The sequence below is a fragment of the Pan paniscus genome, chromosome Y (assembly GCF_029289425.2).
Source record: "Pan paniscus chromosome Y, NHGRI_mPanPan1-v2.0_pri, whole genome shotgun sequence".
NCBI classification, from domain to species: domain Eukaryota; kingdom Metazoa; phylum Chordata; class Mammalia; order Primates; family Hominidae; genus Pan; species Pan paniscus.
The window spans coordinates 11,435,506-11,507,594 of NC_073273.2; the positions used below are offsets into that span (position 1 = coordinate 11,435,506).

General features: G+C 39.7%; 1 protein-coding gene and 1 pseudogene across 1 annotated transcript; both read left to right on the top strand.

The window, feature by feature from the left end:
- The first annotated feature begins 24,030 nt into the window (after nucleotides 1-24,030).
- LOC129395555 (RNA-binding motif protein, Y chromosome, family 1 member F/J-like) lies at nucleotides 24,031-29,899 on the top strand (annotated as a pseudogene).
- Nucleotides 29,900-39,301: 9,402 nt separating this feature from the next.
- On the top strand, nucleotides 39,302-54,310 carry LOC129395590 (RNA-binding motif protein, Y chromosome, family 1 member A1-like). The gene is made up of 6 exons (XM_055107066.2): nucleotides 39,302-39,413; nucleotides 41,278-41,390; nucleotides 41,859-41,962; nucleotides 44,932-45,109; nucleotides 47,023-47,175; nucleotides 51,540-54,310. The coding sequence occupies exons 2-6, from the start codon at nucleotides 41,282-41,284 to the stop codon at nucleotides 51,695-51,697; spliced, it is 702 nt and encodes a 233-aa protein (XP_054963041.1). The 5' UTR covers nucleotides 39,302-39,413; nucleotides 41,278-41,281; the 3' UTR covers nucleotides 51,698-54,310.
- The last annotated feature ends 17,779 nt before the right edge of the window (nucleotides 54,311-72,089 follow it).

Below are 72,089 nucleotides of genomic sequence, written 5' to 3' on the forward strand. Positions count from 1 at the left end.
CATTTCCCTGAGAACTTCCCTGGAGGAAGTGGAGTCTGCATTTCATTGCCAGCCATTGAACCACCCCCGCTCTCAGTGCCTGTTTCCCACAAGCTAAACCCAGAAACACAAAATGCTCAACACTCGGATTCACGGTGCACAGGTCTGCTGACCTCCACAAGGCAGGCACCAGCTTCCCAGATATGTTATCTTCCCCCCGCCAGCGCTGCACCCAAAAGGGTATAGGCTCTGAGCATATATAACCTCCTTTGCACCCAAGCAATTCCCATGGGGAGCACCAGGCACAACCCTCAGCCCCTTCTACCTACGTTGCTTCCCGCAAGTGGACAGGTCTCCCCTCTCAGGGAGACCAGGATAAAAGAACACCGCAATATTGGACTTCAGAAGAGCGTGTCCAGCACCCAGCACACATGGGTCTCCAGCAACTCATGAACCCTGAGGAAGCAGCCTCCTCACACCACCCCGCACTGCACCCCTCAGCCACAACCACCTGCCCACTTCTTCTGCCACCTGCCCCTGGTCAGGTTAGGCCATCTTGAGCTGGCTCCATCCACCCCCAAAACCACCACAATTGTGAAATTACCTCCTCACCAGACAGAGACCAAGGACCAACAAGGGAGGGTGACAGGCCAAATATCTCAAAGATAGCCCTACTTAACATTCTCTGTGCTCTTGCAAAGTTGCAGGGTGTCGCGAGACTTGTCCACCCAATCATCTGGAGGCTACTTAACCAGGTAGATTGTTTGGCACACCCACATGTCAGCCTGGGTCAGAAATCATGATGAAATCCTGCTTTGCTACCAGATGGATTTGCAGGTCAGGCTGAGGAGTCAGGGTCTCTGGGAGGGACCCTGAGTCGGAGTCAGTTTGAGGTCCCATCTGGGGCCCCGGGATGTCTCAGTGGGAGAGCTGGGAAGGGGAAACTCATGCTTCACTCCACCTAGCAGGCCATCTCAACACAGCTAGATGAAATGATCCCATTCAGTCCATCGTCTTTCTCTTTCTTGGTCAGGCAGGTGGAAGAACTCAGCCATCCAGATTACTGGCATGAGCATGAAGATTTCCTTTCGTCACAACCTTTCTTTCAAAATGAAGTGATCGTTACAAAATACTGAATTGGCATCCTCGTTAAGGAGTGCCTTCCTGCATAGTAGGGGTTCCACTGCAGTCCAGTGGTTCTGAGATCATGAAGGTCAAGCCTCCCGCTGCAGACAGGATATCACCTACCTAAGCTTGTTCAGCTGGTTGACTGAACATGACTGCCCAGGTTTTGGCAGGATTGCTGAGGTGGGGTGTGTGGTGGGGCATCATGGGAAAGGACCTCATTGGTCATTCATTGGCCTCTGGGAAAGCGGCTTTGAACTGTGACATGACCTGTCATGAATCATCTTCTGCAGTACCCCAGATCATCAGCCAGGGCCTATGGCTCAATCCCTTGCAGTAATACCCCAGGGAGGGAGGGACAGCATTAGAGAGGGAATAGAGAGGAGGCCAGGTGAGCAGCCTAGGGCCGGGAACTTAGAGACCTTTGAGTCCTGGATCTGTGCTCCACATGGAGAACCCATGAATCATGGAGAAGACTGCAGTGAGCAATCATGAATCATGGAGAAGACTGCAGCGAGCAATCCCAGGACATCCATGGGTTGGGGAAGAATATCCCATCAGGGAACAATAACACCCACATTTCAGGATGGGGGAACCCTAAGCCACCTATGATGTATATGTGGCTATGGTCAGTGGGTGAGAAACAAGGCTTAAGGGATATTTGTCTCATCATCACTTGCCAGCTCCCTTCCCTGCCCTGAGGCTTCTACCAGCAGGGATTAAGTTTGAGCTCAACCAGGGCCCTCTCCCTCTCCACACAGACATCCACCTGAGGCATGTCTGGGTCTACATCCTTGCCAAAAGGCTGTCCCAGGCCTGCTATATTCTGTTTTGATGATGCCAGGCTCCCCTGACATGCATTCTCCTCTCTGCCATTCTCACTGCCACTGCCCTGCCTACCCAGATAAGAAAGGACACTGCACAGGGAATCTGGAGGACCACACTGGGCTCCAGTGTGAGGAAATATTCTATTTTCTTCATGTACATGCATTTTAGAGTTTCCTCCAGGGGAGGAAATGTTAAGAGATTGCAAAATGGCTGGGCACCTTCAGTGAGTGTCTAGGGAGGGAATGTGGCTGGGAATAAGGCCCACCTGAGTAATGGTATGGGCATCCAGTGTCAGTTATCTTGATAAAGACCTGATTTGTTACATCACCTACTATTAATATAAAAGTTAATTTCTTAGAATATTGAAAAAAAATTAAATATGTATAAATATAATTTGTTCATAATTGTATGGAAAAACTGCAGATGGATCCATTTTCCATTAAATTATTATTTAAGACTTGAAATGTTTATCAAGTTTTAAGATACATTTTCATTGTTCTACTTCTGGCAATTTCTATGATGATTTTTACAATACAGGGGCATATACTCTAGAAAGTTTTTGAGGGAATTTCAGCTTCTTTTAGAGTACTTACTTGTAAATTTTCATTTTCCCCCTGTGGATTTTTTCAGTTTACAATTTGTACTTTGTTTGTGAGGAGTTAAATTTATTTTCTTATTTGCCCTTCTGAAACTTTTCTTTTAAAGATTTTTTTTTTCTGTTAGATATGTGAGTTTTCCTGTGAGCACGTTCTCTGCTACAGATTTTTTTTATGCATTAGTTTCTGTGGTGTGTGTGTGTGTGTGTGTTTGTTTTGAAATGGAGTCTCACTCTGCCACCCAGGCTGAAGTGAAATGGCAGGATCTCAGCTCACTGCAACCTCTGCCTCCCAGCTTCAAGCGATTCCCCTGCCTCAGCCTTCTGAGGAGCTAGGATTACAGGCACATGCCACCAGGTCCAGCTAATTTTTGTATTTTTAGTTGAGGCTGGGTTTCACCATATTTGCCTGGCTGGTCTTGTTTTCCTGACCTCAAGTGCTCCACCCACATAGGCCTCCCAAAATGCTGGGCTTCCTGGTGTGAGCCACCATGCCTGGCCTCATTTCTTTGTTAATGTATTTTAATCCTTGTTCTATTTTCTTCAAGTACACATATTTTAGAGTCATATAAGTAATATATTTTATTTATTTACTCAATACTTTAGTAGGATTTTAAAAGTAATGTTTTCAATCATTAAATACAGTATCGTGAATAGGTTAAACCTTACATAGTATTGTGATTCTGTCTTTCATAAATTCTTCAAGAACTCTGATACTGTTTTTCTCCACCTGGTTTTCCCCATGCAGATAGTTACAACAAATTATGTGAGTAGGTATGAAAATACAATTTGAAAGACAAAGTTCACAAATACAATTTCATATTTGTATTTTGCATTATTTTGAAAATTGTATTTGTTGACACATGAAATTCTGTATTCACATTCATATTAAATACATACTTTGAATCATTTTCAAAAATGAAAACAAGCCAAGGCCAAGCGTTGGTTCAGGAAGTAACTAGAAAGCAGTTGTTACATAGAAAAACTGTACTTATCAAAGGTATATTTAGAGACATTTTAGAAGGCTTCTGTCAACATTTTTGTTTTTGTTGCTCTGATGTTTTATCATGCTGTGACAAGACTGTAGCATCACCAGTTGTAGTCACTAGGTTACCAAAGTCTTAGGGCTACAGTAAATATTATTGAAGAAAGTGGCAGTGTGGTTGGCTGTTTAAGTAAACTAGAGGACTTAGGAGTTTCCACCCTAGGCATAAGGGCCTGGTTTAATGGGTGGCCTTTTTTGCTGAAGTAGGTAAGATCCAGGAGAAGTGTGGACTCACTGTAGTAGCTAGGGCTTTGAGACTAATGAAGCCTATTTGTCTCCAACTGCCATTGACAGATACTAGTCTGCACATAATGGCACTTCCTGGACTCACTGACTCCTGTAAATTCAAACATAGAATTTGCACTTAAATCCATATTCCAAATTCTCAAACTTAAATCTAATAAGTGGATAATAAAATATGTATTCAGAAGAAAGGGAGACATCAGATAAGTACGTAAGTAAATAATCTTGATCAAATATCTTCAAAAATATTACTACAAAAAAGTCACTGAAGTTTAAACCTTAAAAAGTGAATTTAATTTAGGAAGTAGAAAATGTTTGGACTACTTTTAAACTCTGAAGTGTAAAGATACTATAATTAGAATACAGGGATTATATAAAAAGTCTAATTTGTTTGAAGAGCAGCATACTAGCTATTTAGTATGGCTAGAGATTAATAACCCATGTAAGAAAACTCAGAGATTAACAACAAAATTTTCTCAGATATATTGTAATTAAAGCCTTTTAAAATGGTTTCCTACTGATCAATGGTTCACTTATATTAATCATTTAGGCATACTCTGTATACCCTTTTATATAGGGACAAAGTCACAGTTTCTATCATGTAGAAATAAAAAAAATTACTGTGTATCACACGTGCATTAGAATCTTTGGCCTGAGTAATAAAGCAAACAATGGAACTGCACATGTCAGCGTACAGGTGGGCACAGCTGGAAGCTTCCATCCCTTGCAACTTTAATATTTCTGCATTCTTATCGGCCTCTCCTAGAAAGACAAATGGGCTATAACTATCCTAAAGAACATATGTTACATTTAAACACTAAGTATTGAGATAATACCATGATTTGTCTTATCGCTGTCTTGTTATTTCTTTAAACTTCTATGTATAACTTATACAAATAAATTCAGTTTATTCTGTCACCATTAACATTTTACATCACACATTTATCTATTTCATTATCTTTCTAGTGACTTTTATTTTTTGAGATGGAATTTCACTGTGTCACTCAGTTTGGAATGCAGTGGCCTGATCTCAGCTCACTGCAGCCTCTGCTTCTTGGGTTCAAGAATTCTCCTGCCTCAGCCTCCTGAGTAGCTGGGATTACAGGCAAACATCACCACTCCTGGCTAATTTTGTATTTTTAATAGAGATGGTGTTTCCCTATGTTAGTCAGACTCATCTCAAACTCCTGTATTCAGGTGATTCACCAGCCTCAGCCTCCCAAAGTGCTGGGATTACAGGCATGAGACACCACACCTGCTCCCCCTACTTTTTTATTTTATTTTTATTTTTTTGAGACAAGTTCTGAGCTTGGTCAACCAGGCTGGAGTGCATTGGTAAAATCTTCACACTCTACAGCCTCAAGCTCACAGGCTCAAGCTATGTTCCTGTCTCAGCCTCCTGCATAGCTGAGACTATATGTGTGCAACACGACACCAGGCTATTTGTTGTTGTTGTTTAGCGATGAAGTCTTGCTATATTACTGAAGTGGGTATCAAATGCCTGGGCCCAAAGGATTCTCCTAGTTCAAGCTTCCAAAATGCTGGAATTACAGGAGTGAGCCACTGCAGACAGCCTGGTACCCTCTTTAATCACTTTTTAAATGCCACTCTTCAAAAGTAACAAGTAAATTTTTACTCAGGAAATTCCAAATTCCAAGTCAAGTTCAGCTTCAATTTCATAAAAAAGTAAAAACAAAACAAAATAAAGAAAACCTTATTTTTCCTTTGTTTAGAAATTAGCAGAGTTGGAGAGCAAATCATCTCTACTTTGGTTTACAAAATTGACCGTACAGAAAAATATCCTCATATAATTGTTTTCAGTTCTAAAATCGTGTGAAGTTATCATCAGAACCATCATCTTATAAAACAAAAACAAATCTCCTAGTGGGTCTGTTATGTGGATTAAATACCTTATAACTATTAATGTATATAATTGTGATTATAGTTATTCCTTGAACCATAATACTAAAAATATGAAGCTCATTTTTTTAGAACTGCTACCCTAATAAGAAAAGTAACTGCTGACCTGGTATAATAGTCTGTGGCCCAGAGAGCCAGCATTCTAAACTATTAAGGTTCTTCAGATACCCGAAGGGCACTAAAAGCCGAATGGGAGTCTGGACATATTGAAGGAGTAGCAATGCCAGGTCATTTCTTGCTGACCCACTCACCAACTGGAATCTCTCATGCAGTAGAACGGTAGACACCTTCACAACTCTCAGCGGTGCCCCAGGGTGTCTCCAGCCCAGAATCACAGCAGTGCCTTCAGGATTCCAGAGTGCATAGGCAAATATTTATTATATACATTCATTAGAAAATCTGAACCTTAAACCTACATCAGACTTTCCAGCATATTGCTTTAGTCATGATACACAAGGCACTTAGCTCATCTTCAGAGAAATCACAAATCTATGAATAAAGAGTACACAGACAATGGGATTGTGAAAGACTTTACTAACCGATTTACTAATAAGCCAAACACAGTGAGACAATTTATTTTTAGCCTAAAACAAAAATGTTATAAGTATAAGTGAGATGGTCATGCATTATAGAAGTGAATTTCAACAGAGAAACCTTTAGCAATGTAATTATGGGATAATGAATTACAGGGTATGGGAAGATGTAGGCACAAATTTCCATGTCCCTGACACAGTGGGCAGCTATGAGAACCCAAGAGCTATTTTAGATATTTCCTGCTTTCTCTTGTGGGCATTTAGTGCTATAAATTTCCCTCTACACACTGCTTTAAATGTTAGACCTAAAACCATATAAACCCTAGAAGAAAACATAGGCAATACCATTCAGGACATAGGCATGGGCAAGGACTTCATATCTAAAAAGCCAAAAGCAATGGCAACAAAAGCCAAAATTGACAAATGGGATATAATTAAACTAAAGAGCTTCTGCACAGCAAAAGAAACTACCATCAGAGTGAACAGGAAACATACAGAATGGGAGAAAATTTTTGCAATCTACTCATCAGACAAAGGGCTGATATCCAGAATCTACAATGAACTCAAACAAATTTACAAGAAAAAAACAACCCATCAAAAATTGGGCAAAGGATACGAACAGACACTTCTCAAAAGAAGACATTTATGCAGTCAAAAGACAAATGAAAAAAGGCTCATCATCACTGACCATCAAAGAAATACAAATCAAAACCACAATGAGATACCATCTCACACCCGTTAGAATGGCAATCATTAAAAAGACAGGAAACAACAGGTGCTGGAGAGGATGTGGAGAAATAGGAACAGTTTACACTGTTGGTGGGACTGTAAAGTAGTTCAACCATTGTGGAAGTCGGTGCAGCAATTCCTCAGGGATCTAGAACTAGAAGTACAATTTGACCCAGCCATACCACTACTGGGTATATACCCAAAGGATTATAAATCATGGTGCTATAAAGACACATGCACATGTATGTCTATTGCAGCACTATTCACAATAACAAAGACTTGGAACCAACCCAAATGTCCAACAATGATAGACTGGATTAAGAAAATGTGGCATATACACCATGGAATACTATGCAGTCATAAAAAATGATGAGTTCATGTCCTTTGTAGGGACATGGGTGAAGCTGGAAACCATCATTATGAGCAAACTATTGCAAGGACAAAAAACCAAACACTGCATGTTCTCACTCATAGGTGGGAATTGAACAATGAGAACACGTGGACACAGGAAGGGGAACATCACACACTGAGGCCTGTTGTGGGGTGTGGGGAGTGCACATGTACCCTAAAACTTAAAGTATAATATTAAAAAAAAGAACCCAAGAGCTGCTAACTATGGAACCACTGCAGATCTGACTGCCACAGCTGAAGATCATAGCCTGCCAAGGCATGGCATATCACAGAGAAATCTGCAAGCTGAGGAGAAAAACAAGCTAATTGTGCTAATTCGAATAGAATTGCCATTTGTAGACCATTTTTAAAATGTTAAATCCCTCATATTTTTTGCTGAGTCAGCATTGTTAAATATGTCTAGCAAAGACAAACTTCTACCTGTTTTATGTTTATGCATTTTTCTTGAAAAAAGGTGTTTCTCTTATATTTCCAAGTTCATAGTTTCTTTATGTCCTAGCTTAAGTTTCTTTGATCAAAATGTTGGGAATCATTCCAGCTTTCTCCTCCATTGCAACATTTATATAACTATGATTTTAGCTACTTAGAAGTCATTGAAGTAGATAGGCAACAAAAAAAAATGATTTGAAGATATTAGATAAATAATGAAAAACTTGGAGATAAGACACCTGTCTCTAAATTAGAGGAGATTACCTTCCTAAACTTACAATCTTAGTGAGATATCAAACTAATGCTTAAATAGAAAATTCAAGTTTGAGGTTGAGGAAAGAGCTCATATTTTAAAAATTATTTTAGAGTTACTCAGAAAACTGAGTTGAAGCAATGCTTATTAATATATAGAGAGAGAGATAAAAATGGTGAAGATAACCTGTCTATAGATGGAGTAAGGAAATATAGATGAAATTAGAAGCATATCTAAGACTTTAACTGTAGTTGTCTTTGAATTAGACTTTGTAGGATGTGAGCAAATAATTATGGCTCCTTTGCATTTTAAATGAATTATTCACTGTAGCTATGGCAATAGGGAGTAGCTATAAAATAGCTGTGGTTACGTGCACATTTAATACATGAGACCAAAAGTGTTCCATCAATTTCCAAGAAAATAAGTGGGATTACAGTAATGTGAAATAGACATTGCAAATATTGTGATAGTTTTTCTGATAGCCAAGGGAAGGAGGAAACTGATAATCACAATGTAATACTCTCTAGTACACCAGCACCTAAAACACATTACAGAACAACTACTATGCTGTTTCCAAACATCATAAAATCTTTAACTTAAAATATACTTAATTTAAAATAATTCTACTACAAATTAAGGTATTGTGTTAGAGTAAAGAAATGTCTTTGTGTTAGGAGAGTGTGTCTTAATGTTAGCCCTATTCATCTTTTGCCATGAGAACTTCATCAATCCATTCTACTCATCTAGTATCAGAATATGCAATTAAGATAACTATAATAATCATGCTGTATGATCTATATCATAATCTATAGAGATACTATGTAAATTGAGTCTTATATCAACTATGAAATGCCTTTGTAAGCCATAAGGAAAATAATTTCTATGATTTGGTAGATAAAAAACTCATGCATTTCTCAAGAAGAGCTATCCCTCCCCTCTCCTTCCATCTATTATTTTCTATTTCCATTCTTTACTTCCTTTACTTCTCCTACCAAGTTTTTGAGCCTTACTCTGAGGCTGTGGCAGAGAGATGAAGTGTGAATGAATAGAAATGGGAGTCGAGGTAAAAACCGAGGCATTTGTAGAGGTAGAGACTAAAAGGGATATTGAAGCAGATGTAGTCATGGACACTTCCTGGTGCCAGCATGCATGGCTAGGCCGTGTCACCCCCTAGAGCCAGAAAACGAAAGGGTGCATATGAGTGAAGGCACAGGGCTCTGTGCAATGCTATTCAGAGTGACTCAAGATTCCCACTTACATCCACTTGTCCTTTTGCTGTAGATGGCACACCAAACATGCTCGCAGGTCACCCTGCAAGAAAGAAGAGACGAGATATCAATCAATATTTTGAAGGAGGTTCAGAAGTAACTTTAGGTGTTGAAGATATTTCTCTTTCTCCCTGGCATTCACACCAGAGTCACCTTAGAGTCAGCCTACCACATAGCTTTCTTGGCCTCCACACAAACAGGGAATTCATTCAGCTTTGGGAAAAATTGGGAAAAAGTGCTGACTTGTAGGATGGTCAGGTGTCTTTTTAGCAGAATTCCAGGACTTCCTGATGGAAAACAGAGAATAGGTGTTTGTGTTTGTTTGTTTTCAAATCTAGCCTAGATTAGAGGGAGAAGTATGGTGAAGAGAAAGACAATTTTTTTATTATTCAAGAGAGGATACTATTCTCTTTCCAAACATGCTTCTCTCCCATCCCAGTGTCTTCTTCATTACTCACCCCTCATAAGGGATCAACTAGGTAGCCAACAATGATATGGTTGTATAAATTTCTCCTGTTCCAGACTTTCCAAAGGGCATAGAGGAAGGACCAGGGGTTGAAAATACAGTGGCTGCTTTGGGAAGATCAACCCAGGTCCTAGAGTTCCCTTGGGACCTAAGTAGGCTGTGACACAGTCAATGCTGACAGTCTGAGCTTGGGCAGAATCCAGATGACTAAGCCCCACTTGGACCAAGGCCAGGTCTCCTGAGTTTTTTTCTGGTGAAAAAAAAAAAATCAGAAAAATTCTTATTATTTCCACAATTCAATTTGAAAAAAGCCCTGGAGATCACATTAATCAGATGAAGTCCAGGCAAGAAATAAATTACAAATACTACTTTAGAAATTATTTTCAAGGATCATTTGAGACCAGGTGGACAACAGTATATGACTTTATTTATGCCAAAAAAAAAAAAAAGCCAAATGCAGTGGTGTACGCCTCTGGTCCCATGTACTCAGGAGGCAGAAGTGGGAGAATCTCTTAATCTTGGGAGATTGAGCCTACTATGAATCTCAGCACTGCATTCCAGCCTGGGCAATAAAGCAAAACTCTGTCTCTGTCTCTTTTTCTGTCTCTCTGTCTCTCTCACACACACAAATAAAAAGAAATATATTCATTAACAATCTCAATGTTATCATTGCTTTATAATGATATCTTAATCTTGAAATGAATTACTCAGCCTTACATAAAATATGTACATCTAGCTGTGGTAAGGGTCCACTGTTCACTTAGTATGGAGCCAGCACAGAAATGGGAGAAAGACACGTGCACAGAACCAGTCCAAGAGAATTCACCAATTTCTGACTCCCAGTAGTTGGGACAGAAGGGGACATGGCCAAGGCATAATCCACACTCTGCAGAAGGAATACACATGTGGAGTAGAGTGAAATTAGTGTTGCTACTCTCCCATTTCTAAAATCTAATTTTAGGTTTTTAGAAATACACTTGGAAATTCACTATCTTCAATTCTGAGAAAATTCTTGGAAATATACGTTATTCATCCTACAATTTTAGATATACTACAGACGTTGTCTGCATATTTCCCTTCAAATAGTAATTTAAATGATATATATAAATATATATAATGTATCTTATTATTAATATTCAAGATCTTATACTATTGTCCAGTAACATGTGTATATATTCATATACCTTAAGTGGAATAACAAAACCTTTCCAGTAAGTAAGACTATCTTTAAAATACTGTTGTCTGAATAGAATTCTGTTAATAAAACATATCCCATAAATCCTGTTTGGCAAAAATAAGATATTCTCTCAATATTTAGACATCTCTGCTGATTCATACAATAACCAAAATTTTGGTTTTGCAAAGGTCTGAGAACTCTCGTTTTAGGGTTCAACAAAAGTCTGTGTACCAAATATATTAACTCAAACATGTGAATAGACTAAAGATGCCTGTGGTTTCATGAGAAATAACAGCTGCCTTGAAGAGCCAGAAAGCCTGGAAAATTTCTTTCTAGATCACAGCTAGTTGACACTCAACCAGGGAAACATTGAGTTCTTAATGTCTAAGAGGTTGTTGTCAAGGCTTGGGTCCAGATGGAGACTGAGGCATTAGGAAAGGTTTTGTTAAAAGAGTGGCTGGAGCAGCATGCAGGGATGAAAAAGAATGAGAAAGAATGGGCTCTTCAGTAAATGTTGAGGAAGATATTTTCTAAAGAGAATTAGCAGAAGATGCTATGGATAGGATAATAGACAAGAGGAGAAAAAACTGAGCAAGATGGGAAAATGCAGAATGAAGAGAATGTACAAGAAGAAAAGACTCAACAACAAGGGCATAGTGTACATGGAGATGGAAGAGAACACAAAGGAAGAAGGAAAACGGAGGAAGAAAGAGAGATAAGAGAGGTACATGAGACATCAGGGCTTTTTTAAATCATGATAATTTTTAATTTCCTGCCATTGTGCTGCTAAACAACTCTTCCAGGAAACCAAATGCTTATAAGATGGCTTGGTTGGAGAGAATTGATTTTATCTTGGCTATCTGTGGCAGTTATCTCATTTAACAGAGCTATACAATACCAACCTGGGGGGAAAAAACAGTTTTACTGGCAAAAATGGTATACATTTAGACAAGGAGCAAAATGACTCATTAATAGTGTTTCTCCACTAGGCTCAATTTCAGGAGGAGAAAATGATGCAATTATATCAGCCTTATAATGGATTCTGGGTCTCTGTTTCAGACTTGATCAAGGTTCTCACTTTGTCGGCTTCAAAAACAGCAAAGGATTCAATAATATCAGCTTCAGACCAGATCCAGTGTCTGTCTGCTTCGGTTACAGGTAGTATCCAAAATATGAGTGTTCTTCCTTTAAGCAAGGTCCATGGTTTCACTACAGGAGATGAAACCTTGGGCCAGAATCTTAGTACGAGAGTTTCAGACTGATTAAAAGCAGAAATTATATCAACTTCAGGCTGGATCCAGGAACTAACTATTTGAGATTTTGAATAAGCTCATGATCTGCCTTTATTCAATGGAACGTAAAATGAAGATCAGACTATATCAGTTTCCTGCTTGATCCAGTGTTTCGCTGCTTGGGTTTCAGGGTGGGTCCAGTTTCAATATGTAGCATCTCTTTGCTGAGCCCAGGGTCAAAATATAGCAACTTCAGTCTGGGGCAAGGGAGAGAGCAGCTGATTTTCAGGATAAATCCAGGGTCTAACTGTTTCACGTTGAGTCTGTAAGCATGATGTGACTGTATCAATTTCAGTCATGTTTTGTGGTTTTATTCCTTCGCTTACAGTCCAAATTTGGAATACTTCAGCCTCAGCTTGCTTCCAGGATCTTATTTAATTCATTTTAATCTGGAATCTGTGTCTTATCACTCTGCTGGCTTCAGGGTGTGTCCAGGGATGAATTTCAGAGTAAGTCCCTTGCCTGATTGCAGCAAGTACATGCTGAATCCAAGGGTAATTTATGCTAACTTGATTCTGGGTCCAGGAGTGTGTCATTTGAGATTCAAGTTGGGTCCAGGGCCAAAATGCATTGTTTTGAGTTGGGGACAAACGTGTCAACATACCCACCTCAGGCCAGGTCCTAATTGCTTGAGATTCAGGCTCAGTACATTGTTTTATTTTATCAGTTTCAGAATGGGCCCAGAGTCTGACTGTATTGCTTTCAGCATAGATCCAAGGTTGCAGAACATCACCTTCAGACTTGGTCCAGGGTCTGACTGCATTCTTTTCAGATTGGTTCCATGGGTGGATTATTTGCCATTCTGGCTGCATCCAGGTAGTACCTGCTCAAGAATGAGGTTGAGTAACATTTATTCTTACATTGTTTTGGGTCTGAAACCAGGAACTCAGAGTATGATCATCAGATATGTTCAAGCATTTTGCTACCTGCATTTCAGCCTGATACAATAGTGTATCAGACAAGGACAGGGCCCAGGGTCTGACTGCTTGAAATTCACATGAGTCAAAAGTCTGATTGTATTAGTTTTAGGTTGAGTCCAGGGGTGGATTGTGCCTGCTTCAGTCCAGTTTCATAGTTTTATTGTATTATCTTCAGAAATAGTCCAGGATCTCACTGAACCTACATCAGATTGGGTAAACTGGTAGAAGACATCAGTTTTGGATTGGATCCATGTTTTCAATGTAGTAGTGTTATGTTTGGTTCAGGATTCTATTTTACCAGGTCCAAATGGAGTAAATGTGCTCAGTGTTTGAAATTCTGGCTGAGCCCAAGGTTTTATTTTTTTCTGTTCCAGTTCTAAATGAAGTTCTGCTAACTAAAGCTTCAGGTTTGGACCATGGTTTTGCTGCCTGAGGCACACGCACTATCGAGGATATAAGTGTTCCAAATTCAGACAAGGTCCATTCAATGATATTTTCAATTTCATGATGTGTCCATAAAATAGACACTTGATTTTCATCTTGGATCAAAGGTTGTGTGGTATCAGGTTGAGGCAGTAATGAAACTCTATAAATATTTTATCTTCAGGCAATGCCCAGAGTTTCTTCGCTTCAGTTTTAAGCATTGTCCAAAATGAGCCCATATCACTCTGTGTATAAGAATTTACCTCTGGAAAATTATCATGAGTCCACTCGGTGTCTGTAGAAGCTGCAGCCCCTGTCCACGTGTTTACAACTGGAGACTCAGACTGGAATCATGCGGTGATTGATTCAGACACAGGTAGTGTCCAGGGTTTTCCTGATATAGGGATAACCTATGTCTGTGGTAATACTGAGGAAACTATAGCACATACCCCTTGATTTTCTGCTGAAGATTCATCATAGGTCCATGATGTAAGTATATCAGATATAGTCTGCATCCAGGTAATTCCTACTGGAGACTAGGCCTGCAGCTGCAGTATAATTTTGTCAGACACTTGCTGTGTGGAGGTAATGGCTGCAGAAGATTGAGTCTGGGACCACAGTGCAACTATATCAGATACAGGATGTGTCCAGGGATTTGTTGCTAGAAGTAAAACTTTGGTTCATGGTGTGACTATGGAAGCTATTGCCTCTATCCATGGATTGACTGCTACAGATACGTACTGGGTCCACAATGGTAATGTATTAGATATAGGCAGTATCCAGGGATTTACTGTTGAAGATTCAAATTGGATCAATCTTATGTATGTGTCAGATACAGGCTGTATCTCTAATTAATACTGAAGATGGTATTAATTACATGTAAAGGCCCAGGCCTTTACTGTTGCAGATACTGCCTGTGCCCAAATTGTAGCTGTATAAAAAACAGGCTCTTTCCAGGGATTTAGTGCTGGAAATTCAGTTCAAGTTATAACTTTGGAAGCTACGGCCTCTCTCCAAGTATTTACTAGTAGAACTTCAGTTTGAGTCCATGCTTTCAGTGTACCATGTAAAGTTTGTGACAAGAAGATTAATGATACAGTTACAGACTGCGTAGACAGTGTGAGTGTATCAGCAGTAGGCTTTGTCCAGGGATTTACTGCCAAAAATTAGTCTGCATCCATGGTATGACTACATCAGTCTCAGCCTGTAACAGAGGACTTGGGGATGGAGATTCAGAGCCTGTCCAGATAGTTACAATTGGAGACTTAGACTGCATCATAGGATTTACAGCTGGAATTTCAGCCTGGTTCCAAGTGTTTACTGATGGATATTTCATTTGCATCCATGTGACTGCAGCAGGTAAAGGCTGTAACAAGGAATTGATTGCTGGAGATTTTGTCTGTGTACATGTTATGTTCAGTTTCCATGCAGTTGTGCAGTTTTGAGTGAGTTTTTAAATCCTGAGTTCTAATTTGATTGCACTGTGTCCTGATAGGCTCTTTGTTATTATTTCTGTTCTTTTGCATTTGCTGAGGAATTTTTTTACTTCCAATTATGCAGTCAATTTTAGAATAAGTTCTTTAACCCTGAGTGTAATTCTTGCTACTGGGAGAACAAACTGTAAGATCCAAGTGAGTATCAGACTCAAGCAGAATGACTAAACAAATGATGATGGCTTCAGCAAACATAATGGCAGAGGAGGTGATACAAACGGTTATTTCATATGACTGTATAAGTTGTGCTTTCCCTAAGATTACTTGGCTGAGGGCATAAGTAATATTCAGATAATGATGTTGAGTATGTAGGTGATTTTTTATTGTTTAGAACTTTCCTCTAATTTCCCTCTAGTATTTGAATTTACTTTTGTAACCAGAGTTACAATTATTTAAGCCTAAGTGTTATATGGAACTCTTGAAGTATGTACCATGTAATATTTATTACTGTCCATCAAGTAATATGAAATTTACATGTGATAGAAAAATATAATTTTTTCTTATAATTTAATATATGTATAAATCATAAAAGCTATATGACTAATGTATAAATATAAATATTCATAAACATGTATAATATATATCTATGCATTTTATTATTATATATTGCATATATATGTAATGTATACATTATATATTTTAATACATGTATACTATATGTGTATATGTATTTCTAATGGTTATCTTTGTTTCTACTCATTCAGATACAGCAGGTAGTCCTGTTCTTTGCCTCTTTGCCAGTCACTGGAAACTGGTAGACCTGCTCAATGATAACTCAGAAGCCTGTTATGATCCTGTTCTTGTCATCAGGACAGCCGCATACATATCTTTTATGAGATGGCTTATCAAGGCATCCCAGAAACCACTGGGTCCTACTTTTTCTCTACATATACATGTATTAAAATATATAATGTATATATTACATATATATGTAATATATAATGTCATTATGTGATGGAAACTGAACAACCTCCTCCTGAATGATTACTAGGTAAATAATTAAATAAAGGCAGAAATAAAGATGTTCTTTGAAACCAATGAGAACAAAGATACAACATACTAGAATCTCTGGGAAACATTTAAAGCAGTGTTTTGGGGAAAATTTATAGCATTTAATGTCCACAAGAAAAAGTAGGAAAGATCTAAAATCGGCACACTAACATCAAAATTAAAAGAACTAGAGAACAAGAAAAGCAAGATCAAACAAATTCAAAAGCCAACAGAAGACAAGAAATAACTAATATTAGGACAGGACTGAAGGAGATAGAGATATGAAAAAGCCTTCAAAAAATCAATGAATCCAGGAGATCATTTTCTGAAAAGACCAACAAAATAGGTAGACCACTGGCCAGACTATTGAAGAAGAAAAGAGAGAAGAATCAAATAGATGCAATAAAAAATGATAAAGGGGATATCACCACCAATCCCACATAAATACAAACTATCATCAGAGAATACTATAAACACCTCTATGCAAATAAGCTAGAAAATCTAGAAAAAAATGGATAAATTCCTGGACACATACACCTTCCCAATTCTAAACCAGGAAGAAGTCAAATCCCTGAATAAACCAATAACAAGTTATGAAATGGAGACAGCAATTAATAGCCTACCAACCAAAAAAAAAAAAAAAAAAAAGAAAGAAAGTCCAGGACTAGATAGATTACAACCGAATTCTACAAGAGATACAAAAAGGAGTTGCTACCATTTCTTCTGAAACTTTTCCAAACAATAGAAAAACAAGAAATCCTCCCTAACTCATTTCATGAGGCCAGCATCATCCTGATACCCAATCCTGGCAGAGACACAGCAAAAAAAGAAAATTTCAGGCCAATATCCCTGATGAACATTGATGCAAAAATCCTCAATGAAATACTGGCAAAAAAAATCCAGCAGCACATCAAAAAGTGTTTCCAACACAATCAAGTCGGGTTCATACCTGCAATGCAAGGCTGATTCAACATATGCAAATCAACAGATATAATCCATCACATAAACAGAGCCAATGATAAAAACCACATGATTATCTCTATAGATCCAGATAAGCTCTATGACAAAATTCAACACCCCTTCATGATAAAAACTCTCAATAAACTAGTTATTGATGGAATGTATTTCAAAATACTAAGAGTTATTTATGACAAACCCACATCCAACATCATACTGAATATCAGAACCTGGAAGCTTTCCCTTAGAAAGCCTGCACATGACAAGGATGCCCCATCTCTCACCCCTCCTATTCACCATAGTATTAGAAGTTCTGACCAGGGCAATCGGGCAAGAGAAAGAAATAAAGTGTATTCAAATAGGAAAAGAGGAAGTCAAATTGTCCGTGTTTGCAGATTACAAGATTGTATATTTAGAGAACCCAATTGTCTCAGCTCAAAATATCCTCAAGCTGATAAGCAACTTCAGCAAAGTCTCAGCATACAAAATCAATGTGCAAAAATCACAAGCATTCCTATACACCAATAGCAGACAAACAGAGAGCTAAATCATTAGTTAACTCACATACACACTTGCTACAAAGAGAATAAAATACCTAAGAATGCAACTTACAAGGGATGTGAAGGACTTCTACAAGGAGAACTACAAATCATTGCTCAAGGAAATAAGAGAGAACACAAATACATGGAAAAACACCCCATGCTGATTATAGGAAGAATCAATACTGTGAACTTGGTCATACTGCCCAAAGTAATTTACAGATTCAATGCTATCCCCATAAAGCTACCATTGACTTTCTTTACAGAATTGTTAAAAACTATTTTAAACTTCATATGGAACCAAAAAAGAGCCTGCATAGCCAAGACAATCCTAAGCCAAAAGAAAAAAGCTGGAGGCATGATGCTACCTGACTTCAAACTGTAATACAAGGCTACAGTAACCAAAACAGCAACGTACCAGTACCAAAACAGATATATAGACCAGTGAAACAGAACAGAGGCCTCAGAAATAACACCACACCTCCACAACCATCTGATATTTGACAAACCTGACAAAAACAAGCAATGGAGAAATGTTTTCCTATTTAATAAATGGTGTTGGGAAAACTGGCTAGCCATATGGAGAAAACTGCAAGTGGACCCCTTCCTTACACCTTAAACAAAAATTAACTGAAGATTAATTAAAGATTTAAGTGTAATATCTGAAACCATAAAAACCCTCAAAGAAAACATAGGAAATACCATACGGGACACAGACATGAGTAAACACTTTGTGTCTAAAACAACAAAAGCAATGACAACAAAAGCCAAAATTGACAAATGGGATCTAAATAAACTAAAGAGTTTCAAACAGCAAAAGAAACTATTATTAGAGTGAACAGGCAACCTACAGAATGGGAGAAAAATTTTGCAATCTATCCATCTGACAAAGGACCAATATCCACAATCTTCAAAGAACTTAAACAAATTTACAAGAAAAAAGAGTAAACCAACCCATCAAATAGTGCATGAAGGATATGAACAGACACTTCTCAAAAGAAGACATTTATGCAGCCAACAAACATATGAGAAGAAGATCATCATCACAGGTCATTAAAGAAATGCAAATCAAAACTACAATGAGATACCATCTTACGTCAATTACAAAGGCGGTCATTAAAATGTCAGGAAATAACAGATGTTGGAGAGGAAGTGGAGAAATAGAAGCGCTTTTACATTGTTGGTGGGAGTGCAAATTAGTTCTACCATTGTGGAATACAGTCTGGTGATTCCTCAAGGATCTAAAACTAGAAATACTATTTGACCCAGCAATCCCATTACGGGTTATATACCCAAAGGATTACAAATCATTCTACTATAAAGATACATGCAGACTTATGTTTATTGAGGCATTGTTCATAACAGCAAAGACTTGGATCCAACCCAAATGTCCATCAATGATAGACTGGATAAAGAAAATGTGGCACATATACACCATGGAATACTAAGCAGCCATAAAAAAGGACAAGTTCATGTCCTTTGCAGGGACATGGGTGAAGCTGGGAAGCATCATTCTCAGCAAACTAACACAAGAACAGAAAGCCAAACACCACATTTTCTCACTCGTAAATTGGAGTTGAACAATGAGAACACATGGACACAGGGAGGGGAACATCACACACTGGGGCCTGTCAGGATGTGGAGGGCTAAGGGAGGGATAGCATTAGGAGAAATACCTAATGTATATGATGGGTTGATGAGTGCAGCAAACCATCATGGTACATGTATACCTATGTAGCAAAACTGCACATTCTGCTCATGTACCCCAGAACTTAAAGTATATAAAGAAAGAAATACATATAGACATATACTATATACATGTATAAATATATATCAATGCATAAATTTCATTAATATATGATGCATACATATTAATTATAAAATATACAGATACATATATTGTATAAGTTTAGGAATGCTTATATATAAATTACTTATATAAATTATATGGTTTGTATACATATTACATTATAAGATATTAAATTATAAGTATAAATTATAGTTTTCTATCACATGTAAATTTCATAGTACTTGAGGGAAAGTAAGAAATTTTACATGATACATACTTCATGAGTTTCTTATAACACTTACGCATAAAGAATTGTAACTCTGGTTAAAAGAGTGAAATCAAATCCTGGAAGAAATTTAGAGGAAAGAAACTATAAAAAAAAATCACCTACATAAAAAACATAGTTAACTGAATATTACTTATGCCCTAAGCCAAGTAACTTTAAGCAAAGCACAACTTATACAGTCACATGAAAAGACTGGATGTATCACCTCCTCTGCCACTACATTTGTTTAAGCATCATCATTTGTTTGGTTTCTCTGCTTAATTCTGATGCTCACTTGCAGCTTACAGTTTGTTCTCCTAGTAGCCAGAATTATACTCAGAATAAAATCAAAAGGATTTGTCTTTGATCTCACTTAACTGTTTTCCTTTGTTCATTTTGCCTAATGATGGGAGTATGACTACTTGCTTAATTCTAGTCTCATAATTATTTCAATGTTTATTTTCTCTGCCTGAAATTCTCTTCCTCCAAATATCTGCCCAGATTACTTCCCCATGGCTTTAGTCTTTGCTCAAGTAAAGCATTTTTAAAGGCATATAACTTCAAAAACCATTTTTCCAACATCTTTCTGTCACCTAATTAACTATGAACTATAGTTGATGTAAAAATGTTTGTAAAAGGTGCTTAGGTTAAATGTGCCAGTGTTATTCATAATACCCTTAATACTTTTAGTATTTGGATAGAAAAGCAATAAAAATAGAACAAGCCAAGAAACCATCTTATCAAAGTCAAGGTAGACAGAGACCACCACCTTCTTCAAGAAACAGAAGCCCTTCAGGAAGTCTGAGATCTGCAAGAGGAAGTAGTGAAGAACAAGAGGGTGGATTCCCTCACATGAAGGACACTTGGGTAATGTTTTAAAAGATAAAGATGGAACCACAGGATTGAAAGAAAATAAGTTTGAAGATATTGAAATTTCTCAATTACATTTATTTCCTTTATGAACAGAAAAATAACTTACTGATAAGCAAAATTATTTCTAAGTAATGAAGGTGTATTTTAGGAATGATTGATCTAATATCTAAAATTCATTTTAATATTGTAATAACTTTCATTGAAATAAAATAAACATAAAACTGAATTGAGTTTATGAATGCTGATTGATTGTACTCAACAGGTTTTCTGAAGAACTCATTTATACTCATTATACTTTAGAGTTTTCTACTTTGGGGCCCAGAACTTCACATTAGTTGTATTATCAAATTATGATGGAATATTTACAAATTTCCAACAAAAAAAGTAATTCAGTACTTAAGATTCATTTTGCTTTGCATTTCTCTGATGGCCAGTGATGATGAGCATTTTTTCATGTATTTTCTGGCTGCATAAATGTCTTCTTTTGAGAAGTGTCTGTTCATGTCCTTCGCCCACTTTTTGATGGGGTTGTTTGTTTTTTTCTTGTAAATTTGTTTGAGTTCATTGTAGATTCTGGATATTAGCCCTTTGTCAGATGAGTAGGTTGCGAAAATTTTCTCCCATGTTGTAGGTTGCCTGTTCACTCTGATGGTAGTTTCTCTTGCTGTGCAGAAGCTCTTTAGTTTAATTAGATCCCATTTGTCAATTTTGGCTTTTGTTGCCATTGCTTTTGGTGTTTTGGACATGAAGTCCTTGCCCACACCTATGTCCTGAATGGTAATGCCTAGGTTTTCTTCTAGGGCTTTTATGGTTTTAGGTCTAATGTTTAAATCTTTAATCCATCTTGAATTGATTTTTGTATAAGGTGTAAGGAAGGGATCCAGTTTCAGCTTTCTACATAAGGCTAGCCAGTTTGAGATATCATCTCACACCAGTTAGAATGGCAATCATTAAAAAGTCAGGAAACAACAGATGCTGGAGAGGATGTGGAGAAATAGGAACACTTTTACACTGTTGGTGGGACTGTAAACTAGTTCAACCATTGTGGAAGTCAGTGTGGCGATTCCTCAGGGATCTAGAACTAGAAATACCATTTGACCCAGCCATCCCATTACTGGGTATATACCCAAATGACTATAAATCATGCTGCTATAAAGACACATGCACACGTATGTTTATTGCGGCATTATTCACAATAGCAAAGACTTGGAACCAACCCAAATGTCCAACAATGATAGACTGGATTAAGAAAATGTGGCACATATACACCATGGAATACTATGCAGCCATAAAACATGATGAGTTCATGTCCTTTGTAGGGACATGGATGAAATTGGAAACCATCATTCTCAGTAAACTATCACAAGAACAAAAAACCAAACACCGCATATTCTCACTCATACGTGGGAATTGAACAATGAGATCACATGGACACAGGAAGGGGAATATCACACTCTGGGGACTGTGGTGGGGAGGGGGGAGGGGGGATGGATAGCATTGAGAGATATACCTAATGCTAGATGATGAGTTAGTGGGTGCAGCGCACCAGCATGGCACATGTATACATATGTAACTAACCTGCACAATGTGCACATGTACCCTAAAACTTAAAGTATATATAAAAAAAAGATTCATTTTGCAATATGTGGTTTTTTTGTGTATACATGTGCAAACATCTATGCAAATCTATTGCTTTGTAATTTTTATACAGAGAGTTTGTACATTGGCCTGCCATAAAGCATTTTCAATTTAAGAAATGCAGAACTTTAGTTTCTGAAAAGAGTCTGTGACTCTGGAAAGGTCTGAAAACCACTGCTTCACAGATATGTATGTATCTTTCTTTGCTGGATGATAAGTCACTGAAAGCGGTATTTATGAGCAATTTACACAATAGAAATGGGGTCAATTTTTAAATAAAAAAGAAAAACCATTAAAAAAAAAAACTGTTGGATGGGCTGGGCGAGATGGCTCACACCTGTCTTCTCAGCACTTGGGGAGTATGGGGCAGGTGGACCACGAGGTCAGGAACTCCAGACCAGGCTAGCCCACATGATGAAGCCGCATCTCTCCTAATGACAGAAAAAATTAGGCCGGGCACTGTGGCTCACGCCTTTAATCCTATCACTTTGGGAGGCCGAGGTGGGCGGATCACGAGGTCAGGAGATAGAGACCATCCTGGCTAACAAGGTGAAACCCCGTCTCTACTAAAAATTCAATACAAAAAAATTAGCAGCGTGTGGTGTTTGGTGTCTATACTCCCAGCTAACTTGGGAGGCTGAGGCAGCAGAATGGTGTGAACCTGGGAGGCATAGCTTGCCGTGAGCCTAGATTGCACCACTGAACTCCAGCCTGGATGACAGAGGGAGACTCTGACTCAAAAAAAAAAAAAAAAAAAAGAAAGAAAAAAAGATACAGAAAATTAGCCTGGCATGGTGGTGTGCATCTATAATCCCAGCTGCTCAGGAGGCTGAGGCAGGAGAATCGCTGGAAGCTGGGAGGCAGAAGCTGCAGTGAGCCAAGATCACGCCATTGCACTCCAGCCTGGGCGATAGGGCAAGAGTCCATCTCAGTAAACAAACAAACAAACAAACAAACAAACCTATTGGTTAACTTGTATTATCTATTAACCAACCTTCAAATATCTGTCATTTAATTTTGTGTTTTAATAACCAGATGTGCACTTAATTGGATATTTTTTTGAAGTTTAAATTGCAGTGTTTGCTCCATTTTAAGATGCATATCTTCATGGTTATTTTGTCTGCATTGATCTTCAGGGTGAGGTTCAATAATACTCAGGGTGAGGTTCAATAACATGAGAATGTGCATATTCTAAACTGTAACACCACTTGGCAATTGGCATATATCTACATTTTTTGTAGATATATAAAAACATTTTATATTATTTAATATGCAATTCTTAAAGATTATTAAAATTTAGCATAGTCTAACGTGAGAATTACTGTTTCAGAAGGAAATTTTAAGAATTCTATATAATGTTAACAAATTTTATAGATAATGTATTTTTCTGATGTGTCACTTTTTGAGTTTCTTTCAATGGAATTCAGTTTACCTTTATGATATGCTTTGAAAATTTGTACTCATAACAGAATTATGTAAACAGTCATTGATCATTTTTCTTTTAATATTTTTTCTTTATGTATATCATACTTATATATTTTACTGATATATATATATATATCTGTTTCCTGTTCACTCCTTACTTTTCCCACATCTCTCTCTCACAATAATGTACTATGATTCTTGGGTTTCTTTCTAGAGTCTCTAAAGGGACTTATATTGCTTGAATTGTACTAATTTCAGATAAAAATGTTAATTTTATTAGTTTAGACAAAATGTGAATTTGTTATAAAATGTAGAAAATATTTGTAAACAACTAAAACTTAGCCATTTAAGAAACAGTGATGTTAGTTAACTAAAAAGATTTTGTTTGAAATACAGATGAGGGTGGATACACTCCTGATCTCAAGATGAGTTATTCTAGGGGACTCACTCCAGTTAAAAGAGGTCCATCTTCAAGAAGTGGAGGTCCTCCTCCGAAAAAATCTGCTCCTTCTGCTGTGGCAAGAAGCAGTAGTTGGATGGGAAGCCAAGGTAAATGCTACCTGACAGAAAGACCGTAGTTTTTGTATGACTGAAAATGAGCCGTTTTACCTGAATGCTTAGCTTTAAGTTCATTGAACAAAAGGGAAGTGACACGTACGTGAGCATAATTGCTGATTGATAGCTTTTATTATAGTTTCTATCTCACTAGGTACATTTCAGATTTATGTTGAAGAAATACTTGAGCTTCTCATTGCAGATCAAAGAAGTGATTAGAGTGAGGCCAACATTCCTTTTAATCCTGTGTTGGCTAGAAAATTCCCCTTAATTTTTCTAAAAGTTCCTAGCAGTATTCTTTGATGGTAGGCTTCTTGATGTAATTAATTCTTCCATTTCCTAAGTCCCCTGGTGTCCCATTCTAAAAATTGCTTGTTCGGTGACTTTGCCGGGTTGGAGTCTTGCTCTTACTAGGTGAGAGAGCACTATGTGAGATGACGGCTTACCATAGCCTCAAATTTGTGAGATGACGGCTTACTATAGCCTCAAATTCCTGGGCTCAAGCAATTCTGCTGTTTCAGCCTCCCGAGTTTCTGCAACTACAGGCATGCAGCAGCACACCTAGCTACATTTTTTTCCTATGTTTTTGTAGAGAGAGGATCTGACTACATTGTCAAAACTGATGTTAAAGCCCGGGGCTCAAGCGGTCCAGCTGCCTCAGCCTTCCACACTCACTCACAGTGTGAGCCGCTAAGCCTGGCCATCCAGCTTCTGAGACCTCAGTAATGCGTATGTGCAAGGCATACTCACTGCTTGCATGAAGATTCAAAAGAACTACAAGAGCATTTAGCAGACAAGGAGTCATTGGGCTTAAATATGATTTAAAAATAAATTTAAGGCTCGAGAGGTAGACACGTAGGAGTCCAAAATTCTTAAATTAAGTGGATATCACAGAAATGCAGAGTTGTGAAATATAGGTGTATGTAAATCAGTAATTGAGATTGTACCGGGATGTTTAAACATTAACACAAGGTCCTTAGTGTAAGATTTGAAATTATTTGAGGAGAGAATTTAGAACTAAGCAACATGAGGTGAGCAGTAGGGTTGAATGCAAGTAATACTTTTGAGAATTGTAAGACTGCAGACTGAGCAGAAGAAAATAAGACAATAAATAAAAGTTCTTAGCAAGGAAGTTTAAGCAGAGCAAATTAAAATTCTTTCTTAGTCCTCCATCCACATATGGAGGAAGTTAAAAACTGCCATTTTCAATTTTACATTTCATACGTAGAGTATCGGTGAAAGGAGGTATTTATTGGCTTCAGGATACCCAAGCCAACACATTTCCATTGGAAAATTAGCCAGTGAAGGTATCATATGTGAAACACTGACCTCTAAGGAATAGCAAGTGAAGAATATATTAAAGGAGAAACTTTCTATTTTGAAATAGCAACAATGTTGTAATGACCCCTTGCATAGCATTGCTTTCTTTGCAGTAAAAGCAAATCCTGACCATCATTAGAAAATCTTCACTAATACATTTAAATTTGTCAACATTTAAGATAGAGCCAACCAGTTAGAGATAAAGAACTTTTATGTAAACATTTAGCATACAGTCATTTAAAGGTAGCTGTATTTATGTGTGTGTGAGATGGACTGAATGATATTGGAAAATCTACCTTCTTTGGCTGAGAAAGGACAATGTATGTAAACTTTAAAATCAGTGAAGAGTTTGATGGTTTTACGTGTTTTCCCTGTGTCACTCACAGTCATCAGTAATTTACATGAAAAGGAAAATAAGAACTAAGTAGTTACTAACCATTACAAATGAACTTTTACCTAAGCATTAATGTTTGCCTTCAGCTTCATTAGAAGAACTGGCCTTGTGGAAGCCATGGGATTATCCAAAGCCATGAGAAATATTCACAGTGTCATGTCTGTCTAGTAATTTAGGAAACAAAGAATGGAGTCATAGAAGAAATAATTTTAAAAAGTTGTTTGAGAGAAGAGAAAATAGCGTTTCAGATTTGGTGTTCTTTACGTAATGTTCCATCATTTGAATGTTAAAGGTCCCATGTCACAAAGAAGAGAGAATTATGGAGTTCCTCCACGCAGAGGGACAATATCTTCCTGGAGAAATGATCGCATGTCACCAAGATATGATGGTTATGCAACTAACGATGGGTAAAGGAAAAATTAAAAAACACAGTTGATTTTTTTTCTGTGGTGATGAAATTCACATAACAAAATTAAATATTATAAGGTGAACAGTTAAGTGGTGTTTAATACGTTCTGTGCCAGGCAACAACTACCTCCATCGACTTCCAGAACATTTTCATTACTCCAAATTAAAACTCCAACTACCAGTTAAGCAGTCCCTCCCAGTTTCTCCTTTTCCTCAGCTGCTAGATAACACCAGTCAGTGTTCTGCCTCTGAACTTAACCTGTTGTGGGTATTTAATGTTAATGTGCTCAAACACTACATGACTTTTTGTATTTGTCTCCTCTCCTTTTGCATGATGTCCTGAAGGTTCATTTACATCATAGCACTTCACTCCTTCCACAAGCTATTAACCCATTATTTTATCTGGGTTGTTTCCACCCGAGTATTTCTACGCACCAATATTTGTTTGAGTATGCCTATTCGGTTCTAGGTGTATATGAGTGGAATTGCATGGTCCTATGATAATGATGTTTGTTTTCTTGAGGAACCACCACATTTCTCCATAGTAGCTGCATCATTTTCCGTTCCAACCTAGCATTGTATCAGCATTCCAATTGATCTACATCCTCTCAAACACTTGTTATTTCCTGCTGTTTGAAGTTTATTGCCATTCCAATGTGTGTTTGAAATATGATATCCCATTTTGGATTTGAAATGCATTTTCTGCACCCATTAACTCATCATGCACTTGTATCCTAGAACTTAAAGTATAATAAAACAAAAAGAAATGCATTTTCTGCATCACTGAATATGAGTATCTGTCCCATGTGCTTTTTGGGCATTTGCCGATTTTATTTGGGGAAAAACTGTTTAGAAGTTTGGCCTTTTAATTTTGTTTAAGTTGTAAGTTAGTCATGTATTGGATACTAGAAGTTGAAAATTTAAAATTTGTTGCTTAAACTTATGCACACAGAAATCATCCAAGTTGCCAAGAAACGAGGGATTATGCTCCACCATCTAGAGGCCATGCATACCGTGATTGTGGTCATTCTCGTCGGCATGAAACTTATTCCAGAGGATATAGGTACTGTACCTTTTTCTGGATTTGTCAAATAGATTTCTCAAATTGTTCGTTCCAACTAACATTGTATCAGGGCTCCAATTTACCTACATCCTCTCAAACACTTGTTATTTCCTGCTTTTGAAAATTTATTGCCATTCATCTGTGTGTGTGAAATATGATATCTCATTTTGGATTTGAAATGCATTTTCTGCAAATACTAACTCATCATGCACATGTACCCTAGAACTTAAAGTATAATAAAAAAAAAGAAATGCATTTTCTGAATCACTGAATATGTGTATCTGTCCCATGTGCTTTTTGGGCATTTGCCCATTTTTTTTGGAGAAATATCTGTTTAGATGTTTGGCCTTTTAATTTTGTTTAAGTTGTAAGTTAGTCATATATCAGATACTAGAAGTAGAAAATTTAAATTTCTTGCTTAAACGTATGCATACAGAAATCATCGAAGTTCCCGAGAAACTAGGGATTATCCTCCACCATCTAGAGGCCATGCTTACCATGATTATGGTCATTCTCGTCTGCATGAAAGTTATTCTAGAGGATATAGGTACTGTACCTTTTCTGAATTTGTCAAATAGATTTCTTAAATTGTTCATTCCAACTAACATTGTATCAGGGCTCCAATTTATCTACATCCTCTCAAACACTTTTTATTTCCTGCTTTTGAAAATTTATTGCCATTCATCTGTGTGTGTGAAATATGATATCTCATTTTGGATTTGAAATGCATTTTCTGCACCCATTAATTCATCATGCACATGTATCCTAGAACTTAAAGTATAATAAAACAAAAAGAAATGCATTTTCTGAATCACTGAATATGAGTATCTGTCCCTTGTGCTTTTTGGCCATTTGCCTATTTTATTTGGAGAAATATCTATTTAGATGTTTGGCCTTTTAATTTAAAGTTGTAAGTTAGTCATGTATTCGATACTAGAAGATGAAAAGTTAAAATTTGTTGCTTAAACTTATGCACAGAGAAATCATCCAAGTTCCCGAGAAACTAGGGATTATGCTCCACCATCTAGAGGCTAGGCATACTGAGACTATGGTCATTCTAGGCAGGATGAACATTCCTCTAGAGGATATAGATACTGTAACTTTTTCTGGATTTATCAAATAGATTTCTTATATTGTTCATTCCAAATAACATTGTGTCAGGGCTCCAATTTATCTACATCCTCTCAAACACTTGTTATTTCCTGCTTTTGAAAATTTATTGCCCTTCCAGTGTGTGTGTGTGAAGTGTGGAAGCTCCTTTTTTATTTGAAATGCATTTCCTGCATCATTGATTATCAGTATCTGTTTCATGTGCTTTTTGGGCATTTGGGCATTTTGGGCATTTGGGATCTGTGGGTATTTTATTTAGATGGTTGGCAATTTAACTGTGTTTAAGTTGTAATGTAGTTCTATTTTGGATACTGCAAGTTGACAATTTAACATTCCTTGCTTAAACTTGTGCACGCAGAAATAGTCCAAGTTCCCGAGAAACCAGGGATTATACTCCACCACGTAGAGACTATGCATACTGTGATTATGGTCATTCTAGTTGGGATGAACATTCCTCTAGAGGATATAGGTACTGTCATGTTATCTGGATTTATCAAATGGATTTCTTAAATTGTTCATTCGGAAATTGAAAAGACTTTTTTTTTTCAATTTAGTTATCACGATGGCTACGGTGAGGCCCTTGGTAGAGATCATTCTGAACATCTACGTGGAAGTTCTTATAGAGATGCATTTCAGGGATACGGTAAGGGTCCAGGATGGATTTGTAAATTACAGAATTTTATTTAATAGACCGGATTGTTATTTTAATGAAATTCTAAGGAAAATTGTAAAGGACATATGCAACATGTTTAAATATTGAGTATTCTTTTTTTTTTGATCATCCCAGAAACATATTTATTCATTTTCATCATTGTGCACAAATAATAAAATAAACAGTGCTTATCTGGTACTCATTATCAGTATAAAGCCTAGGGAATGATATGAAGGTGAGAACTTCAGTTAACGTTAAGAAAATGTGACTGAGCATTTACTTTAGAATTAAGTTTGTTAAGCTGCAAAATACTACTCTTACATTTCTCTTAAATAAAACCTTCTGACTATTGAAGACTTGATTAATATCCTGTCAACAAAGGCGGAGGAAAGCAGATATTTCCAAATAGTACTTTAACTAATTCATGCTTTAATGATAGCAGTAAAAATGTTTAAATGTAGTCCCACATATTATTTTATCAACCCTGCAGGGACCTCTCATGATGCACCACCTGCACGAGGGCCTCGGATGTCTTATGGTGGAAGCACCTGCCATGTATATAGTAATACACGAGATAGATATGGCAGAAGTTGGGAGAGTTACTCAAGGAGCTGTGGTGATTTTCATTATTGTGATCGTGAGCATGTTTGCAGAAAAGACCAAAGGAATCCGCCTTCTCTGGGTAGGGTGCTCCCTGATCCTCGTGAAGCATATGGTAGCTCAAGTTATGTGGCATCTATAGTAGATGGTGGGGAGAGTCGATCTGAAAAAGGCGACTCGAGCAGATATTAAAGCAAGCATTCAAAATAATAGTTATTGCATACCAAACCTTGTTTGCAAATCAAAAATTGAAATGTTATTTCTGCATCGTTACCTGCATATTACTGACAGAAACATGTTGGTTTTGTGGAGAGAGGTAGATACTGACTTCCTCCATGAATTTTTTGAGGTATTCAAAGGAAAAGGAATTGTTTTCAAAGTAATTTCATACTTGTTGATGCTATTTGAAAAGTGTTTAGATGTAATATCTACCTTAAAATTTTCACAATAAAATTTTACACGTACCGCAAGATGCCTGGTGTTATTGGTTAGCCGCACATGCTTAAAGCAAATTCAATAGGAGAGTAAATTGTGTAGTTTGTTGTACGTTTTCCTTTGTTTCTTTGAACACAGATGCAAAATTAGGGATGTGTTATGTCGCCCTTGCAAGCTGCTCAAGTTTTCTAATTAGGCTGTTTCTCTTTAAAAACTAACAAGGTTATGTTGGAGAAGTCTTCAGAAAGACTACAAAACTGTCTGCCTCACCATAAAATGTTTATTTTTTAGAGGAATAGTACAGGTCAAAGGAAATAATTAGATGTATTGATACTAAAGTTTAAGACATCCAGAACATTCTGTGTGAAGCATTCTGTGACTGAAGAGGATAACGGTAATGAAAACTTTTTTTTTCACCTAAATCAGAAGTGAACCAGCTAAGTTTCTCAGGTGCATACCATAATGAATTTAAATGTTCGTAGTTTAAATAGTGGAAAGTAAGTGTTTTGTCTTGTGAGGTACCCACGTTAATTTTTTCTTGAATATTTTGCCAATGGATGTTGTAAATAATGGTGTAGTAATATGTTCTTACAGATAGGAATAATCTAGAGTGGTTGGGATAGTATCACATTTTTTTGAGATGAAGTGTAGCTTTGTCGCCGAAGCTGGGGTGCAGTGGCTCTGTCTTGGCTTATGGCAACCGCTGCCTTCTGGGTCCAAGCTATTCTCCTGCCTCAGCATCCTGAGTAACTGGTATTAGATATGTGTGCAGCACAGCTGGGCCAATTTTCGTATTTTTAGTGCAGACAGCGTTTCACCTTGTTTGCCAGGCTGTTCTTAAAATCCTGATCCACCCTCCTCAGACTCCCGAAGTGCTAAGATCATAGGCATGTGCCTCCACTGTCAGCCTATCGTATTTAATTGATAATATGAATGGAAACACTTTAAACCTCATACTTAGAGGAAAGTGAAGTGTATAAAACATAAACAACAGCATAAAGTTTCCGACGGGATTGCTTAAAGTTTTAAGACATCATTGAATGATAAAAATATTTAGACCGAAATAACTAAATGAATTAATTTTCCTGATTATACAAACTAAAGAAATGAAATACATCAAGTTCCAGAAATTTTGCAGTCCATAATTCTTACAAATGACAGACTAATCTGCAAGGAGGAAGTATGTTCTTGAAAAATTTTGACACAATCATCAATTTTTATAGGGTAAGTTTACAAATAATTTTAAAGGGAGAAGTTACCAACTTTGATTTTCAAGTGAGTTATTCGTGTTATGAAGTGTTTTCATTCACCTGTAGCATTGTGAGGATGAAGTGAAAAGATAAATCCCCCGAGTCTTGTGTATCTTACTGTCCATGTGTGATGGCTCAGGTCTCTAATTCTAACACTTGGGGAGGCCGAGGCTTGCAGAGCACTTTAGGACAGGAGTTGAAGACCAGACTGGCCAACACCATGAAACCCCATCTCTACCAAAAATACAAAAATTAGCCGGGCATGGTGGTGCCTGCCTGTAGTACGTTGCAGTTAATTGGGAGGCTCAGGCAGGACAATGGTTTGAACTTGGGAGCCTGATGCTGCGGTGAGCCGATATTGCACCATGCACTCTAGCCTGGGTGACAGAGTGCGACTCCAACACAAAAATAATTATATCAATCAACAAATATATCAATAATAAATAGGGTATCCTTCAGTTCAAGCAGTTATCGATTCTTTTTTCTTTTTTAGAGACAAGGTCTCACACTGTTGTCCAGCCTAGACTGCAGTGGCACCATCATAGCTCACTGCAGCCTTGAACACGGGGTTCAAATGTGCAAGCCTTCCATTTCAGCCTCCCAAGAAGCTGGAATTACAGACACACACCAACCACCATGCCCAGCTTTTGTGTTTGTGTGTGTGTGGTAGGGACAATGCTTTGGATATGTTGTTCAGGCTGGTCTCAAATTCCCAGACCGAAATGATCCTCCTTTCCTGGCTTCCCAAAGTGTTGTGATTATAGCAGTGAGCCGCTGAGTCTGGCATATCTTTTCTTATTATGAGCGACATTCCACCTCACTGAGTCTGGCGTATCTTTTCTTGGTATCAGCGACATTTCACCTTTGCTCTTTTAATTATTTTGAGATGTACAATAAATCATTATTAAGTGTAGTCATCCTGTGCCACTGAACACTAGATATGATTCCTTCTAGGCAAGTATAATTTAATCCACCCCCATCCCCTCTTTGATCCCTCCTTTACCAGTTCACATTACTTGTATCAAAATATCACATGTATGCCAAAAGTATTTACAACTGTTAGGTACAAATTTTCATTCCCTTCCTCCTTCCCTCCCTTCCTTTCTTCCTTCCTGTCTTTCTTTCTTTTTGTCTCTGTATCTTTCTCTCTCACTGATTTATTTTTTTTTTTCAGACAGAATCCTGCCCTGTCACCTAGGCTGGAGTGCAGTGGCGTGATCTCAGCTCACTGCTCCCTCCTTATCACGGGTTCAAGCAATTGTCCAGTCACACCCTCCTAAGCAGCTGCGACTGCAATCATATGACACCAATCCTGGCAAATTCTTTGTATTTTCAGTAGAGACCAGGTTTCACAATATTTGTTCAGGCTGGTCTTGAATTCCTTTCCTTTAGTGATCCACCCACATCAGCCTCTCAAAATGCTGGGATCCAGGCATGAGCCACAGTGCCCACCCAGCTGTATGCATTTCTCTCTCCCGTGATCTCTCCTATTTTATTATTTTATTCTCTTCTTATTTCTGAGACAGCGTCTCACTCTGCTGCCCAGGCTGGAGCACAGTGGTGTGATCTCACTTTACTGCAAACTCCATCACCAGGGTTCAATGGATTCTCCTGCATCAGCCTTCCAAGTAGCTGGGATAACATCCATGGGCCACCAAGCTTGGCTAGCTTTGGTATGATACTAGACGTGGCATCTTGTCATGTCTAATTGCGTATCTGTTTTAAAGCTGGATTGATCAGCAATATTGACTTCCTGGAATGTTTTATGTTTACAAAACAATTATAGTACTACTATTTACCCTCCTCAGATAAAATATGGTAACACACAAAACATACACACACAGACAAAGACACAGTCAGTGATCAAAAAAATCAGGGTAGGCCACGACCTAAATGAAAGGTGAGCTGCTGCAGTTGCCTAGAATTAAACCAGACCAGAGTTGACCCATACCAGTCTGAGAGATGTGAACAGAGGCTTTCAAACAACTCTATCAGATACATGTTAGATTATTCTCCAGCCGTAGCGAAGGGACATTAAAGATCTGTTGTGCTTAGAAGAGTCTGGATGATTTGACTTTTCCAGGGTATTAGCATTCATGATGTTGGCCTTTACAGCTCTCTGCAATGAAGTCAGTAGACAACTCAGTTTTTCTAGGAGTCTGAAGTGCTTTTCAGAATTATCTAAAACTTAGTGGCTTAAAACCATAATTATAATTTCCTAACGGCCAGTCTCTGCAATCGCCCTCAGTCTCTCAGCCAAATGAATGTGGTTCAGGGGCACTCAGGAGGATGCAATCTAGTGATGGCCAAAGATGGGGACATTGGCGGGTGTCTTCTCATCTCCCTGGTGCCATGGCTAGCGTGACTCAAATAGCAGGGGCTGGACTGCTGAGATGCTCAGACACCTTGTTCTGTTTCTTTGAGTCTCTCCATTGGATGTCCCTTCTGCATAGTGTTATCAGGGTGTTAGACTGCGTGATGTACTGGTCGGGGTCTCCTAAGGGGTTTGTCCCCATGAGAGCAGGAGACTTAGGCAGAGCCGTGTCACCGTCTCTAAACTAGGCCAGAGGTGGTCCAGTATCCAGAAACTGCTTGCAGTGTTTTCTATACATTAGAAGCAAGTACTGTGTTCAGCTCCATCAGGAATATTTTCAAATGGGTTTGAGAAGAATTTCAAAGTGTGTTTTAGACCACTACAGTGGCCATGCCTAATAATTCCTTATTTTTACAAGTGCTGGATGGGTTTTTCCCAAAATAATGCTTTTTTGGGGGGTGTGGGGTGGTGGAGACAAAGCTTTGGTCTCGTGACCCAGGCCGTAGTGCAGTGGCGTGATCTTGGCTCACTGCAACCACCGCCTCTTGGGTTCAACCGATTCTCCTGCCTCAGCCTCCCAAATAGCTAGGATTACAGGAACCTGCCACCATGCCCAGCTAATTTTCGAATATTTAGTAGAGATGGGGTTTCACCATGTTGACCAGGCTGGTCTTGAACTTCTGACGTCTGGTAATCCACCAGCCTTGGCCTCCCAAAGTGTGGGGATTACAGGCGTGAACCACCCCGTCCGGCCTTCAAATTATATTTTCCTACCCACTCACTTCCACAATTTTTTGGACCTATCTGCATGTTCTCCTCGGAGGCGGGGGGACGGAACCAGTATCAGAGTTCTTGAAAAATTTATGAAAGAGAGAATGACAATACTATACAAGGCTTAACCTATTCACAATACTGTATTTACTGAATAAAAAGATTACTTTTAAAATTGTACTATTGACTAAATAAATAAAATACATTCTTTCAATCACTCTAAAATATGTGTACATGAAGAGAGTAGAAGAAGGGTTCTAATACATAAACAAATAAATGAGGCTGGGCATGGTGGCTCACGCTGTAAGCCTAGCAGTTTGGCAGGCAAAAGTGGGTGGATCACTTGAGGTGAGGAGTGGGAGACCAGCCTGGCAAATATGGTGAAACCCAGTCTTGACTAAAAATACAAAAATTAGCTGCACATGGTGGCATGCACCAGTAATCCCAACTCCTCAGAAGGCCGAGGCAGGGGAATTGCTTGAAGCTGGGAGGCGGAGGTTGAGGTTGAGCCAAGATCCTGCCACTTCACTCCAGCCTGGGTGACAGAGCAATACTCCTCAAAACAGACACAGACACCCCAAAACAACTAAAAAATGCAAATAAAAATTTTGTACTCACAGTTCAACTCGCATATCTAACACAAAACAGAAAGTACATTAAAACAAAGTTTCCACAAAAGGCAAATAAAACAAATGAATCACCTTGCATATAAAATTAAAATAATAAACTGAAGAGAACTATACGGAAAAAAATTCAAAATTTACAAGTAAGTACTCTAAAAGAAGCTGAAAGTCACTCAAAACTTTTCTGGATTCCATGTCTCTGCAGTGCAAACATGATCATAAAATTTGCTGTGGGCAGAACCATCAAAATGTATCTTACAACTCAATAAACACTTCAAGTCTCACATGAGAATTGTAATGGAAAAGGGACGCGTCTGCTGTATTTCTACACAAATCTGAACAAACGCTATTTCTTTGTGCACATTGTTTCACTATTCCAAGAAAATAACTTCCATATTAATACAAGGGGATGTGACAAAGCAGGTCTTCATCATGATAAGTACCACTGGGTGTCCACACCACTACTCAGGTGGGCCTTAATTCCCAGCCAGGTTCCCTCCCTGGACACACAATGAAGGGCTCATCCATTTTGCAATCTCTTCACATTTCCTCCCCTGTGAGCCCAGTGTGGTTCTCCAGATTCCCTGTGTAGCGGCCTCTCTTGTCTGGTGGGGCAGGGTGGGGCAGGGAAGTGTGAGTGATGATGGCAGAGGGCAGAAAGCATCTCAGGGAAGACTGGGATCATTGTAACAAAAAATGATGGGCGTGGGACAGCCCATCAGGGAGGACGTAGAGAGGGGCCTTGGGAGGATATCTGCGTGGAGGGTGAGAGGGCCCTGGTTGAGCCCAAACTGAGCCCCAAGTGGTAGCCGGCCTCAGGCCTCAGCCAGTGAGGGATGATGAGACAGCCACCACTTGAGCCTTGCTTCTCACCCACTGACCTTAGACACTTATTCCTCTTAGGCGGCTTAAGGTGCCCCAATCCTAAAATGTGGGTGTTACAGTCCTTTGATGGCCATTTCTCCGCCAGCCCATGGATGGCGTGGGATTGCTCACTGCAGTCACCTCCCTGAGGCTTGGATTCTCCATGTGGGGCACAACTCCAGGAATCAACCGCCTCTCAGTCCCCAGCCCTAGACTGCTCACCTGGCCTCCTCTCTGTTCACTCTCTAATGGCCTCCCTCCCTGGAGAAGTACTGCAGGGGATTGAGCTACAGGCTCTGGCTGATGATCTAGGGGACTGCAGAAGTGGGTACAGGTTAGTTCAGGTCATGGCTCAAAGCCAGTTCCCCAGAGGCCAAGGAATGACCAGCAAGATCCTTTCCCATGATGCCCTACCTGGCGCTCACCTCAGCAATCCTGCCAGAACCTGGGCAGTCATGCTCAGCCAACCAGCTGAAGAAGGTCAGGTAGGAGCTGTACGGCCTGCAGCTGGAGGCTTGACCTTCCTGATCCCACAACCACTAGACTGCAGTGGAATGAGACATCCCGTATCCTGCAGAGAGAGGAGTCAGGAAGGTTCATGCCAGACCTACCCTCCCACACACCAGCTCCCCTACCATGCTGGGAGGCGCTCCTTACCGAGGATGCCAAGGCAGTACTCCCGAATGATCACTTCATTGTGGAATTAAAGACTGTGATAAAAGGAAATCTTCATCCTGCCGCCGGTACCTGGAAGAGTTGCTTTCCTCCCCTTACCTGGCCAAGAAGGAGAAAGAGGACGTACTCAAAGCAGCATTTCATGTAGCTGGGGTGAGGTGACCTGTTAGCTGGGGTGAAGCGTGTGTTTCTCCTTCCCAACTCTCTCATTGAGACACCCCCGGGTCCCAGGGGTACCTCAACCTGACCCAGACACCAGACCCCTCCCGAAGACTCAGGCTCCTTAGCCTGACCTGCAAATCCATCACGTACGTAGCTTAGCAGGACTTCATCATCATTTGTGATCCCGGCCAACATCTGGGTGTGCCGCACAATCTGCCTCTGGTCAAGGAGCCGCCAGATGATTGGGTGGGCGTGCAAGGAAACACCCTGCAACTTTGCAAGAGCACGGAGAGTGTGGGGCAGGGCACCTTCCCTTCCAGGCCCTCTGTCTCTGTCTGGCGTGGAGGGCACCATCAGAGCTGTGGTGGTCTTGGTGGTGGGTGGAGGCAGGCCCAGACAACCTGCTCTGACCAGGGACTGGCACTGAAGAAGTGGGCAGGGGGTTGGGGGCGGGGTGTTGTTGTGTGAGGCGACTACTTGCTCGGCGTTTCTGAGCCGCAGGAGGCCCTCCTGTGCTGGGTGCTAGACAGGCTCTGCTGCTGTCTGCGTGTGTGGTCTCTCCTTCTCCTGGTCTCCCTGAGGGGTGCACGTGTCCACCCCAGGCAACCGCTGTGGGTAGAAGTAGCTACGGGGCTGTGCCTGGCTCTCCCCATGGAGCTCGAGTGGTTTCACGGGAGCTTATATATACTCAGGGCCTAAACATCTTTGGGTGCAGTGCTGGCACAGGGAAGAAATTGTGTCTGGGGAGACAGTGCCTGCCTTGCATAGGACAGCAGCCCCGTGCACAGTGACATCGAGTCTTGAGCACCTTGTGTTTCTGGGGTAAGCTTGCTGGACACAGGCAAGGGGAGCAGGGAAGTTCCATGGCTGGCATGGGCATGCAGACTCCCCTTCCTCCAGGGACTTTCCCAGTGAATCGTATCCTTCAACTTTCTGCTGTTATGATGGGTCCTTGGCGCTGCTGTTCTCCCTGGTGAGTGCTGTGCTTGGCTTCCTGTCCCTACCACATGCCCTCAGGGCACATGCAATTCAGCTGCCCTCCTATGTGCATGAGCCTGTTCTCGGTTCCCCTTGTTGTCCCCCATGCCCTGAATCCTGGCTGACCGCCAGTGCCTACCACCTTGTTTCCCCCCACCTCCGCTCCCGGGAGCTCGGCGCCCATCCCCTGCTGCCAACCATCCCGAATTGGAAGCTGCAAGGATATGGCTCTGGCCCAGAAGCCGGGGATGCCCTGTGGCCTGGGACATTCACGTAGCGGAGCTCCAAGTGAAGGACGTCCAGCGAGTCTCTTGCTGGCCGGGGCGTACTGGGGCCAGGGCCAGGCTGTGCCTGCAGGTCCTCCTGCTGTGGCTCCACATTGGCCTCCTCCTTGGCCACCACCTCCATCTCTGCAATGATGTCATCCCCCACTAGCATGCCTCTTCCCCCAGGGTTGTCTTCCTGCTCTGTGCACAGACCATCCTCTCCTGCACAGCCTCCAGCCTTAACATGGTGCCCTCCTTGAGGCTCCAACAGAGCAAAGCCTGTGCCTCCCACCCCACCCCCACGGCACCCCTCGACTCTGGGGGCAACTCCAGGAGAGGCCTGCGGGCCTTGCCCTGCTGAGAACCACATCCTACACCTATGTGGAACAGGGTTCCTGGGGAGCCCCACAGGGCTCTTAGCCTGTCACTCTCACACTGCGGCTCAGATACCCAGCAGGGTTAGCTGCGCACAGCAGCCCTGGAGTCGGATGCCAAGGCCCTGGCTTCCAGAGCCCCGCTAGCAGGCACCACGGCCACCACTGCACTTGTGAGAGCCTCTGCACCAGCAAAGCAGTGCACACGGATCACTGCATTGGCGACCATGGCGGTAGGCCTCCCGTGTGCCCAGGACACAGGATGAGAAGTCCTTTGGAATGCCCCTGTGAGTACAGCATCCTCAGGGAGGAACCATGGAACTCGGAGTATTTATTCGCCTAGACCTGACAGAATCCTTGCAGGGTTTCAGCTTCTGGTGCAGAGGAATTCCACCTCAGCAACGTACCAGTCGACTTTAGTCCCACGCACCCGCCCTGCCCCAATCCCCCCCGAGCCACCGCCGCTGCCCTCGCCCCAGCGGGCAGCTCTGGTCCCTCTCTCTCCCCTCTGGATCTGCAATATTCGGTACCATCAGCCTAGCCTGCCTAATGAAGTGAGATGTTTCATGTGTTCCCTGTGGGTTAATTAATGTCTTGCCACACTCAGGATGCCAGTTAGGGTGTAGGTCTTCCATGCCCACAATTGCAAAGGGCTCACAGTTCGCGTGTGCCTTATTCCACCGCCGCCCGCCACATGGCACAAGCGTGGTCTCGGAAGAGTTACCGCGAGATGATGGAGCTGCAGGCCAGCTGGGGCGGAGGGGCCTCAGGACACGCCCACAGCCTTCGCAGGAACTGGCTGACGCCCACCGCCTTCGCAATGATTGGCCGCTGGAGGTAGGCGGGATTTCCGGGCACGGCTTCTGGCGTCCTTCCCTCTCAGGGTAGCTGCCGCTGTCCTTCCCGCAGTTGGCCCTGTGGTGTTCCGAAGCCGGTTCCGTACGGCCTGAGGGCCAGGCGAACCTCAGGCTCTTTGTCCTACTAAAAAGCGCAGGTATTTTCTGTTTCTCTGGACAGCTGGGTCTCTCGGCAAGAATAGAAAGCAAAGGTTTGGGATTTTGTCTACAAAAGGGGATGGGTTTTCTATGTGTGGTTGTTGAATTACGGGAGGAGTCAGTGGGGGAAAGAACTCCTCAGTGCTATTAAGAGACTCACTTTCGTTAAACTCATTGATTTTTGCTGAGGATTCTACCTTTAAGTGCCTAATATGTCCGACTAGTTGTGGGAGATGGTGCTAAGCCGCCATTTGTTTTCATGTGCACTTTTTATTAAAGCGGGTTTTCTCTGTGAATGTGGTCATAATTCAGAATACAGGCAATACACTTAACCACTGCGATTAAAAAGTCACACTTTTAATTAGCACATGTCGCGTGTCTGATTTGCTTGGAAGAAATTATCAAATTTTGACATAAATTGTGTTACTTTAGTGTATGTAGAAATATGGGGCCACAAATAATCTGAGTTTCAGTTTGCCTCTGTAAAGCCTGTGATTGTCTCCTTCGTTGTATGACAGTATTTGAAAGATGTTTCATGTATCTTTGGCACCGTAAATAATTTAAACCGAATAAGTGGGTGTAATCGAGATAAATGGAGTTAGATAGCCGAAAACTGGAACAAAATAGATGCGCTTAAGTTATTCTGTTAACCTGGCACACTGCCTTACTCCTGTAATCCTAGCATTTTGGGAAGTGGAGGTCGGAGGATGGCTTGAAGTCAGGAGTTTGAGACCAGCCTGGGTAACGTAATGGACTCTTTCATTGCTATTTTCGCATCAGGGACTGGTTTAGTAGAAGTCAGTTTTTCCTCAGACAAGGGTTGCGCAGGGGAAGAAGGCGGCGAGGTGGACACGTTTGGGAGTGGGGGCTGGCGGCAGGTCTCCGAGGGGCACGTGGTGGGGCGGGTCTTCCGGTAGGAGCAATGTGACAGAGGCCAGATGGGGCAGTGAGGCTGTCACGGGGACAGGGAGGGCCAGCGAGGGAGTAGGGAGGATGGTTTCCGGATAAAAGTGTACCACCTCAGGTCATCCTCAGGCGTTACATTCTCCACAGACAGGTATTACATGTCATCCTCCGGCATCACATTCAGGCCACAGATAGGTACGGGTTGAAGGCTAGGGTTTGGGGATCTTTGACCTATTGTATATTTCAAATCACTAAAAGATGGTAAACTATTTAAAATATTCTCCTCCTAGAACATTTTAAGTAGCTCGATTTAATCTCTTATCCAAATATCATGCTGAGTGTGGTGAGTCACCCTTGAAATCCCATCATTTTGGTAGTCCCAAGCCGGCAGAACACTTGAGCCGAAGATTTGGAGACTAGCTTGGGCACTATGGGGAAACCCTTGTCTATTTTTAAAAATACAAAAAATTGCCCAGCTGTGGTAGAAAGCGCCTGTAGTACTAGCTACTTGGGAAGCTGAGATGTAGGAAGATCAGTTGAGGCTGGGTGGAAGAGCCTGCAGTGAGCAGTTCACTTTGGCAACAGGAGACATACATCTCAAGAAAGAAAATATGCAAAACATCACGCTGTACCTCATAAATAGATTCTTTTCAAATAAAATTATTTAAATGGGGACATTCTTCATATTGCAACTGAGGAAAATTACAATAGCTTTTCTTATCTAATTTTTAGAAGTGAGATTTTGTCAGGTACATACTAAAATGCAGCATTTGTCCATGAAGTTAGTGCCCCTCTGCTCTGAGTGTTACAAATTTTACATATATAAAGTAGGAAATACTAAAAAGATGTCAGCCTCGGGAAGGGAATTTTACTTGGGTTTTCAGCACAGTACGTAATAAAATTTTCTCTTTTTAGCTTATTTATATCTAAATATAGATAATTCTTTACCATTTACAGCACAATGGTAGAAGCAGATCATCCTGGCAAGCTTTTCATTGGTGGCCTCAATAGAGAAACCAATGAGAAGATGCTTAAAGCAGTATTTGGGAAACATGGTCCCATATCAGAAGGTAACTCTTAAAACCGTGTCTGTGTGTGTGTGTGTGTGTGTGTGTGTGTGTGTGTATTTTCACATGTATATTTCAATATGTATGTTTAAAATATGTATGTTATATATATATGTTTTGAAAAAATATATTTTTTCGAAGTTCATTGTATACCTACGTTAAAATGCCTTATGCATTTTAAACTCTTATTTTGTAGTAGCCGTTTGATATTTGGAAAATTCTCACAGTAGTAGGTTAAGGTTCTGTGGAAAGGATAACCTACTACTTAGAAGGGAAAATGAGGGAAAGTAAATGTGCTGTGGAGTTCCGAAACAAACTGGAATAAACTAGACTGACTGTAGGGGTGACTGAGTACTGAGAACCATAATAGTGATGTGAAATGCAATTATTTTTTAGTTTGATGTAACCTTTAGATGGTGAGTACCTTGATGAGTCCATTATATGAATGTAAAATGTTTTCATATATTTTAGTTCTTTTGATAAAGGATCGAACCAGCAAATCCAGAGGCTTTGCATTTATTACTTTTGAGAACCCTGCAGATGCTAAGAATGCTGCCAAAGATATGAATGGAAAGGTAAGAGTCCCTTGTTACTAATATTCTAACTCTGTTCTTCAATTAACAATATTTCTAGGTCTTTTTAATATTACTAAACTTTTGAAGATAGTAGAATGACATATGAAGCCATCCTCTTTTTTGTGCCATATACGTGCAAGTGTAGTTGGAAGGGTATTGGAATTAACATTCTATAAATTAATATTTGGTAACCTTTTACTATGTTTGTATTTCGATATGAGTGCAAATAGATTTTAAAAGGTTTTGAAGAGCTTTAAAACTTAAAAGGAACCCTCATGTAAATGAAAGTAATAAGTCAGTATTTATTAAATGCTATTAATAACAGACGCACAAGAAGGAAAGACTCTTTCCTTCTTGAAGAATATATTTTATGAAAATATATTCTTGCAAAAGTGTATTTAAATAAGACCCTTACATTTACGGAAAGGTTAAGTAGTTGAAAATAGAAAATAATATGAGAACATTGAAGTCAGATAACAGAAGAAATAACTGGCATTCTTGGCTCCGTGCTTGCTTTTTCTCCTAAGGACATTTCTTTCCTGTCACCAGAGTAATTTATGTAACATGAATAGCTAATTACTCATTTCCCCAGTGTGTTTGAGGACTTGTTTTGATTGAACCAATGGTCTCTTGTCCTGTTGAGTCTTAAATCTAGAGATTGTGTGTTTACTTAAGCTTTAAACTTCTATGTAATTATATTAATTATTGAATTCCTTTACATTGTAGTCAAGAGCATTCCATTCTGTGCTCTTTAGTGTTTTTTGCTTTATAGCATTATCCCAATCATGCCGGGCATGGTGGCTCATGCATGTAATCCCAACACTTTGGGTGGCCAAGGCGGGCAGATCACAAGGTCAGGAGAAAGAAACCATAATGGCCAACATGGTGAAACCCTGTCGCTACTAAAATACAAAAAAAAAAAAAAAAAAAAAAAATTAGCTGCATCTGGTTGTGTGTGCCTGTAGTTCCGGCTAGTCAGTAAGCTGAGGCAGGGGAATCGGTTAAACCCAAGGAGGCAGAGGTTGCAGTGAGCCGAGACCACGCCGATGCACTCCAGCCTGGCAACAGAGCAAGAATCCGTCTCAAAAAAACAAAAAATAAATAAAATAAATAAATAACGTTATCCCAATTTGTTTTTAGGTCCTGTTAGTCTTCACGCTATTCCCAAAGTGCTTTTTTAGACTTCTTGAGAATTATCCTTCCCTGTGTATGGCTCATAAATAAAATTTATGCTTCAAAAACCACTTAGATTTCATATTTTCTTCCTCATTGCGTATTGTAGGTATTTTCTACTCGCTGTACTATGTATTAATCTGTTGATCGTGAAATTGTATATAGTGCATATTTAAGTCTTGCTAGTTGCTTTTCTTTCTGTTACATCTAGCACACTTCCTGTCACATAGCAGAAAGTACATTTTTATTCACCCTTATAAATTAGTATTTCAAGCTGTGGTAGAAACCGAGAGTTGCTTTTGGTTCATGGCTTTGTGGTAGGTATGGAGATAATTTTGACTTCTGTATAGGAATCTATGATAATTTCTTTTTTCCCTCTAGTTTTCAAGCAAAAGGGCAGATAATTTGTGTAAAGTTTTTGTTCGTTTGTTTGTTTTTTAAGATGGAGACTCGCTGCGTGCCCTAGGCTGGATTGCAGTGGGGCCATCTTGGCTTACTGCAACCTTCGCCTCCCGGGTTCAAGCGATTCTCCTGCCTCAGCCTCCCAGTACCAGGGGCTACAGAGGCGTGCCACCACGCCCAGCTAATTTTGTACTTTGAGTAGGGATGGGGTTTCACCCTGTTAGCCAGGATGAGCTGTATCTCTTCACCTCATGATCCACCTGCCTCGGCCTCCCAAAGTATTGGGATTACAGGTGTGAGCCACCGCGCCCAGCCAACGTTATTTCTAAATTACTTCATCTCACATATTTTATTGTGTTAAAATAACTATGAATGTTGTATGCACACTAATGTTAAGATGGCCAATAAAGGAGGTTCTTCGAGTTTTCAGGGGGAATTAACAGTTAAGGAATTTTGGCTGACTTCAGAACACTGGGAAGGAAGCAGCCGTGGGCAAATCTGGGGAAAATATTTTGAGCCCAGAAATAACAAAAGAAGTTTCAAGGTAGGAACAACGGGCGATGTGGCTGCAAGGGGTCTTGTTCAGGGATTTAAGTCCTTCCTCCAAATAACAAAAGCCATGTAATTTTAAAATCGCATTATTAGCTGAACTGTTTTCAAAAATTGCTGTGGCCTGTAGAAAAGATTACAGTGAAAAATGTTATTATGAAATTAATTAGGATAGTTAAGCATTTCTGAGAAATTACCTGAAGTACTATATTAAGATTCGTTTTTTAGGGGCACGTCTAAGGCAAGGTAAGAAATGAGTAAGGCAAGAAAACTTAATGAGATCAAACAAGGATCACATTTACAGAAACATTTTTAGAGTCAATATAGAATTGTAAATCATATGGGGACATTTTATGTAAGTGTTAGCAAATCCAACAAGAAACAACTCATAATGAGTAATGTGACTAATCACTCTGAAAAAGTAAGCTCATTTTTTTTAAAATGACACAAGTTTCGTTGGGACATTGCAACTTTCAAATCAGTGATGTGACTACAAAGATGAAGTGGATTATATATTGTAAAAAAAAATGTGCCACATTCTTCCATAGAATGTGTGATGGGTCAATCTTTTTTTTAATGTTTGAGTTTTTTTTTTTTTTTAATAATGGAGAAGTTTTCAAGGAATTTGAAAAATAGAATTTGTGTTTGATCCCTTAATGGAAGGCATGTGCTCAGTAACTATCTCAAATTTGGCATTGCGAAAGATGTGTTCATTTTAGGAGAAAAAAAAGTTTCCTTTTGAGAGAAAATACCTCGAATTGAACTACAGTTGATGTAAAAATGTTTGTAAAATGTGCATACGTTAAATGTGCCAGTGTTATTGATAGTACCCTTAATACTTCTAGTCTTTGGATGGAAAAGCAATAAAAGTAGAACAAGCCAAGAAACCATCTTTTCAAAGTGATGGTAGGCGGAGACCACCAGCTTCTTCGAGAAACAGAAGCCCTTTAGGAAGTCTGAGATCTGCAAGAGGAAGCAGTGGAGGAACAAGAGGGTGGCTTCCCTCACATGAAGGACACCTGGGTAATGTTTTAAAATATAAAGATGGAACCATAGGACTGAAAGAAAATAAGTTTGACGATATCGAAATTTCTCAATTTTTTTATTTCCTGTATGAAGAGAAAATTAGCTTATTGATAATAAGCAAACTTATTTCTAAGTACTAAAGGCGTATTAGAAGAATGATTGAACTAATATCTAACATTTGTTTTAAAATTATAGTAAGTTTGCATTGAAGTAACACACATTTGAAACTGGGTTGTGTTTGTGAATGCTGATTGCCTGTACTCAACCGGTTTTCTGCAGAACCCATTTATATTCATTATACTTTAGAGTTTTCTACTTTAGGGCCCAGAACTTCGTGTCAGTTGTATTATCAAAGTACGATGTAATATTTAAAATTTTCCAACAGGAAAAAGTAACTGAATACTGAAGATTGATTTTGCAGTATTTGTTTTCTTGTGTCTACATGTGGAAACATCTATGCAAATGTATTGCTTTGTAATTTTGATACAGAGAGTTTGTACATTGGCCTGCCATAAAGCATTTTCAATTGAAGAAATGTAGAACTTTAATTTCTGAAAAGAGTGTGTGACTCTGGAAAGTTCTAAAAACCACGGCTTCACAGATATGTATGAATCTTTCTTTGCTGGAGGCTGAGTCACTGAAAATGATATTTATGAGTGATTTACTTAATAGAAATGAGGGGTCCATCTTTACATCCAAAAGAAAAACAAACCATATATTTAAAAAAAAAGGAAAAAGAAAAAACTATTGGATGGGCTGGGCGAGGTGGCTCACGCCTGTCACCTCAGCACCTGGGGAGTACAGGGCAGGTGGACCACGAGGTCAGGATTTCCAGACCAGCCTGGCCAACATGGTGAAACCCTGTCTCTCCTAAAGATACAAAAAAATTTGCCTGGGCGTGGTGGCGTGCACCTGTAATCCCAGCTACTCAGGAGGCTGAGGCAGGAGAATCACGGGAACCTGGGAGGCAAAAGCTGCAGTGAGCCAAGGTTATGCCATGGCACTCCAGCCTGCGTGATAGGGCAAGAGTGCATCTGAATAAATAAATAAATAAACCTGTTGGTTAAGTTGTATTATCTATTAACCAACCTTCAAAACTCTAACAATTAACTTGGAGTTTTAATAACCAGACGTGTAATTAATTGGAGATTGTTTTCAAGTTGAAATTGCAGTGTTTGCTCCAGTTTAAGATGCATAGCTTCATGGCTATTTTGTCTCCACTGATCTTGAGGGTGAGGTTCAATTATACTCTGCCACGGACGAGAATGTATATATAAATTCTAACCTGTAACACCACCTGGCAATTGGCATATATCTACATTTTTGTAGATGTATAAAAATATGTTTATATTACCGAATATGCAATTCTTAAAGACTGTTAAAATTCAGCATAGTCTCATCTGAAAATTAGTGTCTCATAAGGGAATTTTAAGAATTCTATATTGTGTTAACAAATTTTAGAGACAATGTATTTTCCTGATATGTGACTTCTTGGTATTGGAAATATTTGAGTTTCTTTGAATGGAAATTAGTTTATCTTTATGATGTGCTTTGAAAATTTTTCCTCATTACAGAAGGATATAAACAGTCATTTATCATTTTTCTTTTAATATTTTTATGCCTATTATATTTAGATATTTTAGTGATAGGTTTCTGCCCTGTTCACGCCCCATTTTCCCACATCTCTCCCTCATACCGATATATTATGATACTTGAGTTTCTTTCTAGATTTTCTAAATGAACTTTTATTGCTTGAAGTGTACTAATACCATGTAGGAATGCTAATTTTATTAGTTTAGACAAAATGTGAATTTGTTATAAAATGTAGAAAATATTTGTAAACAACTAAAACTTAGCCATTTAAGAAACAGTGATGTTAGTTAACTAAAAAGATTTTGTTTGAAATACAGAGGATGGTGGATACACTCCTGATCTCAAGATGAGTTATTCTAGGGGACTCACTCCAGTTAAAAGAGGTCCATCTTCAAGAAGTGGAGGTCCTCCTCCGAAAAAATCTGCTCCTTCTGCTGTGGCAAGAAGCAGTAGTTGGATGGGAAGCCAAGGTAAATGCTACCTGACAGAAAGACCGTAGTTTTTGTATGACTGAAAATGAGCCGTTTTACCTGAATGCTTAGCTTTAAGTTCATTGAACAAAAGGGAAGTGACACGTACGTGAGCATAATTGCTGATTGATAGCTTTTATTATAGTTTCTATCTCACTAGGTACATTTCAGATTTATGGTGAACAAATACTGGAGTTTTTCATTGCAGATCAAAGGAGTGATTAGAGTGAGGCCAACATTCCTTTTAATCCTATGTTTGCTAGAGAATTCCCCTTAATTTCTCTAAAAGTTCCTAGCACTAGTATTTGATGGTAGACTTCTTCATCTAATGAATTCTTCCATTTCCTAGGTCCCCTAGTATTGGTCCCTTGGTGTCCCAATATCAAAATTGCTTGTTCAGTTTCTTTGTTCGGTTGGAGTCTTGCTCTTACCTGGTCAGAGTGCATTGATGAGATGATGGCTTACTACAGCCTGAAATTCCTGGGCTGAAGCAATTATTCTGTTTCAGCCTCCTGAGTTGCTGCAATTACAGGCATGCACCACTACACCTGGCTAATTTTTTTCCCCTATATTTTTGTAGAGAGAGGATGTCACTACATTGTCAAAACTGACCTTAAAGCCTGGGGCTCAACAGTCCAGCTGCCTCAGTCTTCCACACTGGCTCACAGTATGAGCCGCTGACCCTGGTCATCCAGGTTCTGAGACCACAATGACACTTGTGTGCAAGGCATTCTTACTGCTTGTATGAAGATTCAAAAGAACTACAAGAGCATTTAGCAGAAAATGAGTCACTGGTCTTAAATATTATTTAAAAATAAATTTAAGGCTTGAAAGATAGACACGAAGGAGTCCAACATTCTTGAATTAAGGAGATATCACGGAAGTGCAGAGTTGTGAATTATAAGAGGATGTAGATCAATAATTAAGATTGTACCTGGATGTTTAAACATTAACACACTATCCCTAGTGTAAGATTTGAAATTATTTGAGGAGAGAATTTAGAACTAAGCAACATGAGGTGAGCAGTAATATTGAACAGAAGGAATATTTTTTATGAGAATTGTGAGATTGCAGACTGGACTGAAGAAAGCTAGACAATAAATAAAAGTTCTTAGTAAAGAAGTTTAAGCAGAACAAATTAAAATTCTTATTTAGTTCTCCATCCTGATATGGAGGAAATTGAAAATGCTGTTTTTAATTTTACATTTCATATGCAGAGTATCGGTGAATTTAGATATTAATTGACTTCAGGATATACAAGCCAACACATTTCCATTGGGAAATTAGCAAGTGAACATATCACAGCTGAAAGACTGACCTCTAAGGAATAGGACGTGAAGAGTATATTAAAGGAGAACCTTTTCTGGTTTTGAAATAGCAACAATGTTGTAATGGCCACTTTAACACTATTGCTTATTGCAGTAAAAGTAAATCTTGGCCATCATTAGAAAATCTTCACTAGAACATTTTAATTTGTCAACATTTAAGATAGAGACAACCACTTAGAGATAAAGGAGAACTTTTATGTCAACATTTAGCATGCAAGCGTTCAAAGGTAGCAGTATTTGGGTGTGTGATATGGAATGAACAACATAGGAAAATTTACGTTCTTTGGCTGAGAAAGGACAATATATGTAAATTTTAAAATCAGTGAAGGGTTTGATGGTTTTACATGTCTTCCCTGTGTCATTAGTAGTCATCAGTAATTTATATGAAAAGGAAAATAATAACTAAGTATTATTTACCATTACAAATGAACTTTTACCTAATAATGAATGTCTGTTTTCAGCTTCATTAGAAGAACTGGACTTGCAGGAAACATGGGATTAGCCAAACCTATAAGAAGTATTCACAGTTTCATGTCTTTCTAGTAATTTAGGGAATAAAGAATGGAGTCATAGAAGAAATAATTTTAAAAAGTTCCTCAAGAGAAGAGAAAACAGTGTTTCAGATTTGGTGTTCTTTACATAAGTTTCCATCATTTTAAAATTAAAGTTCCCAAATAACATGGAAGAGAGAATTATGGAGATCCTCCATGCAGAGAGCCAATTTCTTCCTGGAGAAATAATCACATATCACCAAGAGATGATGGTTATGCAACTAAGGATAGGTAAAGAAAAAATGAAAAAAAAAAGTTAATTTTTTGTTGTGGTGATAAAATTCACATTACAAAATTAAATATTATAAGGTAAACATTTAAGTGATGTTAAATACATTCTGTGTTGTGCAGCAACTGCCTCCATCGAGTTCCAAAACATTTTCATCACTCCAAACTAAAACTCCACTACCACTTAAGCAGTCCCTTTTATTTTCTCCATTTCCTCAGCTGCTAGCAAACACCATTCTGTGTTCTGCTTCTGAACTTACCTGCTGTGGGCATTTAATGTTGATGAGCTCAACCACTCCATGACTTTTGTATCTTTCTCCTTTCCTTTTGCATGATATCCTGAGGATTCATTTACATCATAGCACTGTAGTGCTTCACTCCTTCCACAAGCTGTTAACCCATTATTTTATTTGAGTTGTTTCCACCACAGTATTTCTATGCACCAATATTTGCTTGAGTACACTTATTCAATTCTGGTTGTACATATAAGTGAAATTGCTTAGTCCTATGATAATTGTGTTTGTTTTCTTAAGGAACCACCACATTTCTCCAAAGTAGCTGCATCATTTTCCATTCCAACCAGCATTGTATCAACTCCAATTTATCTGCATCCTCTCAAACACTTGTTAGTTCCTAGTTTTTAAAATTTATTGCCGTTCCAATGTGTGTGTGAAGTATGGCATCTCATTTTGGATTTGAAATGCATTTTCTGAATCACTGATTATGAGTATCTCTTCCATGTGTTTTTTGGGCCTTTGCCTATTTTGTTGGGAGAAATGTCTATTTATATGTTTGGCCTTTTAATTTTGTTTAAGTTGTAAGTTGTTTTGGATACTAGAAGGTGAAAATTTAAAAGTTGTTGCTTAAACATATGCACACAGAAATCATCCAAGTCCCAAAGAAACTAGGAATTACGCTCCACCATCCAGAGGCTATGCACACAGTGAATATGGTCATTCTAGTCAGAATGAACATTCCTCTAGAGGATATAGATACTATAACATTTTCTGGATTTGTCAAATAGATTTATTAAATTGTTCATTCCAAGTAACATTGTATCAGGGTCCCAATTTATCTACATTCTCTCAAACACTTGCTATTTCCTGCTATTTTAAATATATTGCCATTCTAGTGTGTGTGTGTGAAGTACAGTATCTCATTTTGGATTTGAAATTTATGTCCTGAATCACAGATTATAATATTGGTTCCATGTGCTTTTTGGGCATTTGCCAATTTTATTTGCAGAAACATCTATTTAGATGTTTGGCCCTCTGATTTTGTGTAAGTTATAAGTTAGTTATGTTTTGGATACTAGAAGTTGAAAGTTTAAAAATTGTTGCTTAAACGTATGCACACAGAAGTCATCCAAGTTCCCAAGAAACCACGGATTATTCTCCACCACATAAAGACTATACATACCATGATTATGGTCATTACAGTCTGGAGATACATTCCTTTAGAGGATATAGTTACTATAAGTTTTCCTGGATTTATCAAACAGGTTTCTTAAATTATTCATTCTGACATTTAGAAAACTTTTTTTTTTTTTTCCAATTTAGTGATCGTGATGGCTACTGTTAGGCCCATGGTAGGGATCATTCTGAACATCCACATGGAAGTTGTTACAGAGACAGATGCATTTCAGAGATACGGTAAAGGTCCAGGGTGGATTTGTAAATTATAGAATTATATTTAATAAACCAGATCATTGTTTTAATAAAATTCTAAGGAAAATTATAAAGGAAAAATAAAACATGTTTAAATATTGAGTATTCTTAACAGTATAAAACATAGGGAATGATATGAAGGTAAGAACTCCAGTTCACATTCAGAAAATGTGACTCAATGTTTACTGTAGAATTAAATTTGTTAAGCTTCAAAATACTACTCTTACACTTCTTTAAATAAAACCTTCTGACTTTTGCAGGCATAATTAATATCCTGTCAACAAAGGCAGAGGCCAGTAGATATTTCCAAATAGTACTTTAACTAATTCATGCTTTAGTGATAGGAGTAAAAATGTTTAAATGTAGTTCAAAATATTATCTTCTGAGCCCTGCAGGACTTCTCATGTTGCACCACCTGCACGAGGGTCTCAGATGTCTTATGGTGAAAGCAGTCGCCATGATTATAAAAATACAGGAGATAGATATGGCAGAAGTCTGGAGAGTTACTCAAGGAACTGCAGTGATTTTTATTCCTGTGGTCATGAGCACGCTTACAGAAAAGACCAAAAGAATTCACCTTCTCTTGATAGGGTGCACCCTGCTCCTCATGAAGCATATGATAGCTCCTGTTACAGGACATCTACAGGAGATGGTGGGGAAAGTCGATTGGAGAAAAGAGACTGAAGCAGATATTAAAGCAAGTATTCAAAATAATAGTTATTGCATACCAAACCTTGTTTGCAAATAGAAAATTGACATGTTATTTCTGGATTGTTACCCGCATATTACTAAAAGAAACATGTTGGTTTTGTGGAGAGAGATTCTTAGTAACTTCCTCCATGAATTTTTTGAGGTATTCAAAGGAAAAGGATTTTTTTCAAAGTAATTTCATACTTGTTAATGCTACTTGAAGACTAAATGTTTAGACGTAACATCTACATTAAAATTTTCAGAATAAAATTTTACGTGTAATGCAAAATGTCGATGTGATTGCTTAGCTGAACATGCTTAGAAGCAAATTCAATAGAAGAGTACATTTTGTTGTTTGTAGAACATTTTCCTTTGTTTCTCTGAACATAAACAGATACAAAATTAGGCATATGTTACATCTCCATTGCAAACTCCACAGGTGTTCTAATTAAGCTGTTTCTCTTTAAAAACTTACAAGCTTAAAATATTTGACTAGTCTTCAGAAAGACTACAAAACTTCTGCCTCACCATACAAACTTTATCTTTTAGAGGAATAGTATAGGTGAAAGGAAATAATTAGATGTGATTGATAATAAAGTTTAAGACATCTGGAACATTCTACTTAAAGCATTCTGTGACTGAAGAGGAATAATGGTAATGAAAACTTTTTTTTTTTTTAACCTAAATCAAAACTGAACTAGCTAGGTTTCTCAAGTGCATAGCATAATGAAATTAAGTGTTCCTAGTTTAAATAGTGTAAAATAAGTGTTTTGTCTTGGGAGGTGCGCATGTAAATTTTTTTCCTGAAAGTTTTGATAATGGTTGCTGTAAGTGGTAGTTTAGTAGTAAGTTCTTACAAGTAGGAACAATCTAGAATGTTTGGGATTTTATCAAATTTTTTGAGATGAAGTGTAGCTCTGTCACCCAATCTGGAGTGCAGTGGCCACATCTTGGCTTACTGCAACCTCCAACTTCTAGGTCCAAGCTATTCTGCCCAGCACCCTGAGTAACTGGTAATATATATGTGTGCACCACAGTTGGCCAATATTTTGTATTTTTAGTACAGACAGTGTCTCACCATGTTTGTCAGGCTGTTTTTTAAATTCTGATCCATGCTCCTTGGACTCCCAAAGTGCTAAGATTACAGGCATAAGCCACCGCCCTCAGCCTATCAGATGTAATAGATGATATGAATGGAAATGCTTTAAACTTCATACTTTTGGGAAAGTGAAGTACGCGAAACATAAAACAATAGCATAAAGTTTCAGATAGGAGATTGCTTAAGGGTTTAAGAAATCATCAAATGATAAAAATAAAAAGATTTGGACCTAAATGTCTAAACAAATTAATTTTCCTGATTATCCAACCTAAGGTAATGAAATACATGAAGTTCTAGAAGTTTTACAGTCCATAATTCTTACAATTAACAGATTAATCTGCAGGGAGAATGTATTTTCTTGAGAAAATTTTGACAAGATCATCAATTTTTGTAGGGTAAGTGTGCAAATAATTTTAAAGGGAGAAGTTACCAACCTTGATTTTCAAGTGAGTTATTCATGTTGTGAAGCTGTGTTTTCATTCACCTATAACGTAGGATTCTAAGGATGAAGTGAAAGATAGAACTTCCTAGTCTTTTGTATCTTACTCTCCAGGTGTGATGGCTCAGTTCTTTAACTCCAGCACTTTGCGAGGATGAGGCTTACAAATCACTTTACTTCAGGAGTTCAAGACCAGGCTGACCAATACCATGAAACCCCATCTCTACCCAAAATACAAAAATTATCTGGGTGTGGTGGCACATGCCTGTAGTATGTCACAGTTAACTGGGAGGCTCAGGCAGGAGAATCATTTGAACCTGGGAGCTTGAGGCTGCAGTGAGCCAATATTGCCCCACGCACTCTAGCCTGGGTGACAGAGCAATACTACAACTCAAAAATAATTATATGAATCAACAAATATATAAATAATAAATAGGGTATCTTTCAGTTCAAGCACTTATCATTTCTTTTTTCTTTTTTAGAGACAGGTTCTCACTCAGTTGTCTAGCCTGGACTGCAGTGGCACCATCGTAGCTCACTGCAGCATTTAACTCCTGGGCTCAAATGTGAGAGCCTTCCATTTCAGCCCCCCAAGGAGATGGAATTACTGACACACACCACTGTGCCAGCTTCTGTGTTTGTGTGTTTGTGGTAGGGACAATGCTTCGGATATATTGTTCAGGCTGGTCTCAGACTCACAGACTTAGGTGATCCTCCTTCCTTGGCCTCCCAAAGTGTTGTGATTATAGCCATGAGCCACTGAGTCTGGCACTTCATTTCTTGGTATGAGCAACATTCCACCTTCATTCTTTTAATTTTTTGAGATAAACAATAAGTCATTATCAAGTGTACTCATCATGTGCTACTGAACACTAGATCTTATTCCTTCTAAGCAACTATAATTTAACCCACCTCATCCCCTCTTTGATCCCTTCCTTACCAGCACACATTGCTTGTATCAAAATATCGCATGTATACCACAAGTAACTACAACTGTTATGTACAAATTTTAAAAAATAAGTAAAAAAATTAATAAAAAAGATATCTCCAACAAGGTGAAAAAATAGGAAGCATTAATTTGTTCTTTCATCCACAAATGCAACAAATAAAAAGCCACACCCACATCAATTCTCTGCCAGATAAACTGAGAAACTAATTGAGATACTCCTGTACATAGGATTATGAAAATACTCACTTAAAAAGAGGTAAGAAAAATTGAATCATGATCTTGTTCTATAGTTTATGTCTGACACAGTACCCTAGAATCAATAGGGAACTGTTATTTCATGGCTTCTCTCTGAGGACTCAAGTACTAAATTACATATGTAATGACCCAACTGTTACAGCTGCTTCTCAATGAAATGATTCCTAACTTGCCTATCTCTGGATTCTAACACAGATTGGCATTCATAACTCTTCTAAGACCTCAAGATAAAAGAAGGATTTAAATAGACATTGAAGCACTTCTGAAACTGTTTCCTCCTTGTTTACTGGATCTCAAGCAGCCAAGAAAGCTCAGCTCCCACTTTGTACCTTGAAGATCTTAGACTGTACATCTAATGCCCTTGACTTTTTTTTTTTTTTCTTTTATCTTTTGAGATGGAGTCTTGCTCTGTTACCCAGGCTGGAGTACAATGGCATGATCTCAGCTAACTGCAACTTCTGCCTCCCAGGCTCAAGTGATTCCCTTGTCTCATCCTCCAGAGTAGCTGTGCTTACAGGTGCCCACCACCATGCCAGGTTAACTTTTGTATTTTTTAGTAGAGACAAGGTTTCACCATGTTGGTCAGGCTGGTCTTGAACTCCTGACCTCAGGTGATCTACTTGCCTCAGCCTCCCAAAGTGCTGGGATTGCATGTGTGAGACACCAAACTTGGCCATGTCTTGAGTTTTGTAGCTTCTGCCCAGGTATCTTGCTTCTAATTCTCCTGACTTTTGGATCTGTCAAGATCCTCTCAGAGCAGTCACATAGGCATTTATCATCTGTCTTCATCATCACTCACTCTAACAATATACTGAGCTTCTAAATTTCCCTTCGAAGAAGTCAGACTACCCAATTATCGCCCTGATTTCTCAGTTTGCAGACTAAGAGTTTGAATACTACCTTGCCAATCTCTGGAAGCTAATAAAGCCTAGCTTTTTGTAATCCCAGGATTCTAAAGAGGAAAAAGGACTGTTTTACGATAACTCCACATGATTTTAAACTTTCCTATTGATACAGTTTGAACATTTGTCCCTCCAAGCCTCAAGATGAAATGTGGTCCTCTAGTCTGTAAATAGCACCTAGTGGGAGGTGTTTGTTTGTGTCATGGGGCTGGTTCCCTCATAAATGGCTTGGTGCCCTCACCAGGGTTAATAAGTGAGTTTTATACTGTATTAGTTTCCACAATGCAGCTTACATCCAAATAGGTTGTTGAAAAGAGCCTGATACCTTCTCCCCTTTTCTCTCTTGCTCTCTCCACGTGCCCATTTTCCTTTTAGCTTCTGTCCTGAGTGGAAGCCTCATGAGGCTCTCACCAGGTGCAGATGCTGGCACCACACATCTTTTACAGCTTGCAGAACCAGGGGCCAATTAAAGCTCTTTTCTTTATAAATTTTCCAGTCTCATATTCTTTTATAGGAACATAAACAGAATAAGACATGTATATCTGGCTGATAACTCACCTATATCAGTAATCAGTGGATATCAGCATTCACTATTTCCTGTATTCCATGGAGGACAATGAGATGGTTTTCAATGGTCCCGTGAGCTGTTCCTTAAATCCAACCCTTGGCTTGCTCTAGCTTTCAGCTTCTCCATGGAAGCACCTCAACCTTTTAAATGTCTCCCTTAGGACCGGTTTTTTTTTTTTTTTTGAGATTGTGTCTCACTGCGTCACCCAGGTTGGAGTGCAGTGTCATAATCTCAGCTTATTTCACCTCCTCCTGCAGGATTCAAGAGATACTCCTGCCTTGACCTTCCATGTAGCTGGGACTACAGGCACGGGCCATCAGGTCTGGCTAATTTTTTTGTTTTGTATGTTTAGTAGAGAGGTGATTTCACCATATTAGTCAGGATGATCTCGACCTCCTGACCTCATGATATGCCCACCTCAGCCTCCCCTTCCAAAGTGCTGGCATTAGAGGCATGAGCCATTTTGCTCAGCCTGAACCATGCTTTTAACTTTCCTGTTTCTAGGGTCTGATATGGCAGAATAGGCATTCTGTGATTCTGCTAATTTGCACCCTCTCCACAAAAAAACTCAACTCAATTATCGTTAGATAAGGACACCTTAGTGAATGATTCGATAACTTGGGAATGAATCTATGCCACTTTTTCTACCATAGAACTGAGAATAAACACAGAGATAGAATAAAGAACAGTTTTTATTTGATGCTTTTTATCCTCCCCAAGCCAGCACATTGTTGCATACAAAAAATTTCCCGGGACTCACAGTTTCTTCAGAGAGGAGGGAGTTGCAGGTGTACATTCAGCCTTTTCTTTTCTGTTCTGCAATTCTTCACATTATGTTCTCTCTAGTCTTACCCTTTGGGAAACATTGGGAGTATCAGACAACTGGGGTCAGTTATAAACAAACTACATGGATGGGGCTCACAATGACCATAACAATAATCTTACTAGTGGCTTTGTATTCCAGCCAGCAGAGATGTACCATCAGATAAACTAGGCAGTAGCATCATTCTGAAGCAGCCAACCATGATTGATGGGTCTGCCAGGCTCAAATCACTGGCCAATTGCCAAATCCCACTCTAATTTTCTCTGCAAAACTTCCAAAGCTGTGACAAAGAGGCAGCTTGGTGACTATCCACAGAAGGGGCATGTGACCCCACCCAATCCCAGCTGCCATACTTTTGACTATCCTAGTCCTGTGTGCTCCACCCATCCCCAGGCTGAAAAGCACAGGCAATTTAGTGGTTAGGGATGAAGTTTCTGGCCTTATCTGGACCCGGTGGACAAGTAGCTGATATAATAATCCTTGGTATGCCTGGAAGGAGGATCACTTCTGATATGCCTAATGGAAATCACTGGGTGTTAGAATCTCTAGAGCACATGACTTTATTGAGAAACAGAGAATCCCAGTCTCAGCTCCAGCTCCTCCCTCTGCTGCTGGGAAGCAACTACCCTGCTGGGAAATGTGCCTGTCTGAGACAATGAATGTAGTCTATGCAGGTTCTGTCCAGCAGAAGATGGATGTAGACTCTCCAGCTTCTGTCCTCTATGGGAAAGACCCACTCTTAGCTCTGGCTCTTCCACTTTAGTCAGGGAGCTACGTAATGTTTGAGAAACTTTCTGGGCAATACGCAACTTTCTTAGAGAGACCAGGCTCTAAATGATCTGTTTAACAGCAGATGTCAAGGGAGCTGATTGTCAGCCCCAGTCCCTCCTGCTGCAGGCAGAAAACTAGCCCATCTGTGCAGAGACCTTCCAGTAGCCACCAGAGCCAAAATTACAGGCATGCCACTCTCTGTTCCACAAGAGCATCTAAGTGGACCCAGTCTCAGCTCCGGCCTGTCCAATTTCAATACCCAAAATTGAATAATTAGGAATAAATAACCTACTAGCCAAAAAAAAAAAAAAAGCCCAGAAACCAATAGATTCAGGATGAATTCTACCACATCTACAAAGAGCTGCATCATATTCCACTGTGTGGGTAATGCTAGTTTGTTCAACTGGTTATCAATGTATGCTTACACACACACACACCACACACACAAACAAACAAAAAATGCACACATATATGTTTCATGTTCTTTCAAAAAGCTGCAGTGGGAATGCCAACCCAGTCTCTGGTATCATCTGAAGGCTCAGTGGAGAAGGACCCACCCCTTTGCTTGCATTACAGTGTTGCCAGAAGCCTTGTCCACAATGGCAGTTTTTCAGTGGTTTCTAACAGCTTTCTAGAGAACCTGCAATTATGTATATTTATATGGATTACAATATATTAATTACCCTTTATCTCTAAACTTGAGGCTGGGTACAATGGCTCAAGTCTGTCATTTCAGTAATTTGACAGGCTGATGTTGGAGGATCCTCTGAGCCCAAAAGTCTGAGACTACAGTGATGTATGATTCAGCCTGGTGACAGAGCAAGACTGCCTCTAAGTAAATAAATAATAAAAATACAACTGATAGTAATATTTTTGTTTTACACTTTGGAAACACAAGTTTCCTTGATCAAATATATGAATATTTTATAGTCACTAACAGCACATTTGCTTGTACATGGGAATAAATGCAGGAAAGCAGTAGGATTGGATGTTCTTTCCCCTTAATGCCTGAACGTGTGTATACTGTGGTGTTAAGGGTTGAGTCTGGACAAGGAAGTCTTTCTGCCAGAATCATCAAAACTGGGACATAAAACCCTCCACAAGTCCAGAACAGAAACAGTCTTTACTGGTAATAGTAACTATAAAATGTTTTGCAGATTTGATTTCATTTTAAATTTAGCATAGATTAAGCAGCATAACACAGACTATCCTGTCCTAGTAGTATGTGATTGGATGACAAATGTCAATTAGATTTGGTTGTTGAAAACTACAAAAATCTTAGTTAACACTGTAGTTACATGAGTAATTTTGACAATATACACCAGCTTATTTTAAAATTTCAGTTAGTCCACTAGATATCTAAATATAATTTTAAACATAGTTCAAAATTCATGTGGATAATGGGCAAAATGGCAAGTTTGTATTTTCAATCATTTCCTTTTGGTTTTATGCCTTTCATTCTCTCCTTTCTCCCTTCCTTCCTTCCTTTCTTCCTTCCTCCCTCCCTTCCTTTCTTCCTCCTTTTCTTCTGTCCTCCCTCCTTCCCTCCCCACTCCCTCCCTTCTCCCACTTTCTTTCTTTTCTCCCTTTCTTTCTTTCTTTCTTTCTTTCTTTCTTTCTTCTCTCTTTCTTCCTATCTCTGTTTCTGTCTTTGATTTGTGTGTGTGTGTGTGTGTGTGTGTGTGTGTGTGTGTGTGTGTGTGTGTGTGTGTGTTTCTTTCAGAAGGAGTCCTGCTCTGTTGCCTAGGCTGCAGTGAACTGGCATGATCTCAGCACACTGCAACCTCCCCATCCCAGATTCAAGCAATTCTTCTGTCACACCCTCCAGAGTAGCTGTGACTGCAGACATATGACACAAATCCTGGCTTTTTTTTTTTTTTTTTGTATTTTTAGTAGAGACCAGGTTTCACAACGTTTGTTTAGGCTGATCTCGAACTCCTCTCCTCAAGTGATCCACCCACATCAGACCCTCAAAATTCTGGGATTCCAGGTGTGAGCCACAATGTCCACCCATTTTTATGCATTTCTCTCCTCAGTAATCTCTCCTATTTTAATATTTAATTTTATTTTTATTTTTTGTTTTATTTTTATTTTATTTCATTTCATTTTATTATTGTATTTTTATTTTATTTTATTTCAGAAATGACGTCTCACTCTGTCAGCCAGGCTGGAGTGCAGTGATGTGATTTCCACTCACTGCAAGGTTCACTCCCTGGGTTCACACCATTCTCCTCCTGCCTCAGCCTTCTGAGTTGCTGGAACTACAGGCAAGGACCACCATGGCCTGCTATTTTTTTTTTTTTTTGTATTTTTATTAGAGACGGGGTTTCACCACGTTAGACTCAATCTTTTGACCTACTGATTTGCCAGCCTCAGCCTCCAAATTTGCTGGGATTACAGGCATGAGTCACGATGCCTGGCCTATTTTTTTTTTTTTTTTTTTGAGATAGAGTCTCACTCTGGTGTCCAGGCTGGAGTGCAGTGGTATGATCTGATTTCACTGCAAACTCCTTCCCCAGGGTCCAGTGGATTCTCCTGCATCAGCCTCCTGAGAAGATGAGATTACATTCATGGGCCACCAAGCCCAGCTATCTTTAGTATGATATTAGACCTGGGATCTTGCCATGTTTCCCAGGCTTTTCTCAAACTCCTGATGCCAAGAAATCCATCCACCTCAGCCTGTCAAACTCTGTGAATGCAGGTGGGGGCCTCTGTGCCCTGCCTCATATCTGTTTTAAAGCTCAGTTGATAAGCAATATTGTCTTCCAGGAATGCTTTTGTTTACAAAATAGCTACAGCACTATTATTTAGCCCCTTTGGATAAAATATGGTAACACTCAAAACACACACACACACAGACACAGTCAGTGATCAAAAGATCAGTGTAGACCGGGACCTAAAGTGAAAAATGAGTTGCTGCAGCTGACAAGAATTAAACCAGAACAAAGCCTTTCAAAATACTCCCTCAGATACATGTTAGATTATTCTTCAGCCATAGCAAAGGGACATTAAAGATCTGTTGTGTTTAGAAGACTCTTGATCGTTTGACTTTTCCAAGGTATTAGCATTCATGACGTTGGCCTTTAAAGCTCTCCCCAATTACTCAAATCAGTAGACAACTCAGTTTTTCTAGTAGTCTACGGTGCTTTTCAAAATTATCTAAAACTTAGTGGCTTAAAACAATAATTATAATTTACTAAATTCAGTCTCTCCAATCTTTCACAGTCTGTCAGCCAGATGCTTGTGTTTCAAGGGCACTCAGGAGGATGCAATCTAGTGATGGTTCAGGATGGGGACATTGTCAGTTGCATGCGTGTGCAAACCTGTGCCTGTGTACCTTTGTGTACCTTGGTTTGTGGGGGTGGGCACACTGCAGGTGTCTTCTTATCTCCCTGATGCCATGGCTAGCATGACTCAAATAGTGGGGGCTGGACTGCTGAGATCCACAGGCATCTCCTTCTGTTTCTATGAGTCTCTCCATGGGATGTCCCTTCTGCATAATGTTATCAGGGTATTAGACTTCATGATGTACTGATCCAGGGCTCCTAAGGGGTTTGTCACTATGAGAGCAGGGGACTTAGACAGATCTGTGTCACCTTTTCTAACCTATACCAGAGGTGGCCCAGTATCCAAAAAATGCTTGCACTATATTCTATTCATTAAAAGTAAGCACTGTGTTCAGTCACATCAGGAATATTTTCAAATGGGTTTGCGAAGAATTTCAAAGTGGGTTTTAGACCACAATGGTGGCCATGCCTAATAATTACTTATTTTATAAGTGCTAGATGGGTTTTACCCAACATAATAGCAGATACAGACTGTTAAGCTTGAAACCTATATGTCATAGCTCCAAACATTTTGTTATATGTTGAAATAACACTCAAGCAAAAATTGATTTTGAAATGACAGCTATAAATAAATAAAATAAATGAGATTAGCTCATAAATATCCAGATGAATTGCTTGTAAAGAAGTTAGTCTTAAAAATGCTATGAGGTCCAATGTGCCACTCTTTTACTATTTCTATGGATATTACTTGGACCAGTGGTCTGCTGCTCAGTCTCTGCACCTTGAAACAGTGGCTGGGACACCAGGAGTAACACTTTCAGCCAACACCATGTGGTGAGGATGAGGAGTCCATCTCGGTTAAGGAGGGTGTCAGCATAATGTGACCTGGAGGAGAGGTACACCTGGTATGGTGAACAGAATCAATGTCTCCTACACACACTGAAATCCCCCAAAACCAGCTGTGGTGGAATGAATCCCTCAGCTTGTGCTGGGCTTCCAGGTGTGTTTGAGAAGCAGCTCCCTGGACTGGGAAAGATCCCCTCATTCCCTTGCCATGTGGGAGGGTGAGGCTTATGGCCTCCATTCTGTCTGTTCTAGCTCTTTCCCTTCCCATTATCCCACTTCTGCATAAGGCAGCAAGACCCTGGAATGTAGAAGGGCCCTTGGTTGTTGACAATGCCTGTGGGTGGCCATGTACTAGGAGAAGAGTCCTCACTGAGCCTTCTGTGAGTTTGGAGGCCGGGAAGGAACACTCGTGGGGAACTGGCTGTTCCAGAGTCTAGGGGCCTGTCCCAGAGAAGATGGTGGGGAAGTTATAAGCCTGTGGATCTGCAATCTAGATGGAAGAGCTGTATCTGCCATCATCAGGGCAAGACATCCACCAGGTGGAGAGCTGGGCTTGTGCATTTTGACCCTGTCCTGAAGAGACCCTGCATGCCTGGCTCTCCTCAGACCAGTGATCCGGGGACCCCCGTCTGGGTCCACTCATGACCATAAGCTTAGGATCTTGTATGCATTGCTTCCTATCTGCCCAGGTGAGGCATCCTGGAGAGGATGCGCTAGGCAAAGCTCGTGCGTGCACATGCAGCACTGCAATGTGGTGTCACTGGCCAGTTAGGTGGCTGCTCACCAGGCCCTCTCCTGAGCTCCCACCTGGCTTAGTGGTAAGTGTTCCACCCATCTGACCTTGCAGCCCAGGTTTCTCCTCCACCTACCCACCTGCGCCCTCTAGGGGAGAATGCCAGCCTCCCTGGGAACTCAGGCCCTGCAGAACGCAAACACTGTTCTCCTCTCTCATGGGCCAGACACTGTCTGGTGCTCAGGGATTCCCAGATAGCGAATCCCAAAATCCATTTTTTCCACGACATCTCCTCTAGGGAGCTCGCACCAGCCACCCTTTTCTTCCTACCTCTGCCATTTGTGAGAACCATGAAGACTTTTTGTGTCTCCCAAGAGCATAGGCTGCATGGGTCCTGAAGTTGGATTGCCAGACATCGCAGTGCCTTGCTTGCCAGCTGAAGAGCTGAGATAGGGACACCTGTGGGCCTGAGTGTGGGCCTCCCCAAACCAAGGTACACAGACATAGGCGTGCACACATGGGCACAGCTCAGACACGCAGGCTGAAACGTGCCCACTCTCACATTGGTATGAGTGAAACTGGTTGTCTACACCAACACTAAGGTGGACCTTAATGCTGAGCCACATTCTCTTCCTAGACACACAGAAGGTCCCCCGCCATTTAACTGATAATCTACAATAGGATTTCTGTTTACTTTTATACTTTTTTAACTTACCAAAGTATGTTGCATTCTTTCCCCCATCATGAAAAAGACATTGATACAATTAAGGAGGAAGAGCACTTTTTATAAATTACTTTATCTGCATCTATGCTATTAAGGCATTTTAAAATTTTTATGTCTTTTTTTAATGTCATAGGAAATGTCTCAGTGCCAGGGCAGCATGAGTGAGACTGGCAGAGGGGAGAAAGAATGTCAGGATAGCCTGGGGACATTGAAACAGAACATGACAGGACTGGGATAGCCATTCTAGAAGGATGTAGACCTAGGTGCACCTCTTGTGCACCTCTGCATGGAGGGTAAAAGGGCCCTAGTTGAGCCCAAACTGAGCCCCAGGTGATAGCAGGCCGCAAGGCACAGAAGGGCCCCAGAGAAGGATGATGAGGCATCTATCTGTGGAGCCTTGCTTCTCACCCTTTGATCATAGCAACTTCTGCCTCTTAGGTGACTTCAGGTTCCCCAGTTCTGAAATATGAGTGTTAAAGTTCCCTGATGGGCCTTTCTCCCCTAGCCCAGTGATGGCCTGATCTTTCTCACTGCAGGCTCCTCCCAAAGCCTTGAGTTTTCCACGTGTGTCCCAACTCCAGGAGCCACAGGCCTCTGAACCTCCAGTCTTGGGCTGCGTACCTGGCCTCCTCTCTGTTTCCTCTCTGAGGGCCTAACTCCTTGTGGTAGCACTGCAGGGAATTGAGGCTCTGATTGATGATCTGGGAGACTGGGGACAGGGTTCTGTGACTGGTCAGGTCATGGTTCAAAGCCAATTCACCAGATGGCAAGGAAAAATGAGCAACATCCTTTCCTATGATGCCCCGCAGCGGCCCCCACCTCAGCAATCCTGGCTGACCCTGAGTGGTCACAGTCAGCCAACCAGTGGAAGAAGCTCAGTTAGGCTTTGTTCTGCCTGAAGCTGCAGGCCTCTCCTGCATGACTGTAGAACCACTGGACTACAGTAGAGCCAGACGCCCTGTACCCTGGAGCAAGAGAAGTTGGGAAGGCTCATGCCAGGCCTAGTCTCCCACACTCCACCCCCTCTACAATTCCGGGAGGCACTCCTTACTGAGGATGCCAAATCGATACTCCTTAATGACTGCTTCACTGTGAAAATAAAGGTTGTAACGAAAGGAAAACTTCATCCTTCCGCCAGTACCCAGGATGACTAAATTTGTCCACCTGCCAAGCCAAGAAGAAGGACAGACTCAAAGGAACCATTTCTTCTAGCTGGGCTGAGGGCCTGCTGGCGTGGGTGAAGCACGTGTTTCCCCTTCCCAGCTGTCCTGCTGAGACACCCCCAAGAGGACCTCATCCTGACCAGGGTCCTCCACCCCTCCCCCAGACCCAGGCTTTCCAACCTGACCTGAAAATCCATCCTGTAGCTTACTTAGCAGGATTTCCTCATGGTTTTTAAGCCCGAGTGACATCTGGGTGTGCCGCATAGTCCGCCTCTGGTCAAGGAGACTCCAGATGATTGGGTGGGCATCCCAGGAAACAGCCTGCAACTTTGCAAAAGCTGGGAGATTGTTGGGCAGGGATATCCCCAGACCTTTGATCTGGCAACCTGCATTGGTGGTCCTGTCTCTGCCCTTCCTCGGGGATACGGTGGTGGATGTGGTGGTCTTGTGGATGAGTGGAGGGAGGCCCAGAGAGCCTCTGATGACAACAAGGGGAGAGCACAAATAGGCAGGGGATTGGATGTGGGGTGCTGCGTTGTGAGCTAGCTGTTTCCTCAGAGTTCCTGAGCTGCACGTGGCCCTTGGGTGCTGGGTGCTGGACAGGCTTCTCTGAGGGTATCCAGGTGTGTGGTACTCTCTTCTCCTGGTTTCCCTGATGTGTGGGCGTGTCCACTTGAGGGAACCGCTGTGGGTAGAAGGGACCGCAGGGTTGTGCCGGGCTCTCCCCATGGGGCTCGCGTGTGTGCAAAGGAGGCCTTTGTGCAACGGAGGTTTTATATGCTCAAGGCCTACAGCTGTTTGTGTGCAGCACAGGCAGACGGAAGAAGGCGTGTCTGGGGAGCTGGTGCCTGCTTTGCAAAGACCAGCAGCCCTGTGCACCATGAACCCGAGTCTTGAGCACCTTGTATTTCTGGGTTGAGGCTGCTGGACACAGCCACTGGGAGTGGGGGTGGTTCCATGGCTGGCATGGGCATGCAGACTCCCCTTCCTCCAAGGACTTTACCAGGGATACGTGGCCTTCAACTTTCTGCTGTGTGTGAAGGGTCCACGGTGCCGCCGTTCTCCCTTGTGAGTGTTAAGCTTGGCTCCCAGTCCCTACCACGTGCTCTCAGGGCACCCACAAGCAAGCTGCCCTACTATCTGCAGGAGCCTGGCCTCAGCTCCCCTCACTGTCCCCCATCCCCTGCCTCCTGGCTGATCCCATGTGGCTCTGGCCTGGCTCCCCTGCTCCCCACCCCCGTAAGCGCGATGCTCATGCCCTGCTGTCAGTCATCCCGAATGGGTAGCTGCAAGGATATGGCTCTGGCCTAGAAGCCGGAGATGCCCTGGATGATGGCTCCTTTGCCGTCCAGGCCAGGCAGGAGCCTCTGTCAAAACTTCTGCCTCAGCTGCGGGCAGGCTATGCAGCCTGGGACATTCGCGGAGCCCAGCTCCAAGTAAAGGAACTCCAGCGATTCTGTTGCTGGCTGGGGCATGCTGGGGCCAGGACCAGGCTTTGTCTGCTGGTCCTCCTCCTGCTACTCCATGTTGGCCTTCTTCTCGACCACCACCTGGACCACTGCCATGATGTCTTCCACAACCAATATCTTCCCCCCGACAAAGGGTGCCTCCACGTTCTATGCCCTGTCTGACCTCTCCTGCAGAGCCTCCAATGTGAATGGGGTGCTTCGTTTGGAGGTCAAACTGACCATGACCTGCACTGTCCACTCCACGTTCTGATAAGTATATCCGTAGAATATACTGAAACAAAACAAAACAAAAAAAACTTAAAAGTGTTCCTATTTCTCCACATCCTCTCCAATCTGTTGTTTCCTGACTTTTTAATAATCCCCATTCTAACTGCCATGAGATGATATTTCATTGTGTTTGCAGGGTCATGTATGAGGGTGGAAACCATCATACTAAGCAAACTGTCACAAGGACAGAAAACCAAACGCCACAGGTTCTCACTCATAAGTGGGAGTTGAACGATGAGAACACATGGAGACAGGGAGGGGAACATCGCACACTGGGGGCCAGTCAGAGGGTGGGGGAGAGATGGGTGCAGCAAACAAACATGGCACATGTATCCCTACATAACAAACCTTCACGCTGTGCACATGCACCCTAGAACTTAAAATATAATAAAAAAAGAACAAAAAAACTTAAAAGGAATTTTTCTCCAAACCCAAATACCAAATAGTGTCAAGTGGTCTAGAATGTAACTTACATAAAAATGTCACAAACATTCAGCAGATAGTTCCTAAATGCCCCAGTAAGCCTGGCAGTCTGCAAGAAGCTCACAAAAACGTGGTCCTTGCCCTTCTAAGTTTGCAGTTGTTACAGGCACAGAGAGAAATGAGAAATAATAAGTTTGAGAACTGCTGTTATAGGCAAATACAGGAAATGTAACTGGAAATAAGAGCACTGATTTTGATAAACAAAACATTAATAAATGATGAAAAGTTAAAAAAAAACTTATGATTTTAAAAAACGTTGCCTTCTTCAGCCCTCCAGAAGAAAACTCATGACTCTGCTTTATTGGTTGACATGTTCCTAAGGAGATATAACAGCTCTGATTTGTATTACTAAGTCACATTTTCTTATTTATGAAACATGAGTTTAAAAATTCTTTTTAAGCACTTTAGGAGTCCAAGCCAGGCAGATCATGACGACGTCAGGTGATTGAGACCACCCAGGCTAACACAGTGAAACACCGTCTCTACTAAAAATACAAAAAATTAGCTGGGAATGGTGGCAGGTGCCTGTAGTCCCAGCTACTAGGGAGGCTGAGGCGTGACAATGGCATGAACCCAGGAGGCTGAGCTTGCAGTGAGCTGAGATCACACCACTGCACTCCAGCCTGGGTGACAGAGAGAAATTTCATTAAAAAAATGTATATATATAAATATATATATATATATATATATATATACACACACACACACATATACACACACATATATATACACACACATATATATACACATATATACACACACATATATACACATATATACACACACACATATATATACACATATATATACACACATATATATACATATATATCATTTTGAAGGTCAAATGAGAATATTTGCTGTTACTGTATAAACTGTCAAGTGCTAAACAAATGTTATTTTCTCATGGTGATTTATACCATGTATATCATGTGGCTAGTGTAGCATTGTCATAAAGGAAACATTGAAATGTGTCTGCTGCTCAGTTTTTATTTTTCAACTGTTTCAGTCTTTATTATTAATCATATACTTCCTAGGGGCTTTTGAATTTTAAAGAGAATATGTAGAAACCGAAAAGCCAGGCATGGTAGCTCACGCCTGTTATCCCAGAACTTTGGGAGGCTGAGGCAGGGGGATCAGGAGGTCAGGAGTTCGAGACTATCCTGGCTAACATGGTGAAACTGTGTCTGTACTAAAAATACAAAAAATTAGCCAGGCATGGTGGCAGGCACCTGTAGTCCCAGCTACTCCAGAGGCTGAGGCAGGAGAATGTCCTGAACTTGGGAGGCAGAGTTTGCAGTGAGCCGGGACCATGCCACTGCACTCCAGCACAGGCGACAGAGCAAGACTCCATCTCAAAAGAAATAAAATAAAATAAAAAAAATATATATGACAGGGAAAATGAAATTGTGAGACTACAGTAATAATAATTTAATATATTAATTCAATTGCTTATAGAGCTAGATTAGATTACATTTGTCCCAAAAGATTCCTGGAGAAATTCAAAGATGATGCACCCACTGTTTCAAATGGCTGTAAATTTGTTGCTTAAGTTAGAGTTAACTCTTTTTAAAGTCTGAAGATACAGTAAGAGTTTCATGTATTAAAACAGGGAAAATAGGATTTTTATTGCTACTTGCTCTCACCAGAAATAATCATAACTTTTGAAATCTTCTTTATGTCAAATTAAATATTTCATTTTTCTACCTGATGTTTTGGATGAGGCATGTATTTTTAAATTTATTTTCACACGTGTTGTATTTCCGTGAGAAACTATGGATTTAAATTCATATCATAATTATCTTTCAGTTTTACTTGTCTGTTCCTAAAGATTCACAGAAATAAAGAATTCCATTTATTGTATCTTTCAGCAACCTTATTTCAGATAACGGTGCACATTACTGCAGAAATCACTTGTACAGGTCCAAAGGGAGAAGAAGAGGAAAGAAAGAAATCTTTTACATATATTCATTTGTAACACTATATCAGAAACTCAGGAGTCATAGTGAAATAAAAAAATGATCACAGTCAATTCCATCTCACACCTAGACTGAAATATGAAACTTCAAAAGAAAAGAAAGTTAAGAACTTTGTTCTTGTCAAAATTTTCCTATATAGATAAAATAATTGGTGACTTTCTCTCAAGAAAACTTAAACAATAATCCATGCTTTGTATATGTGTAAATAAAAATATTTTATTTCTATCAGTTATGACATGCAAGCAAGTAATAAAGTGAAAGTACAATAATAAAATGATATAAGGAAATTCTTTGTGTCGAAAAATTCCTTTGAGGCTATTAATTTTACAAAAACCATAGAGAATGATCTAGAACCTATATTATACAATACTTTTTAATATTTTACTTACATTTTAAATAATCAACAAGTGAAAGGAAATTCTTTATTCTTATTTATTACCAATAACATTACACTACTTGAGTAATTCTTTTGAGATTAAGTATGTTAAATAAAACATTAAAAACAAATTGTATTGACTGATATCAGCTTTTGATGAAGTAATACTTTTGTATTTATAGTCATATGAAGCAACTTTCTCCTCACAATGAATCTTTTATAACACCAGTGTTATTATTTTCTCTGATATAAACCCTGTGACATCTCACGGCTTTACTGTATCCATACATTACATGCCTCCAGAGAGTAGGCTTCAAACAGATAGAAAAGATGGAAAAATTAGGTTTGTGACAAAATTCTTGGAAAGGGAATGGTAGAATGGTAAAATAGAATAATTTCTTAATTTATAACTCTTCATGAATGGATTTAGATATATTTTGATATATACCAATATTTGAACAATGAAAGTTCCATATATGTATATAAATTTATATGAGATACCCATCATGTTAAGGTTGTGTCATCTTTTAATTAATCCTCAATTTTATGTGTGGGAAATTTGATGAGAATTAATTCTTATCAAATACTCAATTTGAAGTACTATACTCAATTTGATGTAAAGCCGACAAAATCTCTGTCAACATTCATTTTAATTGATCCAATAACATTAGCTGCTGATAGCTTCATACTTTTTGTCCCTTTTGGGAGTTGAAAGTTGATTCTCACTCTACTTCATCACTCAGGGTGCCCTCCACAAAAGACTATCACCTCTGACTCCAAAACTTTTGTCTGATAACTGTCCTACCTTTGCATATGTAATGAACTTTGTACATGGTTAAAAAAAATAAAAGTGCAGTGAAATGCCAGGCCATGTTGTGAAATGTTCCATTGTTTCCATATCTGTAATTGACCTTTCATGTTGTAGAAACAAGAAAAAAATTCAATATGTTTCTTAGTATCCAGTCCAATGCACCCTTTCTTATTAGTATGCCAAACCTGTCCCTTGAAGGCACTGACATCTAAACACAGCTAGATGTATCAAACTATCTTCTCATTAATAACCATTATGGTAATCACTGTTGCCCAGATCTGGACTCTGACTGTCAAATCTTCTGGTGGAAATTGCTATAGCTATAATGGTTCAACTATGGGAATGACTTCTTTTTGGCATAATTCTGCTGTTATCTTACTGAAAAATGTCACATTAGGTGGCAGCTTTTAGTTACATAAATCCTATTGATTAATTTTTAATGTCCAGCATTTATGATATTGTACAAGTAAAGATCTCTGATAACTTAAATGGTTAGCTGAGCAATGACTAAAATAACTCACAGCAATTCAAACATTCATTTACTTACTAGAACTGCCATACATCATTAACTTGCGATGAAAACAAAGTTGGGAAATTGCAAGTGCTGAATTGGTTACTAAAGTGTGTATTTCAGGATTTTTTTGTTGGATTGTTTTGTTTTGTTTTTTTGAGACAGTCTCCCTCTGTCTCCCAGGCTGGACTTCAGTGGTGCCATCTCGGCTCTCTGCAAGCTCTGACTCCCGGGTTCACTCCATTCTCCTGCCTCAGCATCCCCAGCAGCTGGGACTACAGATGCTCACTATCATGCCCAGCTATTTTTTTGTATTTTTAGTAGAGAGAGGTTTTCACCCTGTTAGCCAGGATGGTCTCGATCTCCTGACATCCTGATCCCCCTATCTCGGCCTCCCAAAGTGCTGGGATTACAGGCTTGAGTCACCGTGCCCGGCCTATTTCAGGATATTTTAAAAAACTATCCATAGTATATATGATGCCGCATCTGCAAGGATAAAGCTTTAGCATATAGAAAAATAAATGTCTTTGGTTCTTAATGTCTCTCTACATTTGTCTTCATAACCTCAAGAAAAAAACACCCATGTACTCGAGTTTCAGCTGAGTTGTCTACCAGTTATTAGGGTTTAAGTAAACAGAATAATGATTTCAAAATATGGTGACCAAATATGAGAAATCACACCATAAGAAATAATTATTCTCAAGTGTCACTGCTAATGCAAAATTGAAAGAAGAAATTAAGTCTAACATATTTCAATATTCTAAACTCTAAAATTTCCTCTTTGAGGTCTGGTGGTTCATGCCTGGAATCATAGCTCTTTGGGAGGCTGAGAAGGGAGGATGGCTTCAAGCCCAGAGTTCGAGTCCAGAACAGGCTATATAGCAAGATCTACGTCTAAAATATAATTAATTAATTAAATTGGGAATGATGATGCACATCTGCTGTTCTAGTTATTCAGGAGTTCAATGTTGTAGTGAGCTGTGATCACATACTGCATCTCAGCCTGGGCCACAGGGAAAGACTTTGGCTCTACAAAATAATTCAATATAACAAAACAAAATACATTGAAATAAAAACACTTTCAGAGGTTTCTTGGCAGTTTGTATAATTGCTCCAAAAGCATAGAGAATGTTTAAAGTTGAGCAGTTCATGGGTAATGGGCAGTACATATTGTTTACATTGTTTTCCAAAAATTAGGATAAATATATTAGAATATTATATATATAAATATATCATCACTTTTGTACGATAAATATTGACAAACGTCAAGTCATTGTATAGACTTTTCCATCAAAATATTCATAGTTTAATTGGAGAATGAAGAGAAGAGCAATAATTGCAATGTACTCTGACAGGTGTTGCCATATATAGAATTTAGTAACTTAGTTGGAGATGAAAGAAGTTCTTAACTGGGCTTACAGGGGTTTGGGGAATCTTCTTAGGGCAGGAACAATTGACTGCATCTGTAAGGATCTGAATTTGCAAGGAGAATGTTTAAGAGAAACACACTGTAGAATAAAAGAAACACTATTTATTTCAATAATATAAGTACGAACAGTGCATATGATGCCATCTTCCCAATTCTTAGACTATATTAGCTCAATAAATATTTCTTGATTGAATCCATGAATGGAAGATATTGGGAAAAGGATTCTGGAAGAGATTTTCAAAATCCTGTAAAGGAAAGGTAAATACCCTGGACATTACATTTTTGCTTACTTTTCTTTACATTTTTGTTATGTTTACTGCTTCATAAACTCTGTTTTACTTTTTGGTCTTTTCACAAATATCATCCGTGAATTGTTCCTGAGACTACTTGTTTCTCAATCCCTTGGTTCTATATATGGCTCTGACACTCCTTTCTGTGAGGTCCTGGGTTTGTATGCCCACGGAAAAAACACCCACCTCTCCCTGGCACTGCTCTTTAATAGAGAGGCCTGGCACCTGGGAGGCATGCTTCCTAGGTTTCCATAGAAATTACTTCCTGTTTCAGTT

Bases quoted from the DNA above. Each gene is read 5' to 3' on its own strand.
- LOC129395590 (XM_055107066.2), top strand. From the start codon at position 41,282: ATGGTAGAAGCAGATCATCCTGGCAAGCTTTTCATTGGTGGCCTCAAT. The intron at 41,963-44,931 runs GTAAGAGTCCCT...TAATACTTCTAG, and splicing joins CCAAAGATATGAATGGAAAG to TCTTTGGATGGAAAAGCAAT. The intron at 45,110-47,022 runs GTAATGTTTTAA...TTTGAAATACAG, and splicing joins CTCACATGAAGGACACCTGG to AGGATGGTGGATACACTCCT.